Source organism: Conger conger, chromosome 7, assembly GCF_963514075.1.
Source record: "Conger conger chromosome 7, fConCon1.1, whole genome shotgun sequence".
Lineage (NCBI taxonomy): Eukaryota > Metazoa > Chordata > Actinopteri > Anguilliformes > Congridae > Conger > Conger conger.
In genome coordinates, this window is record NC_083766.1 from 49,016,820 (window position 1) to 49,087,162 (window position 70,343).

The 70,343-nt window shown below is 42.5% G+C and overlaps 6 protein-coding genes across 10 annotated transcripts in view; 3 read left to right on the forward strand and 3 right to left on the reverse strand.

The window, feature by feature from the left end:
* The window catches only part of abr (ABR activator of RhoGEF and GTPase), a 187,923-nt gene extending 184,948 nt beyond the window's left edge, over positions 1–2,975 (reverse strand). The window contains exon 1 of the mRNA XM_061250409.1: positions 1,922–2,975. Within this exon, the coding sequence (XP_061106393.1) occupies positions 1,922–2,777 (856 nt within the window). The 5' untranslated portion in view covers positions 2,778–2,975. The remainder of the gene's footprint in view (positions 1–1,921) is intronic.
* A 4,831-nt stretch (positions 2,976–7,806) lies between these two features.
* Positions 7,807–17,961, reverse strand: aspa (aspartoacylase). 2 transcript variants are annotated; one of them, XM_061248603.1, is made up of 8 exons: positions 16,951–17,961; positions 14,285–14,480; positions 13,477–13,570; positions 11,662–11,769; positions 10,341–10,450; positions 9,531–10,082; positions 8,889–8,980; positions 7,807–8,089 (listed from the first exon to the last, which is right to left on the reverse strand). In XM_061248603.1, exons 1-6 carry the CDS (start codon positions 17,190–17,192, stop codon positions 9,885–9,887), a joined length of 948 nt encoding a protein of 315 aa, XP_061104587.1. In that variant the 5' UTR covers positions 17,193–17,961; the 3' UTR covers positions 7,807–8,089; positions 8,889–8,980; positions 9,531–9,884. The 2 variants fall into 2 exon arrangements, with proteins under 2 accessions (XP_061104587.1, XP_061104586.1); XM_061248602.1 differs by having other exon boundaries at positions 7,807–8,980.
* Positions 17,962–18,380: 419 nt separating this feature from the next.
* pho (phoenix) lies at positions 18,381–26,339 on the reverse strand. Its single transcript, XM_061248601.1, has 5 exons — positions 25,909–26,339; positions 25,318–25,558; positions 24,954–25,084; positions 23,665–23,704; positions 18,381–23,507 (listed from the first exon to the last, which is right to left on the reverse strand). Exons 1-5 carry the CDS (start codon positions 26,067–26,069, stop codon positions 20,814–20,816), a joined length of 3,267 nt encoding a protein of 1,088 aa, XP_061104585.1. The 5' UTR covers positions 26,070–26,339; the 3' UTR covers positions 18,381–20,813.
* A 1,609-nt stretch (positions 26,340–27,948) lies between these two features.
* On the forward strand, positions 27,949–44,063 carry c7h11orf54 (chromosome 7 C11orf54 homolog). Its single transcript, XM_061249188.1, has 8 exons — positions 27,949–28,150; positions 28,502–28,600; positions 28,716–28,789; positions 28,959–29,060; positions 29,192–29,368; positions 41,631–41,780; positions 42,183–42,299; positions 43,220–44,063. The coding sequence occupies exons 1-8, from the start codon at positions 28,084–28,086 to the stop codon at positions 43,391–43,393; spliced, it is 960 nt and encodes a 319-aa protein (XP_061105172.1). The 5' UTR covers positions 27,949–28,083; the 3' UTR covers positions 43,394–44,063.
* A 6,158-nt stretch (positions 44,064–50,221) lies between these two features.
* On the forward strand, positions 50,222–67,349 carry akap10 (A kinase (PRKA) anchor protein 10). Of its 4 annotated transcripts, XM_061249847.1 has the most exons (15): positions 50,437–51,620; positions 52,198–52,245; positions 53,668–53,856; positions 57,844–58,338; positions 59,462–59,560; positions 59,722–59,806; positions 60,297–60,420; positions 60,873–61,009; positions 61,587–61,731; positions 62,271–62,432; positions 63,375–63,484; positions 64,074–64,156; positions 64,637–64,689; positions 65,335–65,430; positions 65,901–67,349. In XM_061249847.1, exons 1-15 carry the CDS (start codon positions 51,593–51,595, stop codon positions 65,904–65,906), a joined length of 1,860 nt encoding a protein of 619 aa, XP_061105831.1. In that variant the 5' UTR covers positions 50,437–51,592; the 3' UTR covers positions 65,907–67,349. The 4 variants fall into 4 exon arrangements, with proteins under 4 accessions (XP_061105830.1, XP_061105831.1, XP_061105827.1 ...); XM_061249846.1 differs by lacking the exon at positions 50,437–51,620 and adding an exon at positions 50,222–50,430 and having other exon boundaries at positions 65,335–67,349; XM_061249843.1 differs by having other exon boundaries at positions 65,335–67,349.
* Positions 67,350–68,724: 1,375 nt separating this feature from the next.
* The window catches only part of LOC133133809 (LHFPL tetraspan subfamily member 7 protein), a 117,235-nt gene continuing 115,616 nt past the window's right edge, over positions 68,725–70,343 (forward strand). The window contains exon 1 of the mRNA XM_061250041.1: positions 68,725–69,499. Coding sequence (XP_061106025.1) covers positions 69,185–69,499 — 315 coding nt within the window. The 5' untranslated portion in view covers positions 68,725–69,184. The remainder of the gene's footprint in view (positions 69,500–70,343) is intronic.

A 70,343-nucleotide genomic window follows, 5' to 3' on the forward strand; every position in this document is an offset into this window, starting at 1 on the left:
CACCCCTGCCTTACACCAACACTACTAAACTCCAGCTACTGTAGTATCAGCAGGCATATGCTTCTATACAACCTGCTTGCACCTGTTATTGCACCTGCTTGGTGCAGGAAGTAAGCTCATTAGTAAAATCTGGTAGTGTAGTGCATGGCTGGAGAAAATGCCTGCAGTCACTGCGTGCTGGAGCAGCTGCAGTGGAGTATCCCTGCCTAACAGTCTGACGAAACTGTGAACGTTCATCCGCCGTCTCATTAAGAAACTCCCACCATAACCGAATTCCTCCCAGCGAGCGCACAAAGAAGGGCCTGTGACGCCAGAGCAGAGCTCGCAGAATGAGTAATGCACAACCCACCCCTCTTAATTCAAACGGTTTCCTGGTGGCCATTTTATCCACATAATAGGCATGCTCCAATAACAAGCTGGGGCATTGTATCCAACAGACGGCCTACTTTGCAGTTGCTTGAAAACAGTGCGTCTGGATGTGTTTACTTTATTCTATGTGTGTATCTTTTTTTACCTTTGCTGCAATTTACAGGGACAATGTCTTGGGGCAGAAATATGCCGGCATTTTCATGAGGAATTACTTATGGATCACGGTTTATCATTACCAGCCCTTCAGGGAAAATATACTTTTAAAAGTGACAATTAAAAAGACAGTCAACTAATTCACGTAACCATATTTACATGAACACCCAAGCTACAATACAGCAGACTAAGAAGCCAGTGATGGTACAGCTACTTAATCAAGAGTAGCACAGTGCTCTTATGGGATAGAGGAAACTTAGTAATTCCCATTCAATGAGCACTGCTGTTTCTGCAAACACTGTCAATATCTACGTTGGGGCGAAGTAACTTCCTCAGAGAACACATGGACTTCAGAGGACCGTTCAAACGGTTTTTGTCACAGCAAGCGCAGTGTTAACGGCTGAGGAGGACTGAATCAGAACACACACACTCATTTCTTTCCATATGCTGGAGTTTCCAGTATTTCACAAGAATGAGCACATGAGCACAATTGTCTGTTTCCCTGATGTAGATATACGTAGGCTACGTGATGACCGGGCGAACCTTCATGGCTCAGAAATAAAACAGTACTTCGTAATTAACGGACTAACTCGCTAAGCCATGCCCCCCTGTCCACAGAAGAAAGAGGATAATGTGTTTGATCATGCTTGCAGATTAAAACAAATAGTCGGATACACGACTGGTGCCCTGCATCTCCTTGGGCAATGGGCGCAATTATTAATATTTTGTAAATCCTTAAATAGGCCTACAGGCTTTTGTCTCAAAAAAAAAAAATTGAAAGGAAACATTGAAAGGATCCAAGCTTTTGTTTCCACAGGTTTGCTGTAAATGAGGTGTCTGTATGCGGTTAATAAATCCATGAACAGTTCACATGGTAATTGTTTTAGCGTTTCATAAATAAACAACCTAAATAAACAGCTTACTCCGGTCAGCGAAAGCCATAAAATGGAATGTGATAGGAGTAACCCAGTCCCTGCATACATTCCAGAGTGAGATGCGCTGGCTTCGGTTCAACCTTCCTCCTAGTGTTGTCAATTATAAATGGATTTCAAACTATCCTGGTGCCAGTTAACTTTTACATACGCAGAGATGTGTCTAATGGCTATTTAAACTATAAAAGCCACCCACCCGCAAGTGTGACCAGATGTTCTAACAGCACAACTCTGCAATAGGCCGACTACTTAACAGGCTACTTGTTACCATGACATTTAAATACTTTGGCTAGTAGCCAACGCGCTAGTAGCTCAATAATTAAGTGCTGCGAAAACATACATCAAATAGCGAGATCCCTTTAACAGATTGAAACCAAGCACGAAAGACATTGTAGTGATTTATGCAAAATGTTGAAGGGGAAGTCAGGGGCAGACAGGATGGCAGTCGGCTTGATTGCATAACTTACCGGCTGAAGATGAATCTTCGTGGTCTGAACTCAGGTATCCGTCACTTCTTCTATCTGAAGTACTGCAATCCGAACCACGGGATAACCTGTATGCCACACGCATGCTTGCAGGCGACAGTCTCCCGTCATCACTGGAGTCGAAATCCCTGCTTTGGCGAAACGGTCGGATGGCATCCCGATGAGGATTCGAACTGTTCTCCCTCAATTTCAACCTGGGAGTCACTAGATTACCCCTCACAAAATTATCATTGAGTTCCACGTCCTCGTATTCGTGGTCGCTGGCCTCGTCACAGCCTGCATTAGTTTTCTCGGTCGAGCTGACACAGTTACCGTCCGGCTGCGTGGTGTCAGATGTGGCTGCACTGATAATCTTAAAGGTGGGTTTTTTGCGCGGGACCACTGGAAGAGGTTTAACGTAACCTGGTTGACCGTTTCTAGCAGTGTCTTGCGACTTAAAGGTAACCAAACCTCCGTGATCCCCGCTACCTTTACCAGCAAGTGCACTCATTTTTTTCCTGATGGGCACCTTCATGCTGTCTCCATCGGTCCGTTGGCTCGTCTGCGGAGCTTTTTTATCCTTCTCCGACTTTGTAAATACAGGATCAACATGCAACTTTTCATCTTTGATTTTGTCCCACCTCTCCTTGTCGCAAGTCTTCTGTCGAGCAATTGTCGTTTGAAGATAAATCACCTTGAATTTTTCCTCCGATAGAGCTTGCTGAAGCTTTTTGAGGTTTGTCTTACATTTTTCGAGCTCCATTTCGATGTCTTCAACTGACTTCAGGTTCATTTCAGGAACCTCTCCGTCGGGAAATTCATTCCTCCAATGTTTTTCAAATTCGTCTTGCTCCCACATTTTGTGAAGCACAGTTATTCAGGATAGATAATGTTGCACCGCCTTGTCGCAGTAGCCTGCGTATTACTTTCACTCCTATGCGTGCAGGACCCTAAGCGGTGATAAGATCTGGCGTTTGTCTAAAAAAATCCCAGCAGAATTGTCATTTTTCTCACTTTCAAGCAAATGCAAAACCTTGAGATCAGCTCTCACACAAGACAGCAGTTCAACAGTGCAAAAAAAAACTTTTGGCTTCCGGTTTTCTGAAAGTTGGTGACGTCATGTCGCCAAAAACCAATTACAAAACACGAGTCTTTGTTGAGTGAATTCTTACGAGTGAGCAGACAGGAGTTGAAGAAAACCCGAGCTGTTTACCTGATTTTGAACAGTGATATCATGACTGGGGTATGTGATCCGACTGCAGTGCACCACCTGTTGACGTGCTTTTTCTATTAACCCTACCAATTTGACGTTAGGAAATGGTGTCATTGAAAAATTAGAAAAATGCCCAATTTTACCAATATCAGTTTAATGACGTTCAAAAAATCAAATAAACAGCATAACGCCATATCTACCCTGGCATATAATACACTCAGTGAGCACTTTATTAGGTATTTATTAGACTTATTGGTCTTCTGCTGCTGCCAGCCTATCCACTTAGAGGTTTGACATGGTCTGTGTTCAGAAATGCTCTTTGCATTATGTTTATTGGGTAGACCAGCTTGTTAATGCAAATATTTAATCAGCCAATCATGTGGCGCTGCAAAATGCATGCAGACATGGTCAAGAGGTTCAGCTGTTTTTCAGACCCAAATGTCAGAATGGGGAAGAAATGTGATCAAAGTACTTGGAATGATTGTTGGTGCCAGACAGGGTGGTTTGAGTATCTCAGAAACTGCTGATCTCCCAGAATTTTCACGCACAACAGTCTCTAGTTTGCGGACAATGGTGCGAAAAACAGTGAGTGTAAGTTTTGCAGCCAAAAATGCCTCGTTAATGAGAGAGGTCAGTGGTGAAAGGCCAGACTGGTCAAAGCTGACAGGAAGGTGACAGTAACGCAAATAACCACACATTACAACAATGGTATGCAGAAGAGCAACTCTGAACACACAGTGCCTCCAACCTCTTAAGTGGATAGGCTACAGCAGCAGAAGACCAACAAGTCAAAAAAATAGGTCTAATAAATCCCTAATAAAGTGCTCACTGAGGGTATATCATCCGTGAATGGATTCAGACTACATTGTATGGGGTTATCATCATATATATTAAGCATCAGCAAAATTAGAGAAATTAAATGCACTGCCATATAGATGTATATCAGTCTAAACATTTCCACCTATTCCTACAGTATGTGGGGACTAATTGGGTGGAGTTCAATTTATTAGCAGACTCTGATCTATTGGGTCAGGGTGCTTGATGACATCAAGAATTCCCTGACCTAATGGCCAACAAATGTTTTAGTCTGATAGCATATCTCTCCCCATGAGATTTATATATAGATATTTTTTGTATATAGAGATTTGGAGCACAAGCTATGTGGTGGCAGTTTTAAGTTTTTCTCTTGAGCATATGAAATGCATGTTGGATTAAGATCAGGTGAATTATTTCACCAGTCAAGAATTTAACAGTTTTTTGTTTTTGAAAAACCCCTTTGTTGCTTTAGCAGTATTTTTGGAACTATTGTCTTGCTGTAGGATGAAGCACTATCCAATAAAATATGTGTGAAATAAAATAATAGTGTATTTGGCATGGTAACTTACCATGATGTCAGTATATGCCCCCCAAACACTGAGGCTATGTTCAAATCTGCATACTGCATACTAAATTTCTGACTGATTTTCATTGAAATGTAGTAGCATTCTTAGTATGTGGTGTCGAACACAGCCTAATTCTTCAAGGGCACTTGTGAAGACTCAATTGCTGTGGCTTGTGAAAATAAAGTTCAGGCATTTGCTTGAACTTTAGCAGATAAAATGTTTCTATTCACTTCAGAATAACTGCAACCTGGCCATCCTGTTTTTGCAGTTAACTAATGCATATTGCAGCGTAGCCTCTGTAGTTCTGTTTGTGAAGTCTTCGGCGGACATCCATGCCTACCTTCCAGTCTATTAAAGAAATGTTCCAATCATTATGGCGCTCACAGTATATTCATACAATGCCAAATTAATGTATGAAAGTCCCCTCAATTTAAAGTTCACAATCTTCACTCTAATCTTGTTTCATTTGTAATCCACTCAGCTGGAGTAGAGCCCAAACAAAAACAAATTATATCCCTGTCCAAATACTTATGGTATTGTTTTGGTTCTGCACCCCAGCACATTGGATTTGAAATGGAAAATGAAAATTAAATGAGGCTAAAATGTCAGCTTTAATTAATGTGTATTCGTGTTAAGCATTATTTCAATAAAATATTATATTTTCCTTTTGTAGGGGAATGTGAGATGGATCACAATTTGTATAATACATTGTAATTATGATATACACCTACAGATACATTTGAGTACAAGATGTACACAAATATAATAAAAGACCTATCAGACAATTTTCAACATTCCAGCCGTTAAAAAGATAATGTAACTGTGCAAGGAAACCTAAAACTTGATTAGGTCATTTCAAATTTGATATGTACTGTTGTACTCATCAGAGAATATGAAAACTACTTGAGGGCAAAGGAGTGGGCGAGGGAGAGAGAGAGAGAGAGAGAGGGAGAGAGGGAGAGAGGGAGAGAGAGAGAGGGAGAGAGAGAGAGAGGGAGAGAGGGGGGGGAGAGGGAGAGAGGGGGGGGAGAGGGAGAGGGGGGGGAGAGGGAGAGGGGGGGGAGAGGGAGAGAGGGGGGGGGGAGAGGGAGAGAGGGAGAGAGGGGGAGAGAGAGGGAGAGAGGGAGAGAGAGAGAGTGAGGGAGAGAGGGAGAGAGAGAGGGAGAGAAGGAGAGAGAGGGGGAGAGAGCGAGGGAGAGAGGGAGAGAGAGAGAGAGCACTTCCAGTAATGTCTTTGCCAGTTTCATTAGTTGTAACGTTATTCAGAGGACTGAGAACAGTATTACTGATATGGGGGTGTGATGGATGGTCCTGATTTGAGTGCTCCAGTGGAGCTTCTCCCAGAGCCAGAAGATAATTTTACCAAAGGCTTTTAAGCTCGGGGAGGGTCAATAGCTGAGGGGATCATATTTGACGAGTCAAAGTCTTATTGGAGAATATAATATTGTCTGGGTGATCTGGGAAGACGTGACGACAACTTGCAGAAGTATTTTCTTTAATTTCAAATACCTGCAATACATTTTTTTACAGACCAATAGGAAAGTACAGGGTGTTACAGTGCAGTGATATGATAATTATATAGAATTACTCCTCTATTGCAGTAACTAGTTGAATCACACTAAACTTATAATGACCTGTATTAGTTTTTATTCATTTAAAAATCGCTTTTTTATCATTTCCTTGTGACCTATTCAGCTGGAGACATCGAGTTGAGCATAATGGTTGGAGAACTAGGTTTGCACCTGCAAGGTTAGGGTTGTAGGCTCAATCACAGGGACACTGCCCTGGCATGTTTGAGGTAATTGAGCAGGAAATGTCTAGGAATATATAAATACACTGTAAGTAAACATACTTATAAAGTCAATGTAAATAAGAGTGTTAAATGCCTCTAATGTCAATGTCAATATAAATGTAATCTGAAATAATCAGCAGGCTTCAGGACTGAAAGAACAATTGGGGGATGAGGATTAAAACAACCTACTAATAATGCCATACAAATAATGCCATAAAACAAAAGGAGGCATATATTAAAAAAGCATAAAAGAAAACAGAACGCATAAAATAAAGACCTACACCCTATATTGACAGTGATATATAGATGCCCCTGCCTTCATCTTATTTGGATGGGCAAACCATAACCACCAAATATAAAAAATAGTGACATCACCCAAATGTGAATCTCTCATTTCTTGGGTCTTATATTTCCCAATAGATTCAGGTTTTAATAGCAAGTACAATGGAAGGCCATACTTATAATGAAAATAACACTGATATTTTACAAACCTTGAATAGCCAGACTCAATATATCAGCATATCAAAGAGATAAATTAATGTACGATGTGCTACAAAAGAGCACTCTTAATCAAAGCTAATCTATCAAGATGCCTGGATGCAGCTTGCCGAAGTTCCTCATTTGATTTGTTGTCCTAAAGTGACACCTAGTGGCGGCATAACTTTACACACTCCAAATGGAAGACGCTCCCATACAGGAAAGTCTCCAAGGTCAGAAGTGAAAATACTTTTTGCATTCTTTTCTAATTTAATACAAAATGACATTAATTTCAGAATTTCTTAGTATTTGGTATGAACACCTTTTGCTTTATTGGCAACGTGCAGTCAAGCTGTAATGGACTCCACAAATTTGTGAAAAACCTGATGATTCATGTTATCCCAGCATTTTATGACAATGTTCCAAATAGCATTTTGTGATGTTACTGAATGCTTGGTTTTTGTCAGTCTTCAAGTGCCCCCATAAATGTTCAATGGGGTTGAGGTCAGGTGACCTCTTCATTGGTCTTCAAGTAGTTCTCACAAAGCTTTGAAGTAACATTAATTTGTTTTCATTTTTTCAAAATCCTAAAACTATTTCCAAGATTTTCCCAGATTTTCAATGTGGGCTCAGACCCCACTGTATAATGAAATATATTACTTCCTGACTACTTGGTGATTTAATTTAGACTAATCTTGCAAATACCTGAACATGATTTTCTGTATTTAGCATTCATGTTAATTTCAGAAAATGTTAAGTATCAAATATCCTTAATATTGTAAACAATATTAACTGTACTGTAAACAAAATCAGACGATTCTCTTGATGGGAATGCTACTGTAACTGTGCTGTGTAATATAGAATGACTGTCCAGTGAGCCCCAAAATTATTCACACTGGGACTGTACATCTATTCGATTACAATCCTGTACAGATCAAACTCAAATAAACGGTAAAGTAATTATTGTCCTATGTATCCCCTGTAGACCTAAAAGGTCTCCAATAAATAAAATCAATGCCATTAGTCCTTGCAGAATGCTTCACAGTTTAGTTTATTGACATTATAATATTACAAGTACCTCACAACTGATGTATTTAAAAATGTCACATGGGAAGCAAGAATCCTCTCCAATAACACTTAGTGAAACAGAAATTATGAGTATGGCCATATATAATCTAATCCTGCTAATAAAAAAACTGTAAAAACTATTTCCATTATAAATGAAAGGTCAAGAGGTGTGCTGTGCAATAGTTCCAACTAGACTTCCTGATACTGATGTTCTGTAGAAGGGCTCCATAGAAGAAACACTAGAAAAATACAAATGACATGAATGCAGTCAATATAACCTGGTTGGCTCTCTTAGGAGACACGGTAGACTCTTCGAAGGCCAATCAAAATGCTGGCCCACCTGGATCACGTTTACATGGAAGACACTGATTGGTTGTGCTTCCATGCTTATAATATGATTAAGTTAAGCAATTCAAGTAGAGTGACAACAAAATATTTTAATAAATTAAAATTCATATTGATAAATACAGCACTCAGCAGTACCGTGATATTACTTGGATCTACTAGATCAAATTAGATAAAATCAGCAAAGCAATTACATTTTCAATTTATTGTTCATAAATTAGAGAATAATTAGTTTTGCTTTTAAACAATGCAACAAATGCCCACAACACATTGAATAAAATAATGACATATATACTGAGATTGGAATGTGTTTTACATAAGGAAGAATATCAACAATAACTTAAAGAACAAAATCAGCACCTAACAGACAAGAGGATATTAACTATTTAATAAATAATTTCAGAATGACTTAAATGAAAGCCGAAGCACCAGTTTAGACATAAAAACAATTGCACTGCACAATTTGTGTACATAGATAGATATGCATGATTAAAAATGCAACATGAATGCTCAGATTATATGTAGAACCCTACTTATGTATGTTACAGAAAATATAAATGCGTAATGTACAACAACCTGAAATGTATGTTCACCAAGAAAAATGTTCTCATAAAAATAACTGCGTTGTGGTTTGAGGGTGTCTGTTGCTGCAATTCCTCTCGACCGTTAAAAGTCCGAAATGACCAATTGTACCTTTAAGCCAAATGTTCATCTGTCTGACTGTCAACAAGTTCTACAAGAGGTAATGGTTGAATCACAGAAGTGAGGATCCTGCACTCAACACCCTGTAAAATAATAGGCACACAGTACTGCAGTTTAGTGGAATCCATTCCAACTGCTAACAACCTTTATCCTGAACAAAACATGGCAATAAAATTATAAGGCAAGCCACAGCAATTGAGTCTTCACAAGTGCCCTTGAAGAATTAGGCTGTGTTCGACACCACATACTAAGAATGCTACTACATTTCAATGAAAATCAGTCAGAAATTTAGTATGCAGTATGCAGATTTGAACATAGCCTCAGTGTTTGGGGGGCATATACTGACATCATGGTAAGTTACCATGCCAAATACACTATTATTTTGGATTCAAATACTTTTCTGTGCTCAATTGATCTTGCCTGGTGCAATTGAGCCAGCCAAGAGGACAAGAAGGCGGGGTTTGCACTTTCTAAAAGTATTTCATAGGTTCCAATACACCAAACAAGCTCAGTACAGACTAGAAAATTTCCTTTTGAGTCCAAAATAATTCTGTAATTGAGTCCAAAACAATTCTGTATTTTTACCCAGGTCTGGTGTTAATATTTCATCTTTAATATGTAAGGAATACTGACCATATGATCTGCTGAGTATTCTTGAATATTCCTGAATATTAGGCCAATTTGAAGAAAGTGGAGCCTGGTACCTCAGGAATTCTCAGCAGGACATTCAAGTTATCGACAGTTGTTTAGTTTGCAGAAAATATTCAACTGATTAATCTAGGCATTTTCAATTACAATAAAGGTTCTCTTAAATGTAACCACAAGATTTCTGAAATTCAGTAATTTATTGCATACAAAATTGCATAGTTATATGTTATGGGAAAATATCCATGAAATATTAAATCTCTATTAATTTACATTTAAATGTGCAGTAGTCTAACGATTATTTTAGCACCGAGCCTTCTGAAATTGCACTCGCTTATGAATCTACATTTCGGAGGCTTTGATACCATTCGCTGTTAACGATTCTCTTCTGGTCAACGTAAAGGCCTGGTGCTTCTCATAGTACGCAGCCTCGTTTATAAAAGCGGGATAGACCGTGTGGCCACCTTCGTATTCGATCGTTCTCCCATCAAACGTTTGGAACATAGGGTCCCCGCGGTTCAGCGGCTCCCAGTCGCAGTCCTACAGAAATAAAGGCTTTTGTTGAGTCCGGGTTCGCTAGACAATTCTGTAATTCATCCGAAACACTTGCTGATAATTACGCTTTCCGCTTTACGCTTCACATCGCATGTTCATTATAATCACCACGGAGAAACATTGCGGCTAAAAGCAAATGCAACCGACAAAACAAAACGCTAATTTCCATACCCTGAACAGACGCAGCTAACACAACAATGGAAACAATTAAAAACAAAGATTTTTCGCTGTTCGTTTGTATACCTGTAAATTAGGATGCACCATGGCTGTGATGTTTCCATTTGTGTCCCTTGGGTAATCCATTTTTTCTGAAACTCTATATACATCTACAGTGCATGGCTGGAACTCCATACCTGTAGTGGGAAAACACAGCGTCACTTTTAGAGAAAACCAATCATTTAAAAGCAAAAACATCTAATAGTGGTTATATATATTCTATGACACAAGATACTGTAAAAGCATTTCTATCCCACTGTAATGACATTAGAGTCAATTGTAATTATTGTTCATTCTGAAAATGAGAGTGTATTTCTGCCATTGCATATCTTGCTATAAAACCAGCATTCATTCATTTACCACAGTTCCAGTATAAAACGGGAAGCTTCATTTCATATATGCTGCTCTTTTTTCAGTCACTATACAGTTAATGTTCTCCACAGAAAATGCAGTTCAGCACCGAGCAAGGCATTCTGGCCAGAACAATATGGCCACTGAGTCCATGCTACAAACTCAGTCTTTAATGACATGGAAACCAACCAACTTCCAACAAACATCCCATTCACTAACAGGGCTGTGCAGATTCGACAGGCCTCAATTAAAACTCGGGATCCAGTACATGTTTATGTGAAGCTAGAAAATAACTAACACTGTTATTTACTCATACAGGAAAAGGAAGTGGATCCAGACTTGAACTTTCACTTCACTAAAGAGGGTACCGAAAGTATTTTTAATGTCAAGACCTAAGAGCTGTAGAAGAATGTGTAGACTTAGAAAAGTAAAAAACTTGTAGTTCCAATTTGTAATTTATGCAAATAAAAATGTAATTAACAAAGAAAAAATATACACATGTAACAAAATAGATCCTTTGGTATGAGACTTAGATGAAAGGCAGGTCAACAATATGGTTTTGTTTCAATTTTACTCTCCACACCTTTATAAAATGTTGGTTCCTATCTACCAATCAGGTAACCAAACGGTCATTGCATTGGGGTATTTATGTCTACTGCGTGTCTCAACAACCCCCCTTTGTCCTTAAGCAGTCCACATCTCCACAGTCCAACTCAACACACAGGAACACTTCAGCAAACTCAGTAAACCCCATAGCCAATAATCCTGATAGCACTGTACAAAAAGACTGCAACTAGGCTGACAGGACTTTCTAAAAGTCTCATTACTTTATAGATCTAGACAGTCTTATGCATATACACAAAGCCACATTTAATACTATTTTTTTACATTTTGGGTAAGGTAAGATAGACATCTCTGAACAAGGTTGCCAAAGAGTATGTTGCATAGTAAGAGTGGAATGATAATCCTAGATTATGAAGTCCTGGAAAATACCAACCTCCGTTAAAAAGCTCAATAAAGTCCAAGGCATGTTTCACGATTGCTCGCATGGATTCAAAGATGTTGCTCCTGAGAACTCCTTGAGGCTGGGGACCAACTTCGAGACCTGAAAGGAACAGAGAGAGTCTTAGTGCCAACCAATCTGTTCTGACGATTGTTTAGTCTTTTACAATAAGTGCCATACCTCAAAATGAAAGGATGAAATCCGGCTGTATATACGTGGCATAACACTTGAAATAAAAATGTAGCGAGTTCTGCTGGAAGGTGAACTCTGATGACAGGGGTTAAGGCCTGATCCCAGCTGCAGCATTCCCAAAGACAACTGCAGTACATAAGCCTGCCCTGGGACCATGGGGCAGTGGCTATGGTACATGACTGGGACCCGGAAGGTTCAAACCCCGGTGTAGCCATGATGTTGGGCCCTTGAGCAAGGCCCTTAACCCCACATTGCTCCAGGGGGGATTGTCCCCTGCTTAGTCTAATCAACTGTAAGTCACTTTGGATAAAATCATCAGCTAAATAACAAATAACCATGGATAATACTGTTGTATACTGTTCCCCTGGATCACCCAATTCTTACCTTGGCTGCTGATGTGTCTCTATAGCATAACATTTACTATAACAGCCTTATCCTCAAAGCAGGTTTGAGCAAAATACTCTGAGCACAGAAGGCAACACCACCAACCTTTTCGTTCTGGTGGCCTACGAAATGGCATGTGGGGATTAAACAATGCCTTATTGTTTAGTTGTGCTAGCTAACACTGCAATAAGTATTTACATTGTTTCGAGTTATTAGGATTTTATTTAGCTTGCTATGTGTAGGGTACGCTAGCCGTTGAGATGAACTGAAAAAGATAGCTAGTCAGCTGTCGCGACAGTATTGAAACGACTTCTTCTTGAAATGACTTGTTATGTGGAAAGCTTAATAAGTAGTCCCTAGATCTTGTGACACACAACACAGAATGGAATCTTATCCTGAGCCAACAGCAGCTAGCAGAATAAGTGCATGAGTGCAACAGTGGAGGGGGAGTCTTAGTTGTAGTGGGAATTTGAACTGGTTTTCTCCACAGTGGAATGTTTTAGTTGCATTGGTGAAGAATTAACTCTGTTCCACCAAAGTTAATGAAAACAGTAGATTGCTTAAGGCTTGGTAATACATTTCTTAACTGATAGATTGCTTAAGGGTTGGTAATACATTTCTGAACTCAAAAAGGGATTCAACCTGCAAGAATTTGTAACTAGTTTGAATTCAGATTCAAGAGCGTCTTTTGAGACATTTTTGCGGAAGCTATGTGATTTCCCAATACAGACATGACTATATTTATGTTGAATAAAGAAACAAAACAGCATTTTAAAAACAACTGCAATATTAACTATACAGTATACAAGATAAACCAAATGGAGTACACCTTCAAGGACAAAGAGTATGAGGATTAAATTAGGTCTCTAGGCTTGTATATTTGGGTTAATCTCCTCCATTCTTTCAAGAACACTCAAAATTGTAAAAATTATGTATTATCATCACAGAATCAGCAAAATCAGTCTGTTCATCTTTGCAGACTGAAACCACTTTGGTCACCACTGAGACGTTATAATGTATAATTAGCAAGCCGCTAATTTCTCTTTTAAAACCTAATCCCTCGGCCGGCCTCCTAATATTTCAGACCGTAAGAGTCAAACCCAGTTCTCAGGCACTGCACGCAAGTACATAAGACACACACACAAAAAAAACAGCAGGCAGTTAACAGCCAGCGCTGTGTTGCTGTGGGATTTGGTTGAATTGTCCGGAATCGAGGCCGGACTTTGTACTCACCGATGGGGTGCTTGCCAACGGACCGTGTAGTGGAGTACTGAAGGAGGGGGTGCTCAGTCAGCAGGACCGTACAGCTGGCGGGCGCAACGGCGCGCTGCGTGACAAACAGAGAGCGGTTTACCTCCCTACAAGTGCACAGCGGTCTTTCCAACACTTTCCAACTGAAGGGCACCCGCTGGTGTTTTTAGCACTTGTTTCCTTGTGGCTACGGCTAACGGGCAACTCGCGTACAAAAGTGGGAACTAAATTTCAAGAGTTTGAAGAAGGAAAAGGACATTTGGAAATGAGTCCCAGGAACGGTTTTTAGTTGCGCAGAGTGCGCACATCCTGCTTGAATCTGACCCAAATAAATGTGTTTTTATAAATGTTTAGTTTCTGCCATACTTTTTTTCCCCCCCAGAGAAAACGTGCAAACCTGGGTGTTTTTAAAGGTACAGATGCATTTTTTCATACTTTTTATGAAATATCTTGATGTCAATATTTCAGGTTATAAAGAATGTTGTCACAAATATGTACTGACATTTACCTTCAATTTACAAGATTGTATTGCAATTTTCTGTGTTCCTGCCAACTCCCCACAAACATGTCTAAAAGCAGTGCAGAATACTTTTTATTATAACACTATACAATGTAGAATCAAGCATTGCAACCATGCAGCATTGTTTTTGTTGATTATTATAGGTTTACACGGTCTGCAATGTATTGCTCACCATGACGCTAATTGATATTTTCATCAATATTTGGACCATGTTTTCCTTTCGCACAATAACAGTGTGAAGTGTGAAGACTTTGAAACAACAATTGTTACCTTGATATAATTCACCATTTGAAGATTAAAGTGGTCCTTTGAGCTCTCCAGAATAAGCGTGCAGCCCATATTGGAGGTCGTGTTGTGCAGATCGAAAATGACATCGTAGGCCTCTGGACTGCCTTTAGGCCCAAACATCTGATTGATTTCCTGAGCTCTTCTCACTTCATAAGGCAGCTCTTCACTTCTCGGCACACTGAGGAGTTAATGCAACAGACAATGTTAAGGTATCCCACAATGCATTTGTCATAATGTACAATAATATACTAAAGCTTCCTTTGCCTTATATACAACCAGGTATCCCAAAATGCATTAGTCACAATGTACAATAATATACTAAAGCTTCCTTTGCCTTATATACAACCAGGCATCCCATAATGCATTTGCCATAATGTACAATAATAGACTAACACTGCCTTTGCCTTATATGCAACCAGGTTATCCATAATGCATTTGTCATAATGTACAATAATACACTAAAGCAACAATGCGCCAAAATATAATTGAGAAGTGAGGAACACAGGGTATTTGAGGAAGAACTGCTCATATCTACAACATAATCTGCATTACAAAGAAAAAAAATTGGCCCATAAATTATGCCACTTTGTACTTTTAAAATATTGTTGCAAATGGGTAGAGCGTCCCTTATTTCACTGATTCACTGTTGTGGTTCTTTCACTTGCAAATAAAACCAACCTGGAACACGTCCACTTGTTACTTTCCACCATTAAGCTTAGTTAATTTGAATGCAAACCGAACCAGGCGCTGCAGTACAAAAAACAATCTTTCGGAGTACAGCAGAAACTAATTAACCGCATGTTCATGTGACATGCGCATATTCACTGCATTCAAAACTTCATATTCATACTTTCCTATTCATTTCCTCACAGCTCTACATTTTTGACCAACTGCAACTTTGTACAATTAACAGTGAGCGAGCCTTTTACCCTGCGCCGGTCTTATTATTCCGGGCTGGCCTTTGAACAGCACTGCACTCCTGCAGGCCAATTGTGCCCTTTTTCCTATTTTACTGTTTCTAACTGCAGCGCAAAACAACAAAAGACACCACAGTCGCTCTACCAGTATGTTCTCTGAGCCACTCCTGTATGACAGAGGGAGGGGGAGGGGTCCCATTTTAATTAAAAAACAACTTCCGGAAAAACGGCCAGGTTCTGTTAAATAGAAATGTTGGACGTGGCGTGGCATGGTGTCTGAAAAGGGTTCAACTACCCTGCGGACTTAAAATGTGATTCTGTTCTTGCTTTCTCTAAATTAAACACATGAATAAAAATATATAGAAATGCAAGAGTGAATACATGGATGCTAACTCCCTGTAAGTAGACAGATGAATTCCATAACCTGAATCTTCTTAAAGACCTTTCTTGTGCGTCGCTGTACAAAAAGGTTGGGCGAGACTCTTCAAGGTGGTTGTAAAAATGGTAGAGTGTGGCTGGATTTTGTTTTTAAACAGGTAGAGACAGATACTTGTCCAAATTTACATTTTTGTGGGGGAGGCTATAGCTATTTCAGTTCCCACTCTCTGAAAAACAGCAAAACTGAATCCTTAATGCTCAGCCACTAAAGTTTAACTTCGGGTTTCCACATTTGTGGAAACTAGTTATGAATAGCTCAAAATCATTATGCTCTTAAAAGTACAGAAGCAACACCACAGCACTAACCAAAAGCAACTTATTTTACATTGCTGACATTTTCTTGGTTTTCAACAAAGATAAACCACATTTTCTCTCATAATATTTCATACAACTATGTGCCATATGGCATATCATATACCATGGCTTTCAAATGACTATATTGTGAAAACCATTCAAACATATTAAAATACTATTGATCTCATATACAATGAAAATGGGTAATCTTGAATGTTGCATGTTCAATGTCCTCTGTCTTGGAGATACCCACTTTTGTATTCCTGATAACACTAATGTTCTCCACTACTGTCACGCTGCATAGGAGTGCCTGCCAAGGAATTGCCATGTAATGTTGCTACCTTTGGAAAATACTGCCCAGCATTCAAACAAGCCTACTCACTCAATGTGTTGGAGAAAATAACAGGAATAAAATTTGGTCAATAGAGACCATAGCAAACATTTACAGGAGTTTTGAGTTAGATTCCATCACAGGCTAACTACCATTTAATCACAAGCTGAAAACAGTAAAAACCATTATGTTGAATGGGACTACAACCATCTGAATTAATAAGAAAAGCCCCCCCCCCCCCCCCCCCCCCCCCCCCCATCTGCAGAAGTTAACTGTCTAAATTAGGCATAATATCAATCCAGTGAAATACAGCACTACAGTGAAATACAGTTGTGCAATTACACGTTGAAACAAACCTAATAACAAAGTGTTGCAACAGAACAAAGAATTCCCATTGTGCAAGATGCAATATCAGTCTGAATCATACTGTACCAAAAGTCTGTGACAAAGTCCAGTCTGCAAATCAATTCACTTTCTGAGTGTGGACGCTTGCTAATATTTATGGTTGTCAAGCACAATAATACAAGGCAGGTTTCAATTCTGTCCAATGAAAATGTGCATTTTCTAAACATCTGGTTTTAAAACGTTCTGGTATCCACTACATTGAAACATATTTGTGATTAAAAAAAGAGTAACATACCAATTCAAAGTGGATTCATTTAGCCTACCTGAGGTTATCTTGAGTGAAAGCTCTGTTCAAATCGGTGTCGATATATCTAGTGCATTTCTCCACAGCCTGGGGGTTAGTTATAAAGGGCTTTATAGTCAGTCCGCTCCTCTGGATCTCCGCTCCGTTGTTTATCCACAAATTAACCAGCGTCACGCCTGACATTTCATTTCCATGTGTACCTCCAAAGATAGCCACTTTTCTAACCTCGGGCAGATTAACAACGCCGTGGCACGTAGTCATTGCGATGACAACCGAAAAAATGTTAGTTAAACCTAGTCCGGAAAACCTTTAAGAACGAGGAAGTTAACAGAGCAGTTGTCGCTGTCGCGTCCTTCGGTCACTGCACTGTTTTAGCAGACTTACATAATAGCCCAACGTTTAAATGTCGAGCTCTCACGATGTCTGGAGTAAATAAACCCCGTGTTATACATTACTTCTGTGGGTTGGGTTAAAGGATCCTCCTACTTCTCATTTTACACTGTAGTTTATTTTTGTACGCGTTTGCACCAGTGTTAACACCAGCTAAATACCTAAATACTATGGCTAAGTGCAGAATCGGCTTACATTTCAATTAAATTCACGGAACACTTGGACGCAGTGAAGAAATCGGCTTATGTTTTGATTAACTTTCAAACAAAGTCTGTGCAATTTCTCACAACTTTAACGAAGTGACAGCTCAACAGGCGTGCGAATGGACTAATCATATATTCGTTTTTTTTCTTTCATTGCATCTCGGGAATAATGTGTCCTTCGCTGTATTGTATTTCAAGCTGGTCATAGTTGGATTTTACATCAGGGTTCATATAAAATGACCAGATTTAGCTTTAAGTCAATATTCTCCGCGTTTTCCCAAGTAAATCCCGTCTTCGATTATGCAAATACAACTCCCTGTACAAAAAGGGACTTCATAGCGAATGCACCCTGGTTTCCACCTGTTCTTCGTCTTCCAAACCAGAAGGCTCTGAACGCTACTGTTCAGGCTAGCATTTTTTCCCGTCATACAGGTTTTAAGGGTGAGTTTCTAAACCGAAACTTTGGTCGACCGAAAGTAAATTAGCACCTGTGTCAAGCCTTGTCAGAAGCTGCGCGTATGCCTTTATTGGACGGAATACATCAGACAGATGCAGGCTTCATATAAATGCTGCGTGTAATTTTGTATGTCAAAGTACAATTCATTCACCCTAATTAAGCCTAATCCTAAACACGCACATTTAATAAGGGAGGCATATTATCATGGAGAGCAAATAATTTATGCAAATTCTTGCACATGCATGCCAACCAGTGTAACTAAATGCAGTGTGTTAAAAAGCACCAGTGTTAAAAGCACCAGCATCAAAGAAGGCTGTGTGACAGTTTGCTGTCATGGCTGACATTGATCTTTGAATTTTCTATGCTCATTATCATAAAAACTTAAACATTAATAATCAGCAATGTGCACCACTTTACTGATAGAATTGTCTTCAGTTGAATGACACATTTTTATCTATATGCCTGCAAACAGGTGCAGTACCTTTTCACCTTATAATCACATATACAAAAGACCAGCACATTTACAAATTATAAAACACAAGAGCAAGGTCAACCACTTATTTTCAAGGAATAATCCCACAGTTACACAATCTTTCAGTTTAAAAAAAAATAAAAAAATCCTTGGAAAAAAAACTCAGATGTATGTATGTATGGTCCCTAGGGGGCAGTCTTCTGTCTGAACAACATAGAAATCTGGTGCCCCAGTGCAGTCATTGGGCTCATTCCAATCACTTATTTTCCTCCTCTTTCTCCTTTTCTTGCCCCGGGCTCCAACCATCAGGAGAGATTAGGAAAAGATAAAAGAAAAGGAAGTAAAGATGCGGAAGTCGAGAAAATGTGAATTAGGCAAATGGAATGTCCTTGCTCCTTCAAGTGTCAGTTCAAAGCTTTTTCAATTACAAACGTGGCAGAGGGGGAGAGGTGGATACACAGGCCGGTCATTTATACGTCAGGCTTTCCAAAAGAATACTTCCGCAAAGGATGATCTGATGTTTTCTTGCTCAGAGGAAATATTGGGAGTTCCTACCTTCTACTCCTTTCTCCTAGAAGGAACAATTAAGATCCTCAAAGATGGCGTAGCTCAATCTATTTCCGGGTCAGCAGCAAGAAAACAAAAAAATAATGGAAGGGAATGAGCCCCAGGTAAAGAACAGCACTACCTGCTTGGTTCAGATAAGCTAATTAGTGAAATCAGGTGGTGTAGCACACTGTTGAAGCAAATGCCTGAAGACACTGTGGCCTGCAGGACGTGGAGTTGAGTAGCACTGGTTTATAACTATATATGAGTGTCTTCTGGATGCCAAGGTCTTGACCCACTCTGTTCATTAAAGCGCCAATAGTATTGCAAATAATGTAGGCTCTCATGTAGTTCTTGGTAATGCATCCAAAACATCAGAATCAAGTTCTTACCAAGCAAGTGTTGTCTGTAACCGAAGTCCCACAAGGGAATGCATAATTTGTCAAAACATTACAGTACAAATGTATCCTTTTCATGCCCAAATGTTTCTGAAATTAAATCACCAATAACATCACAAATAGCATTTATAATTGAAGAAATTGAAAGAAATTAACAAATGTTCCACAATTATTATCCAATGAAAGATCTTTCTTAAACCATAAAAACAGTCCCCAAATGTTTCAATGATTCACTCACATGCTTTATCATAGTTTGTGTTGTGTTGTTAAGCAATTTTTATCCAGCCCTTATCTTGTAAAAATGGAAGCAACTATTGTTGTGAATGGAAGCATTTTCTAACAAATAATAGTGTTAATTATAAACAAAAAAACAGGCTATAAACCCTCATAGTGTCAGATTGTTTATAGCCTGTGTGATGCTTTCTGGAAAACTCTTCCGTTTTTATGTGGTAGACCGGTGCAGTTGTCTATTGTGCCATGCACTCAAAGCTGATTAGTTCATACATGGCCACAGTCACTTATTTCCTCCTCTTGTCAAGACTCATTTACTGGAGGTCCAGGTGTGATGGGATGTGATCATTGACTTTGCTTTTTTTCCTGTCATGCCTTCTGCAATGCTTAACCTTTACCGATGGAAGACCGTCTGAAACCATAGAACCCTGTAAATAGGCAATGTCACATTTGGCCGAGGTGGGCAAGGTTCTTCGTGCTCCCCTTTAGACCTCTTCTTTGCATGCTGGTACTCTACTAGCTCCAGTCACTTGGCCCTCCTGAAAACTAATTCTTGGCACCATGACCTCCAAAGTATGCACAATGGTAGTTGTCTATCATTTCCCTCCACATTCCCACATTCTCTTGTTCCTTCTTATTTCTTCTGGACATTTATCACTGGAGGAACCCACAGGGTCAAGAATGCTGGAGTTCACATGGGAATCCTTTCCTTCACCTGGTTTATACTGTGTCTGGTGTAGACTGACTGAGTGTGTGAGATAGTGGCCCACTAACATCCTCCTCCACATTCCCACTGCTGTCCCTCTTGCTTTTCTTATTCTTTAAGCCCTTTTTGACACATAACATCAGCAGTCAGGGTCACCAACAGGGTCAGCAATCCTGAAATTCAAGTGGGAGTGCTCTGCCCCAAACCGCTTCACTTTATCCTGGGGCTGGTACTTATTCTTCCACTTGGTGACCTGTTCACAAACATTCCTACTGTCATCCCTTTTTTTCCTTTATCTTCTTTCTCATCCTTTCTTAACAGACCACTTCACAAGGAAATATGTGCATGCTCAGGGGTGCTAGAGTGCAATTTGAGAACACTCAGTTACACCAGCTCTTTCCTGTTCAAGAGTCTGGCACAAATTGTCCTTGCGCATATGAGGCGCTGTAGCGATTTCCCCAACATGTTCCTCCATATTCTCAGCTGTCCCTCTTTCTTTTCTTTTTCCTTATCCCTCCTTCACAGATGACATCACCGGAGGCAGCGTCATTGACAGGTTCTTGACTGCTGAAGTACTCTCCTCCACCTGCTCTTCCGTCTTCATCTTGAGCCCTTGGCTGACTCTCATTCCGTGTGTAAGTTGGTAGTTCACTGACATGCTCTTCCACATTTCCATTGTTGTCCTTCTTTCTTTTCTTTTTCTTCTTCTTCCTCATCTCCTCTTCACAGATGACATCACCAGACACAGAGTCACCTACAGGTTCAGGAATATTGCAGATTAAATGCTCACCACCAACACCAGCTCCTGAGCTTCTCTCTATGTCTGGTGTAAAGCAAGGGCTATCACTGAACGTTTCAGACAGTGCTTCATTTCCATGCTCTTCCACATTCAAATTGTCATCAGTGTCCTTCTTCCTTGTCTTTTTCTTCTTCTTTCTCATCCCTTCTTCACAGATGACATCGCCAGAAGCAGAGTCACCGACAGGTTCTGAAAGCTCCTCCACATTCTCCTGGTCATCCTTCTCCTTTTTTCTTTTCTTTTTCTTCTTCTTTCTCATCCCTTCTTCACAGATGACATCGCCAGAAGCAGAGTCACCGACAGGTTCAGGAATGTTAGAGCTCAAGAGAGAGTGCTCACCTACACCAGCTTCAGAATTGTTATCTTTGTCATGCATCAGGTGAATGCTGTCACTGAGAGTTGCAGATGGTGCTTCATTTGTGTGTTCCTCCACATTCTCACTTTCATCCATCTTCTTTCTTTCATTTTTCTTCCTCTTGCTTATCCCTTCTTCACAGATTACAGGTTCTGAAACACCGGAGCTCAAGGTGCAACATTCACCTGTACCAACTCCACTGAGAGTTTCAGACGGTGGTTCATTTACGTGCTCACTGTCATCCTTCTCCTTTTTTCTTTTCTTTTTCTTCTTATTGCTTATCCCTTCTTCACTGATGTTGTCACTTGAAGCAAAGTCACCTACAGCTTCAGAGATGCTGGACTTTAAGAGGGAATGCCCATCAATATCAGCTGTGGAACTTTTCTCTTTATACTTGGTCTGATGCACACTGTCCTCGAGCTTATGAGATTGTGGTTTGCCAACTTCTTCCTCCACATTTGCACAGCTTTCACTCTTTTTTTCCCTCTTTTTCTTCTTCTTTTTCATCCCTTCTTCACCAGAAGGTTCAACAGGTTCAGGAATATTGGAGATCAAGATGGAATGCTCACCTACACCAGCTGCAGAATCTTTCTCTTTGTCATGCATCAGGTTAATGCTGTCACTGAGAGTTTCAGATGTTGGTTCACTTGCATGCTCTTCCACATTTCCACCATCATCCTTCTTTCTTTTCTTTTTCTTCTTCTTCCTTCCCCCGTCTTCAGCTACGACATCACCAGAAGCACCTACAGGTTCTGAAACTCCAGAGACCAAGACAGAACATTCACCTGAACCAACTCCTGAATTCCTCTCCATGTCCTGCGTCGGATGAAGGCTGCCACTGAGAGTTTCAGACAGTGGTTCATTTATGTGCTCCTCCACAATCTCCTGGTCGTCCTTCTCCTTTTTTCTTTTCTTTTTCTTCCTCTTGCTTAACCCTTCTTCACAAGTGATGTCACTGGAAGCAGACTCACCTACATGTTCAGGGATGCTGATGTCACGCTCTCTTTCACCGGCACTGGAGCAGGATTCCCTGACCTGGGTTTGGTGCTGACAATCCCTGGAAGGCTGAGTGTGGGGCTCAGGCTCAACTGCACACCCAGCAGTCCCTTCCTCTGCAGGCAGACTATCTGAGGGCAGGCCTACAGGTTCTTCACCAGCGATCTCTGTTCCTTTACTTTGTTCCTCCTCCCTTAGGAGTCCAGCCGGCTGACCCTTCGTTACACTCTGCACTGTATCTTCCACTGCATCCGTCTCTCCATCCGCAGTATCAACCTGGACTGAGTCCGGTACAGTTACGGTCTCCTCATGCACACAACCCTGTAAGTTTACATTCGTTTCGTCATCCTCCCATGCATCCCATGTCCTCATAGGCACAGGGAAGATCTTGTTTTTGCCCCCAGCACAGTTCTCTATAGCGCCTCTCCTTTGTTCTCTGTCCCTTCGAGATGTTGCTTCCCGCGGGCTCCCTTCTTCTCCTCCCGTCTCCTTGGCTTGTGAATTTCCTCCATCTCCCGGATCCAACAGCTGCATCACTGGCGAGTCCCACAATCGGAGGTGTTCAGTTCTACCCTCCTTTTCATTGACGTCAGCTTGGATCATGGTTGTATATGGAGGCCTCTTCCCAGCCACACACTGCTTTTTGACCATGTCTTTCCTCATTGCCCTCAGCTTTTTTACTCCAGGGCTTGTTTCTGGGACTGATGCTCTAGTCCCCTTTTGCTGCATCTCATCCTGCCTAAAACAACTGGCTAAGGCATCTGTCACACAGCTGGAGAGCCTGTCAGAGCTGGGGCGTCGGACAGGCCGAGATTCGCTCTCGCTCTCCGAACATTCGTCCTCCCAGCTGCTGGCTTTTCTGTTGGATCCTGAAGATTCGCTGCACGGGTCCGAAAAGTCTGGCGTTGTTTCGGACGAGTCTTTCATTTCCTCAGCCACAGTACCCAGTGCGTCATTCCCGTCAAGCCATGGGTTGTACCCCTTCCGTGCTATTTTATATCTTGGAATTAAATCTTTCAAGTCCTGAAAAAGAAAACAAATTTGACAAAATGAGTTATGGTGGTCAAAGAACGGATTTATAATGCAGTGTGGATATTTGGCAAGCTGATAAAATAGTAGGTTTCTTTCATGCCTGCTGAAATAAAAGCAAAGCAGTACATCAGTTATTTTTCTCTCTCACCACAATTTTGATGTCATCATCTTCACAGTCCTCTCCTTCGCTGAAAGTTGAAAAAGAGATGGATACAGCATAATGACATATGTGTAATGTGCATATTCAGATTAAATAAAAAATGTAATAAATAGGGCTGCTGGGTGGCTCATCATGTAAAGGCACTATTCTGGTGCATCAATCGGCCCCGTGATTGAGGTACCGATTCTAGTACTAGTACTAGTATTACCTATGGCCGTCCGGCCCACAAGGTGATGTACACCTGGCTCTCCTGTCACCCAGGGATGGGCAGCTTTCAGTCAGCTGGGATAGCAGTGCCTCATTGCACAGCAGCGACCCCTGTGGATCGACCGAGCACCTGCAAGTCCGCCTGTTAAACTGCACATGAAGGGTCATCCTCTGACTCACATCTGTGGGGTTATTTCACAGAGCAGGATAACCGAGTTAGTTTGATAACTGCGCTGAGTAAAACCCTGAACAGCTCTTTTTACTTCAGTCCATGTTCCAGATTTGGGAGGTTTCTGGGTTTTACTCAGTGCAGTTATCCAGCTAAACAAAGTTATCCTGCTCTGTGAAACAGGACACTGACACAGCCTGACTTATAGCTGTGGTGCCATAGGAAGTGTTGCAGGGCATCACAGCTCATGCTTATCTGTGGCCTTCCAAATCAATAGTGGAGGACACAGCGATGAATGCTGAAATACTCACTGAGCACTTTATTAGGCACCTACTTATTCATGCGATTATGTAATCAGCCAATCATGTAGCAGTAGTGCAATGGACACGCAGATACGTGTCCAAAGCTTCAGTTAATGTTCACATCAACTATAAGGACGGGGGAAAATGTGATATAAGTGAGTTTGACCGTGAAATTATTTTTTTGTGCCAGACAGGGTGGTTTGAGTATCTCAGAAACTGCTGATCTCCTGGGTTTGCAGATAATGGTGCAAAAAATATCCAGTGAGCAGCAGTTCTGCGGGCAAAAACGCCTTGTTAACGAGAGAGGCCCGAGGAGAACGGCCAGACTGATCAAAGCTGACAGGAAGGTGACAGTAACGCAAATAACCACACATTACAATAGTGGCATGCAGAAGAGCATCTCTGAACACACAACGCATCAAACCTCTAAGTGGATGGGCTACAGCAGCAGAAGGCTTAATAAGTCTAAAAAAATAAGTCTAATAAATACCTAATAAAATGCTCACTGAGTGTACTGTTGAACATTCCAAATTGGAGAGAAAAGGGAGGGGGGGGGGGGGGGGGGAAGAATAAGTAAAAACCCAGGTTCACAGACTTACCAAAAATCTGATGGTGGGGATATACATCTCCTAGTGTCCTGGCAGGGTCGTTTTCTTGGCCGCTTAGACACTTTAAAACCTTCTGCCTTCATCTTCATGACGCATTTGAAAAAGCCGCCAAGTGCTCCAAGCTGTTAAGAAGGACGATTAATTAATGTGAAAATTATTGTAAAACAGTAATGAATAGGTCCTAAATTACTGCTTGGTGGACTTTCTGTTGCTCTGTAAAAAAAAAAAGTTTTCAAATGTTTCACATACTGTACAGTTATCATAAATGGCCCCTATTGTATAACAACAATGTAATACAGAGCATCCCCGTTCATTAATTTGTTTTAAATGACACCAAAATAGGTAGAATTCTTACCTCACAGGTCAAAGACTTGCGTCGGGACAAGCGTTTGTGGCTATGCCTTCTCCATCTCAGCTGGCTGAACTTGCGGGTCCTTCTTGGTTGCGACGATGTCTCCCACTGTCTGTCGGGACTGTCGGACTCTTCGTCTTCAGCAGCAAACTGATTCAGAGCGTTCTGCTCTGGTCTCTGTCTTTTCAGAGTTCTCACTGGCTGTGTATCGCGCTGAGTCAGAAACAGACTTTCTCCCGAATCGCTATAAGAGACATTTAGAGAGGCTTCATTCACTGTCATTGGCACAACTCTGGTCCTCGTGTTGACAAAACGATAACAGACTCCGAAGGCAATCAACAGCCTTCAATCAAGATTACTCAAAGTTTACTGTAAAACCTGCACTATGGAATTAATACATCTGACTAATCAGAAACAGATGTCCAATTACTTTCGGTCCCCTAAAATGGAGGTACTGTCTATAACAAGGGACGCAATTGCTACACGGATTACCCGACATGGCTGTAAATACCCTCAAATTAAAGGTGACAGTACTTACGGATGGCACTGTGATGGCCAATGTGAATCTATACTTTGCAAGTTTCAAGCTCTTACCTGTCTGACAATGGTTTTCCCCAAGTTTGAGATGAGGTACTCATAGAATTGTCCAGGATTCCTTCTGTTCTTGAGTTTTCCCCACAAACACCATCGCCGAAATACATGCCAGGATGCATCCCATCCAGTGGCAGCTCGTCAAAACCAGTTTCTTGATACATCTCGTATAAAGCACGAAGTGCTCGAGTCTACTCCTTTCTGACTTCGGATAATGTATTTTGCTTCCTTGTTAAGGAAGCTGCTCTTCTAAATATTTTTTGTTAACACTTATATCTATTTATACTATGTATAGCTAGCAACACAAATACTGTGATAAGGATGCCTTAAAAAGCAGGAGGACAAGCCAGTCATTACATGGTCCGTTTGGTCCGCTGCAACATTAATGCATTGGGTAGCTCGGCCGTTTTCTTTAATTACTTTTTTTTTTTTTAAATAGCGCACGATTAAGCAAGTGGCCAGTGCATCAGCATTTAAACAATGTGCTTCGCATTTCCATGCTGTTGACCAGGAAGCATACACAGCGACAAACTACTGGGACAATTGGGGCGTCGTCATGTGACTTGTTCAAGAGTCGGGTGTATATGACGTCACGTATTTTAGACTGAATATAGTCCGCACAGGGTTTGTTTGATCAGAAGTACGTTTTTCATGGCAATCGTCCAAAGATAATAAAAAAAAATTTTTTTTACAGAAAAATATATTATTTATTCTTACATTTGAAATAAAAATCCTTGTATGAGAAATGAGGTGTAATTTACTGCATTTAATCACTTAAGGACATTGAATCCGTTGAAGGATACCATATGAATTATAGGCCCCAGTCTACTATCTTTGTTATTTCTTTGCTTATTTGTTGGTCTGGAAACCATCTGAATAGCTCAGGTAATAGAGTGAGATTGTGTCACAGGAGATTATGTGCCATGAGATTATCCTGTGCACTTCTTTTCAAGTCAGATTTAAAGGTACAATAGGTAAGATTTTTGTGTTAAAACATCGTTACAAGAACATTCTTATCATTATAAAAGGCTCACTGACATGTTGACTGATCAAAATATGCAGTTCACGGACCGACACTCCGTACAATAGCATTGTAATGTCGTATAGCTGTAATTCAAGATCATTGGTTGAAAATTGGTTCTAATTGCCAAACCCAATTGCTGTGGGGGGATAAACAGTGTTGTGGTTTGAGGGTGTTTGTTGCTGCAATTCCTCTCTTGTCCATTATAAGTCAGAAATGACCTATTGTGCCTTTCAGTTCATTCGTGTGTTCATTTGGGTTTCATTTTCAGGATGGGGATGTGCTCAGCTGTTCTCCTCTAGGTAGGGAAGAAAATGGATACGGTTCTGTGAACAGAATATAAATTGGACTGTCTATACACGTCATAGTGTTATATAACATTTATCCTTCAAACAAACTACTCAGAAATAGAATACATATCAATCATAAGAACAGTGAACTCCTTAAAGAGGAAACTGAACAGAACAGTAATTATTCCAGCCCTTTTTGGGAATACACGTATAAATCCCCATTCAACAATACAGACAAAATATTACATTTGGTATCCTCACCAAAGAAAGCAAAATAGATATAGTACTAAAAATAATTAATTCATTTTCGTGACAAATTTTACTAATGAATCAAAATGAATGGGAAAAATGATGCAATTATTTCCTGTTTTTAATAAAGAACAATCCAAAATTTTAGTCTCATTGAAATTAATGGAGAAAATAATGCTAATAAATTAGAACCTTAAATTTACTTTATCTTTGGAATTCTGCCACCTCTTCTTTGTGTTGAGTTTTCTCTTCTCTTTTGTGTCATTTATTACATCTTGTTGTCTTTATTCCTTATTTATTTCCTTAGGTAAGGTCCTATTGTGATTTTATCGTTGAAATAATTGTCAATTGTAATTGTCCCTGGATGTTTTGATTGCTCGATAAATAAATAAATATGTGTGTCTCTGAAATATGACGTATTCTAGTCCCAGTTGTCTTTTTAGGCTCCTGCTCCACTCGGTGGACGATTAAATATTCGATGGACAAGCGTGCATTTACTCTGAGTTTAGTGACCAAATGTGCCGAACGTATGCTATCACGTGATAGCTAGCTTGTTCTTTTAAAAGGGTAGAGTTCGGGTGGTCAGTGGAGTGACAGTGGAGTGACAGAGATAGCAGAATGGCAGATTGCAGCAAAACAGAGAAGGTTGAGCTGCATGTTCCGAAACTGGAAGAATTGTGTGAAGGTAAGACAACAAGTTAGCTAAGGTTCAGCATGGTCGCTAATTATCGCAACTAGTTCCTGTGACAGTGTTAGATAAATAACAGTACAGTTCAACGTACAGTATTTACGCTATATACCGATTCTATTGCTATATCCTAGCTGGGTTCTTAGCTAAAGTATACGAGCCACAATATACACCATATCTGTCTGTTTTGTGACTGTTTTAAAAATTGATTATCAATGTATAAATAAGTCGCAAAGTACTTAACATTATAGACTTAGCTAAACTAATACATACAGTAAGATAAGTGTGCATATTTATGTGGAGCTGTTGTTTTTCATGAGACGTCTCTATAAACCTTCAAACACTTAGTTCTGCAGGATGGCCTGAAAAAGAACTTTGCCGACTCGAAGGTCAGTGTGGTGGACTGTCCCGATCTCTCGCAGGATCCGTTTAGATTCCCTGTGAAGGGTAACTTATCTAAATATTTGTTTTAATACATACTTCAATAAATGCCTAGCCTAGATGATTTGTTTTAATGATAAATGTCGATAGATACATGTCTCCATAATTCTCCCCTTTACAGGACTGTGTGGTAAACCTCGAATAACGGATGTTGGCGGTGTTCCCTATTTAGTACCTCTGGTGCAGCGGGATAAGGTCAGAGTTTAAAGCTCAAAAAGTTGCAGTTTAGAAACTTGTCAAATATTTATTTAAACCATGCCGAAAAGCACTAATAATTTGTTAAAGGGTCTGTGTTTCAAAGTGTGCAGAGAAAGGAAACCTAAACTGTATGTAGGCCTAATATCTGTCTGATTTTATTTGAAAGGTGTACAACATGAACACTGTTGCCAAAGAGGTCGAACTGCCTGGAGCTTTCATTCTGGGAGCAGGGGCTGTCTCTTCGAAGGCTGTAGGAATGAACGCAGAAGTAAGCAAGCAAGCAAGCTGCATCTGCAGCCAGTGTTATTGTGTAAATTTACCAATGCTGGGTGCGTGCACGGATGCTTATTTACATTTTTATTAAATTTTTTGTGTTTCTTAATAACTCTGTCTCTCCAGCTGATGCCTCTGGTTCTTACGGAGACAGAAGAAAAACCGGCTGTGAACGGCAGCTACTTCGCCTCCATTAACCCCGCTGACGGGAAATGCCTGCAGGAGAAATACAACGACAAGTGCTCGGACTGCGATTTCGGACTCCTCGCCAACCTGTATGCGTGCGAGGGCAAGCCCGGGAAGGTGAGAAAATTACTTGGGGAATTGTAGTCAATTTTTGCTCTCTGTAGGGTTGAGGCATAGGCAATGGGTTTTCAGACATTCAGTTTAAGGTTTCATTGCGCAAACCACAATATAATCCTAAAGCAAAACATCTGATGACGACAAGAGGATTCCGTAATGCTGGATGTAAATTATTGTAATGAAATTGACGCCCTCCCAAAATTCAAACTGATTTACCATCAGTTTATTCAGTCAGGTGACCTTTCCTTTTGTCAGTAGGTAATGTGTTTAAATTGCTTGTGATGTGTAACTAATTTGGCACATACTGTTATAGTATGTGCCAAATTACGCCCCAAATTACGCCCCACGCCCCACATTCTAACCAGATTTAACTGGTTGGCCTGCTGTGGCCCACATGCAGGAGTATCATGTGGTCCAGATGCTGTGCAGTGCATATCCTGGTGCAGGAGAGATTTTGTTGCATAAGCTTTTAAAAGGAAGTGGTGTGTGGAGATCATGCTGAACACAGCAGAACATTGCAGAGCATCCTGTGAGTCCTTGTGAGAAGTCAGACTTCCTGGGTCATCCTGGGTAGAGGCAGTAGAGTCCCATTTATTCACAACAGGCCATTCAGCCCAGTAATGCTCACCTTTTCCTACCACTAAAGGCTTAGTTTGCTTAAAAGCTAAATAGTATTTAGCACTGTGACATGCCTGGTCTTGAAAACCCCCAGTGTTTCTGCCTCCGCACATTAGTGAATCCTCTATTGTCTGCATTCAGAACGGAAACATGCAGCCTAATCTGTGAATCAGTGTGCAGTTGCAGTTTAGTACAGTTAGTCTGGGCTGAGTACAGTCAGTGGTTTCTCTCCATTCTTACCTCGCATTAACCGCAAGTCAACCTACAGTTCTCAGCAAATTCAGTACCAGTAACTGCAGACTACCCACAGCGATTTAATTAATGATTGTTTCATGTCTTTTATGACAGGAAAAAAGAAACACAATAATGTTATTTATTCGTCTCCAACACCCGCTTCTTATCCCACTTAAGAATGTCCAATCATCGTGGCAGCCTGTGTTCTGGGTCCCCAGTCCACTTCCAAGTATACAATTCAATTTGTAAAATCAGGAATCTTGCAGCAAAGTGTTGAATAATAGGCTTTTACTCCATCAGATGGAATCCAAGTACAAAAGCAGTGATAATCTGCAGAGCACAGCACACACACATTGCAACACAGTTTCTTATTTCTCATTTTCGTGGCCTTGGTATCTCCCTCTGTCGGGGTCCGGCTCCATCTTCTCCAGTCACGCCACAGTTGTTTACTTACTTTTTTTTGATTGGCTTTTACACCTCTCGTGATTGTCTTACACATTCTCATCCACGTCTCAGAGACTTTTAACCAAGCCCCCCAACACTTTGACTTTAAGAAAACATTCCAGTGTTTTAAGGAAACATAGAAATAATACGTCAGTGCTGAGAATATATAAAACATAATGCAATACAGCGCAAATATCATACTTAAGTGTCGTGTTTGTGCAGATACTGATACATAGAATAGCATAAGATAAACCTACTGATACATAAGATAAACATAGACTAACTATGGAATATATTCTATATAATTCCCCGCTTTGCGGCTTCTAAGCCGCACACACAGCAAGCTTATCCAACAGTAATGTGCCTGTTTCTTGCCTCACTGCATCGTTAGCCACCTCATTTCAGACAGGTGCACATCCGCAGTGTCGTTAATATCAAAACAAAATAACAAAACAACACAACCCGGGGTGATCTTTTGGGGCTAGGGCATCATCTTATTCTTACACTACTGTTGGATGCAACCAATAGTCCCAAAAGCCACTCCTTCGATCCTGAACCAAAAGTGTCAAAAACCTCTCCAATTCACTTTTATATTCTCTTTACTGATGGATGAGGAAAAAAGGCACCCTGGTCCGCACAGACTAAACAGTGTTTATGCAATTTATTCTTCTCTGTCCCGGTTCCACACATCCAGTTGTTCCCCTCTCACTGGAACCAGCTCCCAGGCGTCAGGTAACTGGAGCCCCTCCCACAGCTCTGTCATTGGTGGTGTTGCTGTCTCATTGTCAGCAACAGGTGAGTGGGGTAGTTCAACACCCAGCACCATTTGGCGGGTAATAGTCCTGGTGAGAAAAGATCTGAGGACAGGTAATGCACAACAAAACACCACTGCCATAACAGTTATTACTAGCATGATTACTCCTCCCATTTTAGCCAACCATGCTCCCCACTTTCCCAATGCAGAATCTAGCCAATCCCATACTTCATGTCCAAATCCTGCATTCTCTGTGACTTCTTTTCTCAGGTTTTTTTTTAGCTTATTCATTGCTTCAGTAAATTATCCTTCAGGGGCAGTGTTGTGCAACACATATCTCCAAACATTGCTCAAACTGCCAGTCTATTTTGCCATGGCATTTTGCTGGTAACATCAACCTGTTCTGCTAATGTAGTTAATGAATGCATCATTGGTATAATTGATCAATCTCTGCTGGTTATAATATATATAATTAATCCATTCCAAATTTTTGTGAGGAGAAATCCATAAAAAGATGGATTCAAACCCTGCTGCTATTTCATTCCACACTTTGAACTCATTTGGGATCCCTCTTGGTTATGCTATTGCATCCAATGTTACTTTTGGGTCTGGCTTATATTCTCTTTTTTCCCTCACAATATCATTGTCTTGCATTTGCTCATACTAGCATTACTTTAGCGCATAATCCTGTCCAATTTCTGGGTAAGCTGGCCCTTCCTGAGCGGGGGTTCCTTCACCAGAGCCCCCTCGCTCCCCTGACTGTTCTCTTTCTGTGTTTGCAACAATTTCTCCGACCCCCCCATCGTTTACCTCTGGCACAGCCTTAGTGCAATGATTCAGATGATACCAAACACTGCTCCCTTCCACCTGTACTGCCGTGGGTGTGGTCTTGGTGATCTTGAAGGGTCCTTCTCTCCTTGGCTCATTCCACTTACTTTGGAACTTCCACATGTAGACTTGGTCTCCTGGCTGCAACTGGGGGAATTGCACTGGATTCTCTCTCTCCTTCTTTTCCTGTGTATAAATAGTCTTGTGTATCATGGTTAGTTGCCGAACATATTCTTTCATTTCCAAATCCAATTGTTCCAGTGTGGGCCCTCCACCGGGCTCCCTGATTTTAGGTACAGGCATTGGTCTACCTGTGAGCATTTCATGCGGACTTAAGTGAGTTATCCTATTCTCCTGCATTCGATAACTCATTAAGGCCAAAGGTAAAGCATCGATCCAATTCAATTTTGTGTCAACACATATTTTGTTGATCTTGGCCTTAAGCGTTCCATTTATTCTCTGCACCATTCCTTGTGATTGAGGATGGTAGACACTTTGCTTTACCCTGAGTGTTTGCAGTACCTTTTTCAAGACAGTATTGATACAAGCTGACCCATTATCAGAACTAATTTCTGAGGGTATTCCAAACCTAGGAATCACTTCTGTGGACAAGAACTTTACCACTGTTCCTGCCCCCACATCTTTTGATGGAACTGCCTCCACCCATCTGCTGAACCTGTCAATGATTACCAACATGTATCTCTTACCACGCACCGTTTTCCCCATATCTACATAGTCTATTACCAAATGCTTAAATGCGCCTTCTGGTACTGGAATATGCCCTAATGGAGCAGTAATTCCTTTTCTTACATTATTTTTTGCACAGTTTTCACATTGTCCCAATTGGTAATCTACTGACGCTTGGAGATAAGGAGACCAAAACCCCTCTTGTTTTATTTTTCTCATTACCTCCCCCCTTGCACAGTGATCTACCCCATGCGCTTCCCCAATTAGTATTGTTAGTAGTGGAATCGGAGCTATAAACAAACCCTCTGAGTTTCTCCATATACCATCATCTCCCTCTTTTGCCCCCCTTTTTTCCCACAGCGTCTTTTCTCCCTGAGTTGCCAATCTTTGCATTTCCTTTATGTCCTCCAATTCTGGCTGGTCCACAACCGTTATCTGTGGGGCTATTACCATAGCTGAACATCCTGAGGCCTGTTTAGCCAACTCATCTGCTGCTTTGTTTCCCTCGGTCACCATGTCATTTCCCTTTTTGTGTGCCTGACATTTAATAATGGCCAATGACTTTGGTTTTAGCATTGCCGTTATTAAATCCAATATCTGCGCTTTATGTTGAATTGGTTCTCCATTGCTTTTCTGAAATCCTCTCTGCTTCCATACTGCTCCAAACAAATGACACACTCCATGCGCATATGCCGAGTCAGTATATATGTCTACCTGCTGTCCTTCTGCTGCCTCACATGCCTGTGTTAATGCTTTCAATTCTGCCAGCTGTGCTGAACATGGCTGTTCACATCTATTTGCCAGCAAAGGTATAATTTTGTCGCCTACTTTTTCTACCACTGCGTACCCTGCATGGTTGCCTCTATGATCCCTATAGCACGATCCATCCACAAACAGAGTTCTTTTGTCACTTGTTTCCAATGGTTCGGACTTCAAGTCTTTTCTCAATTTGGAGAACTCTTCTGATTCAGCAACACAATCATGGGGCTCTCCCTCATGTGGGAGTGACATGGAATCTGCTATATTGTTTGTAGTGCATTCCTTTATGGTAATGTCTGGGTACGTCAACAACATTTGATAATTGTTTATTCTTGCTGGTGTCAATACAAACATTCCATGCTCAATTAGTTCACTTATCTTATGATGTGTGTATATTGTTACAGGATAACCCATAGTTATTGTAGCCGCCTTTTCATATGCATAATGCACTGCTGCCAACCCCTGGTAGCATGGTGGGTACCCTTGTGCCACCTCGTCCAATTTAGTGCTATAATAAGCAATTGGCTGCTTCTTTCTCCCCTTACATGTTTCCTGTAACAATATCGCTGCTGCAAATCCATCTCCTCTATTTGACACATACAAATGGAACTCCTTCTCATAATTTGGTAGAGCTAGGGCCGGTGCCATCACCAGCTCCTTTTTTATCCCTTCAAATGCCACTGTAGCATCTTCGTCCCATTTTAAAACATTTTTCAACTCTGTGTGCCCTGCTTCTTTCATTATTTTTCTGAGTGGTGCTATTTTTTCTGCATAGCTTTCTATCCAATCTGAACTATTGCTCATCATTCCTAGAAAACTCATCATCTGCCCTACTGTCTGTGGTTTGGGCACTTTGACTATTGCTTCTATTTGGTGTTTCGCTATTCCTTTTTTACCTTTTTCAATCTCCTTACCCAGATACTCTACTTTTGGTTGACAGTATTGCAATCTTTGTTTGGACACCTTGTGTCCCCCTTCCGCCAATTTCTTTAACAACTTAATTGTGTCCCTCTCACATTGTTCTTTGGTTTCAGAACATACTAACAAATTATTTACATATTGTATGATTGTACTTTCAGCTTCTAAGCCTTCCAAATCGTGTTTTAATACCTGATTAAACACATGTGGTGAGTGTTTAAATCCCTGTGGCATTCTAGTGTAAGTGTATTGCTTACCTCCGTACTGGAATGAAAATAGTTCCTGACTCTTGGGGTCCAGGGGTATACTGAAAAAGGCTGAGCACAAGTCAATCACAGAGAAATATTCTGCTTGGGCTGGTATATTTGTCAATAACGTGTGGGGGTTAGGCACTTTTGCCCCCAAATCCTTCACTACCTCATTGACTGCCCTCAAATCATGTACCAATCTCCATTTTGTTTTATCTGCTTTTAACACCGGAAACAATGGAGTATTACAATTGCTCTTTGTTTCTCGTAATACCCCTGCCTCCAACAGTCCCTCAATTGTCGGTCTTATTCCCTCAACTGCCTCCTTTTTTAGCGGATACTGCGTTCGCCAGGGCCCTTTGCAGCCCTCTCTTAATTTCACTACAATTGGGTTAGCTGACTTTACCCTTCCTACATCTGTGTCATGCTGTGACCAGAGCACTTCTGGCACTGAGGATAAGTCCCTATCCTCTGTCTTTGTCTTTCCTGCGCTTAAGTCCATCACTTTCTGCAGCTTTGCATTATAATAGTCTTTACTTTCTCTGTTTTCCAGAATTTTGACCTGGACTTCTTTTGGTGTTCCTGTCATTTCTGTGTCCGTGTATATTTTTATCATGCTTCCATCTTTGGACAGCCAGATTCTCGGATTGTCTGTTTTCAGGAATTCGGTTGTCTCTGCTCTTTTGGTCATTGGACCCAAATCCTTTGACTGGTATCCTGGGTTGATCTTGAATGTGACATGAGGAGATGCTCCTGGAACTTGGTGCCACTTTTTCATCCAGTCTGTTTTGTGGACCACAAGGGCAGCTCCTTCGGGCCCTATTAACAACGCATTGGATCTCACCTGTTGTGGGCCCTTCGCTTCTTTAAGCCATTTTTCTTCTCTCTTTTTGTTTTGCTCTGGATCAAATCTCATAGTACAATGCAATTCCGATTGGGGCCAGTAGGCTTCTGGTATTTGTGCTTCCACATATTTTCCCCATTCGGCCCATGTTTTTTCTGTTTGTGAGCCTGCTAAGTCTCCTAGCCAATAGATATTAGCATCACTTTGATTCGACACTGACATTTGGCTATTTAAATTTGTCAGGTCTATCCCTCTCTCTGTACACTCCAGTCTTAAACCTAATGCAAGTATTGCATCCCTACCTAACAAATTCACTGGTGCATTGCGTGTCACCAGCAATGGAATGTTCGACATTTTGACTCCTATTTGGACAGACACTGGAGCTGTCATTGGTGTCAGTTGTGCTTTCCCCGAGAACCCTACTGTTTTAACATATTTTCCTGACATAGGTAGGTTATCGGCATGTTGTGATCTTATACATGTGCATGTGGCTCCAGTGTCTATCATCATGGGCACCCAATTTCCATTAATTTTTACATTTATTATTGGCTCTTGATCCAAATTTTTTGTTATCAGCACATGTTGTCCTCCCTCCTTCAGGTTCTCTGGGCCGCTTTGATAATTCATCGGACCCCCTCCACTCCCTTGTTGTGGGGCTGCTCTTTGATTTTGTTCTTCCCAGGGATTTGTTGGGCAGTTTCTTGTAGTGCGTCCTGGCTGGTTGCAGCCCCAACCCACTGGTGGCCCTCCCTGGCCTGCCCCTCTTTGTCCCTGGTTCGGCTTCTTGTTACCTTGATTTCCCTTGTTACCTCCTTGTCTCTGTTGGTAGGGCCTTCCCCCCTGGGCCTGCTGCTGTCCCCAATTTCGACCCCCTTGGGGCTGCCCCTGGAAAAATGCAGGTGGCACTCCTGAAATGTTGTAGATGATGCTGGGCATGGGTCCATCTCCACCCCCCCTTCCCTGGTTCCGGGGCATAGGCGGCGGCATTTCTTCAAACATGAAATCCGCCATCGTTGGTACTGTTTCCTTTGGCTTGTCTTTTTCTTTTTCTTTCCTTTTCAGTTCCTCCACCTGTAGCTGCAACCGCTGCCGTTGGAGTTCTTTTTGTTGGTCATCTTGTTCCTTTTCCTCTTTGCGGTACTTCTCCACCGCTTGGACCACATGTTCAGTGAACTCCCACTCATTCTTTGCCATCAGGCCTACCACCTCATCCAGTCTGGATTTCACAGGAGGGGGCATGGCTTCCACAATGGCAGAGCGAAACATGGTCAGCATGATGGAGTCTTGTGTAATCTCCCTTTCTGTCATCGTGCGCCATCTTTTGAGCTGCTTCTCCAGATATGCTGCTGGATTTTCAGTGTCCCCCAGTGGCTCCCCCTTCAGTGCTTTAGGATCCAGGCTGAATGGAAAAGTCTCTCTCAGGGCTGTCCACAGCATGTTTCTGTGGTTGTCAAGTGGCACTCTGTCTGCCAAGGGGTTGTCAGCCACCCCCGGGAGATTGGCTCTGTTCAGTAGTTCGGCCATTCTTTCTGCACCCATCACCCTGGCCAGAAGGGCTTTGATGTCCCCCAACGCCAGCATCCTTCCACAAGTTTCTTTCTCTAGAACTCGTATCCAATGTCCTGCTCCCTGGTTAATGTCGGGCAGGGATGACAGCAGGCCCTGGAAGTCTTGCCACCCCCACGGGACGTATTTGGCTCTTCCGTCTTTCTGATGGAGCATAGAGTATCTTTCTGGTCCTTTCTTAGATCTCTGGCTACGCCTCGGGTGGGCGCTTTCCTCATCTTCACTTGAGGATGGGTAAGTAGTGCTTTTCATTCCTTCTATTCTGTATTCATACACTTTGTCATCACTCAGTAATTTATGCATTTTAGTTTGGCTATCTTCTCTTTCTCCTTCCCTCCCTCGGGAGGTTCCTGGCTCCTCTCTTACGGGTGGTCTCCACAGCTGTTCATCCCTTCTTCTTATTCTTTCCCTCTCCCCAACTTCTATTATGTGCAGTCTCTCCTCAAGTCTTCTTTCAGTTTCTATTTCAGCTTCGGCCACCTGTTTTCTGAAGAACTCTCCTCCAACAGCGCATTCCCGCTCTCTTCCTCTGGGGGCAGGGTATTTTTCAGCTCCCCTGAGCATCTGCACCTCCTTCTCTGCTTTTGCTATTTTCCACTGCAGTATTTCAATTTCTTGCAATGTTTTCTTGCAATATTCTTTAGTCAGTTTTAAATTTTCCAACAACACTTGTTCGTCTTTTAACTTATTTTCCAAATCAGCTCTTAATGTTTGCATTTCCGCATCTTCGCTATCTACTGTTCCTGATATATCACCAATGCCCTTAATTACTGGATAGAGGCCTTTCCCCGGAGCGTAAGGCAGAGGCCTGTCCCTTGCTTCTACATTAGGGTCCCAAAGGGGCTCTTTCTCCCTCAACAGCCTTTCCTTGCCTCTGTACGCTGCTCTCATCTTCTGTCCCTCCAACCTAAACAATTTCAACACCTCCAACTCTTTCTCCCTTTTCTCCTCTCTCTTCTTTCCCTTCTTTCCTGATTTGTAATTTTTTACTATTCCTTCCATTTCATCACATATGTTCACATCAAATGTACCACCTTTTGGCCACACCGTTACCAATTTCTTTGTTCTGCTCTCCCATTTTTCTGATATGTGTTCAATATCTCCTTTCAACGCGGGGATCTTTTTCCCTAATATCTCAGCAGCTGGCCCCTGTTTGGTCGCCATGCCGACACTGCGTATACTCTGGGCCTTCCTGTAGCTGTTCTAATATTAACCTCCTCTTGATTGCTTGGTTTAATGATCAATATTACTTTTCCTACTGTTTTTTACAGACTAATGCGCCTGGCTCCTTCCACCAGGTGCTTATTTTGCCGACTCTTCTATCACAGGATCGTTTATTTTTTCTCGTGTTTGTCCCTCTCCAGGCTCCAAGCCTGCCGCTTCTGCCAACTGATAATATACCTCCACCTGCTCTTTAATCGGTTTTATTATGTAACGCAATTCAGGATTTTCCACTAGCTCCGTTAATGTATCTCTCACTTTTTCCACAGTCCAGTTACGTATTATTATGCCTTCCCAATATATATACGGCCACTCTGCGACTTCTTCGTCCAAATTTCTGATAATTGTTAACGCTCTAAGCAATATATTTGTATCCGGTGGTTCAACAAACGCTTATTAATCCTGTCACTGGATCTACACACTGACTCTCTCTCCAAAAATGCTCTCTAATACCTTTAGTTAACTGCACTATTATTCTTTTTCTCTCGTAATATTCGCCTGTCGCGTTTTCATACGTTAGATATTCATCCCACATTTGCCACATTTCAGCATTTGCCACATGGTCAACATTTTTATAAAACAAACACTTATTTTAGTCTTCTAAGCACTCCTTAACCTTACAGTAATGATGATATCAGAATTTTTTTTTTTCCGCCTGAGCAGAGTCATCAATGCCTTCCAGACTTATTTATTTTCCTCTCAGACAAGGTTTTAGACCCAAGTGAAAGGGTAACCCGGTGTCAGCACGTTCACCACTCGCCAGCCCCCTGTGTGGGGCTCCGACTCTGACCACCCGTCAGCACGTTCACCACTCACCACCCCCCGTGTGGGGCTCGAACTCTGACCACCCGTAACACCACACGTTCACCACTCACCACCCCCCTGTGTGGGGCTCGAACTCTGACCACGCGTAACACCACACTTTCACCCGCTACTTCAATATCATCAACTCGAACCACACTCTTTTTCTTTATCTGTTTCTCCTAAGCAAAAGCTTTTACATGCAATATGTGTAGCACATGCACAAGATTTTACATGCAATATGTGTAGCACATGCACATGCTTTTACATGCAATATGTGTAGCACATGCACATGCTTTTACATGCAATATGTGTAGCACATGCACATGCTTTTACATGCAATATGTGTAGCACATGCACAAGCTTTTACATGCAATATGTGTAGCACATGCACAAGCTTTTACATCTTTATCCAAACAATCTTTATCCAAACCTTTTCCTCCAAGTCTCCTGTTTTCAATCACTTATGTTTTTGTTTTACTTTTAGATCTTTTGGATAGGAGAGATCACAGAGATTAGCGCCGGCCACAGATAGACTGACAGGACCTTTTTGTCTATTTAACCACAGCAAGGATTTACGTGCAATTTACTTAAGTTTGCCTACCTTGCCGGTTTTGTAGACGGGTGGCCACCGTCGGTCTATCAGTCTCTCTGGGAGCCGCCTCGCCCACGGACCTCCTGGTTCAGCCGCCTTTTCAGTCGGACTAGTCCTGACCTCTTCGCTATCCTGCCGGACTGCGCCAATTTTGTTGTGGGTCCCCAGGCCAACAAGTTATCAGTCCAATTCCAAGTATACAATCCAATTCGTAAAATCAGGAGTCTTGCAGCAAAGTGTTGAATAATAGGCTTTTATTCCATCAGAGGGAATCCAAGTACAAAAGCAGTGATCATCCGCAGAGCACAGCACACAGAGCAGCGCAGCACACACACATTGCAACACAGTTTCTTATTTATCATTTTCGTGGCCTTGGTATCTCCCTCTGTCGGGGTCCGGCTCCATCTTCTCCAGTCACGCCACAGTTGTTTACTTGCTTCTGATTGGCTTTTACGCCACTCGTGATTGTCTTACACATTCTCATCCAATCTCAGAGACTTTTACCCAACCTCCCCCCAACACTTTTACTTTAAGAAAACATTCCAGTGTTTTAAGGAAACATAGAAGTAATACAATTCAGTGCAGTGTACTTCAGTGCTGAGAATACATGAAAATAATACGATACAGTGCAAATATCATACTTCAGTGTTGTGTTTGTGCAGATACTGATACATAGAATAACATACGATAAACATACTGATACATAAGATAAACATAGAATAACTTGGGAAAATATTCTATACCTGTGGCTAAGGTACAGTACATGACTGGAAAGGTTGGTGGTTCAAGCCATATTGCTCCAGGGGGGGTTGCCCCCTGCCTAGTCTAATAACCAGTTAACAACAAGTTGCTTTGGATAAAAGCATCAGCTAAATAACAGAATTCTTATTATTTTCATAATTTTCTTGTTGCTGCAGCCTCTGCTATAGATGGAAGTGAGCGCAGAAGAGAATATCCTCTCCTCAGAAGTGTCTCATCAGCTAACTGGAACACACTACATGTGCACATCTGCAGCGCAGATTGCTGGCCAGCAGGGGGCACTAGTGATGAGGCACAGTTGGACTGCATGACAGTGTGCACTGGCCCCGTCCTGATTTGACCTTGACTGTGGGGCTTATCCTTACACTAGAACAGTGCCATACAACCCAGCAACCGTATTCATTACCTTATATTACAGCTATTTAGCTGACGCTTCTATTCAAAAGCAATTGATTAGACTAAGAAGGGGTCAATCCCCCCTGGAGCAATGTGGGTTTAAGGGCCTTGCTCAAGGGCCCAATGGCTTCATGGATCTTATCCTGGCTATACTGGGGCTTGAAACACCAACCTTCTTGGTCCCAGTCGTGTACCTTAGCCACTAGGCTATAGGCTACCCCAACTCAATATTAATATAGCCTAGTGGCTAAGGTAAATGACTGGGACACCAAGGTCGGTGGTTCTAATCCTGACACAATAAGGGTCCCAAATAAGCCACAATAAGATCCGCACAGCCGTCGGGCCCTTGAGCAAGGCCCTTAACCCTGCATTGCTCCAGGGGAGGATTGTCTCCTGCTTAGTCTAATTAACTGTACGTCGCTCTGGATAAGAGCATCTGCCCAATGCCAATAACGTAATGTAATGTAATGTAATATGACTGACTGCATTTGCTGGGAAGGCCAAAGCCAGCAAACATTATGTGGTGAAAATGACTAGAGTGAGTGGGTTGAGAGCTTTGGAAATGTTTAAAGGTGTTTTTAATGTGTCAGGTGATCGAGGTGAGGGCCAACAGACGGACTGGAGGGGACAGTCTGGTGACGTGTTTGAGGAAAGCCATGGAGACTCACTACAGCGATAAAAGCTTGGCTCTCGGGGGAACCTTTGTGATACAGAAAGGGCAAGCCAAGATTCACATCATGGTAAAATAAACAAACTCTACCACGACCACTTTGAGATCAATTCAAGATTAATTGAAACATTGTTCTTATAATATCCATAACAGAAATGGTGAAATGTAGCTAAACTGAAATCAGTAGTTGGGGGGCCCGTTGCCATTGTAGTAGGCCAGTGCAAAATGGCAATGAGATTCGTTTTAAAACAAGTGAGATATTGAGGTTAAAATTTTGCTATTTTCAATGGAAGAGCCGACCAACGCAAACATTTAGCTAGCACCCTCACTAGTTATGTCATAATTGTTCATATGTTACTTGTATTATGTTATAACATTGTTCATATGTTACCTGTTAAACACAGTTATGCCATGAAGTTACATAAAGGTGCCCTGTTTAACATTTATCGTTCTGCCTGATTCCACCATGCAGCCACGGGAGTTTTCAGCCTGCCCTCTCAACACCAACGAGGATGTGAACAAGTGGCTAGAACACTTCAACGTGAGCGCTCCCCTCATCTGCCAGTCCGTGCTGGTGTCCAGAGACCCTGTGAGTATCACTGTGAGCACAGCCTTAGTCTGCCAGTCCGTGCTGGTGTCCAGAGACCCTGTGAGCATCACTGTGAGCACAGCCTTAGTCTGCCAGTCCGTGCTGGTGTCCAGAGACCCTGTGAGTATCACTGTGAGCACAGCCTTAGTCTGCCAGTCCGTGCTGGTGTCCAGAGACCCTGTGAGCATCACTGTGAGCTTACCCTTGGTCTGCCAGTCCGTGCTGGTGTCCAGAGACCCTGTGATAATTGACAGGAACATTGGGACATCACTCGCCAAACATTTTAATTGTGTCATAGGACATGACACGATCCAACTGCAGATTCTGGAATTGAACAGGCAGCTCTTTGTGAATTGCAACCTATTGTCAGTGATATGGGGATGGGAATGTACTTGGACAAACTTCAGAGGTACTCAAAAGATTTAAAATCTTTATCATGATAGAAGAAAAAAGCATCAGCATGTGTCAACAACATTGTCTCTATAATGAGGTACCCAAATAATAAAAGCTGTTAAATCTTCTTTTTTGAGTGCTTGTATTTTTTTCTATATGAACCCACCCTCGCAATGGGCAGCTCTCCATTTTGATTTTATTTGAAGCCAAGGAAGCATTCCTTTTTCACTGAATTTTATACAGAATTTATTATTTATACAAAATTTAGACCTAGACTTTGGAAGTCTCGCAGAACAAAAAAAGTCCATCTTGTCTTTTACAATTAAAAACACACTTTCATAGAATTGCTTTCACATGATTTTATCACTTGGGTTTTTAATTATTTGTACCTTATTTTATTACCCTGTTTTATCTGTATCTTGTTTCTGTTTGCATTTGCTCTTTTAAAAACAGTGCTGTACAAAGTAAAAGTGCTGCATAAATAAAGTTATTGTGTATTATTAGTTGTGTCTTTGCTTTTTCCCCAGGGGTTGGACCTGCGTGTGGAGCACACTCACTGTTTCAGTCACCACGGTGAGGGAGGACACTACTACATCGACACTACACCAGACACCGTGGAATACGTCGGCTACTTCCTGCCGGCAGAGTTCGTCTACCGCGTGGATCGTCCCCAGACCACCCACGTGATTGGACGGGATTGAAAATAATTCTTAATATATTAATACTCTTATTGGATCAAAGGTTCCATTATCGAGTCACATTGCAGTGAGCCACACAAATTAATTTAGTCCTATGTGATGGCCTTTCAATTTGTAAATTCATAGTGTGGTCTGTTCTTGGTCTGCTACATTTTTGGCTATTGCTGAGCTCACCAGTGCATTCTTGCTTATTAGCAATACTGCATAGCAGTAACTGTTGATTTTAACACACTAAATGGTTTGGGTATGTCTCAAATTATTCTGGTTTTTCAGCCTCATGATGGCTTGTTTTATTGGCATTAACACTTCTCATGTTGAGAGACAACCGCAACAGACTCCAAATGCAAATGCCACACCTTGAATCAACACTAGACCTTTTGTTAGCTTTCTTCTGCATGAACTAATGGATGCAGATGCCCTCAAATTGGCAGTTTGTATTTTAATATAACTTTATGTTCATTATTTTATTGCGAATCCAATGTGCTGGAGTACAGAGCCAAAACAACAAACAGCCCTGTCCAAATACTTATGGACCACACCGTATATTGATCTTAGATTTGTCTGTGGAAATTTCACATTGTAATAGTCTATTGTTTGTCAGACAAATTATAATGTTACTATATCTTGTCACTCATTTTTCCAAGTTGCTTTATAAAATGTTTACATTCCTCAATTTTTGAGCAGTTGTCTGTTGTCCTGTGTACTTTCTCAAGTAAGTTGCCATGATTTTAGAGTAGATTAAAGCCAAGAAAACATTTTATGGTGGAAAAAAACTGGTGATCTTTGTCTTAATCAAGCCTTCAAAGGTTAAGGCTTGTCCAGAATCATTACTCTCACAACATAAGCCATTTCATAGATTAAAACACTTTACAGATGATTGTATTGATGAATTGCTATTGCAATCCTGTTGCTTTTATTTATTTATTCTTATTGATAAATGAATCAATTGATTGATTTGAAAAGTCCAGCTACAGCTTCATATTTGAGAAGGTTACGACTCTTAGAAATTATTGGTTGAGAACAAAACCACTTTATCATCTGCAGCGTAAATAAATCCTGTAATCACACCTCTCTAGTTCTATTTCCATAAGTTCCATGAGTGTGCAGATAAGCTAATTATCATATTTAATATAAATAATTTGGCTGGGGAGCTGGTATGCAGCGATGAGTCCTTATGTACCCCATGAATATCCTTTTTTCACACTCGCACCTTAACTTCTGACAACATATCTCACTGCGAGAGAGGAAGAGAAAGAGAAAGTTGTTGGTCAGTCTGTGATGTCTGGGTTTCAGGAAGCCAAACAGATTCCCAACCAGAAATATGACGTTCCCTTATAAATGCCAAACATTTCCCCTGCTGTCCAGAGATTCAGAAGCTTCCTCATGAAGAAGGAATTGTGATCAATACATGTCAGGTGACCAATAACAGAAATCTTGACTGTTCCAGTGATCCTCCATTCAGAGTGGAGGTGTGTGTGTATGTGTAGCTATGAAAATATATGGCAAGTGTGTGTACGTCGGAATCCTGGTCAGAAGGCAAGCCCAGAGCCTGACTGTGTCTGCATTTTTCAGTGATACATTATCAACATCAGTACACTAACAACAGGCTAAAGCCCAAAAAAACGAATTCGCGAAAGTGACCAATGAGCTAGAATAGGTCACTATTCCTGGGCTTTTTATTGAATCCTGGGTTTTTAATTATTATTATCTGAAGCAGGTCACGCATACTAAGGCCAGCAGAAGAACTAAAAGAACAGCCTGTCAATGTGACTGAGATGGGCTGGTTGGCCAAAGCCTGGTTCTCTGTGTAAAATGTTCCTATATCAAGGGCAATCCAAAATCAGCATCACAGTACATAAGTGGTTATATAGTCATCCTTAGCTTTGATTTGGTATTGCTTGTGAGCAATTGTAGGCCATTTAAATAGGCGTGTCAGAGCGACGCTAGCGTCGCTCCGTCCCCGTTTGTGATGTTATGTTTCTCCCCATCCCAGTCTGCTCTCTCCCTCGAAGACCCCCCCTGCGACGTGGGCCTCCACGGCGTCGGAACCCCTCAAACCTCAGCTATCCCCCGCTGACCCCCCGCTGACCCCCTGTGAGGACTTTGCTGTCACAGGGGGACTATGGAACTGCCAGTCTGCCACTCGGAAGGCTGACTTCATCCCTGCGTATGCCTCCCTCCAGTCCCTACAATTCCTTGCCCTAACTGAGACCTGGATCACACCTGACAACACCGCCACTCCCGCTGCCCTCTCATCCTCCTTCTCCTTCTCGCACACTCCCCGGCCTTCCGGCCGTGGCGGTGGTACTGGTCTTTTAATTTCCCCCTCGTGGAAATTCTCTGTTCTCCCCCTCTCTGACCTGTCCATATCCACTTTTGAATTCCATTCTGTTGCAGTATCCTACCCTACTAACCTTTTCATTGCAGTTATCTACCGTCCTCCAGGGCCCCTGGGAAACTTCCTTGATGAGCTAGACACCCTTCTCAGCTCCTTCCCTGAGGATGGCACCCCACTGATTCTCCTTGGAGACTTCAACATCCACCTAGAAGCCTCCCAGTCTGCCGCCTTCCTACCGCTAATCCACTCCTTCGGCCTCTCCCTGCAACACTCTCCTCCAACCCACAAGGCGGGCAATGTCCTAGACCTTGTCTTTGTAAGGAACTGCTCATGCTCCGATTTCACGGTTACCCCTCTGCATACATCTGATCACCACTTCATCTCATTCTCCCTCCCTCTTCCTCCCCATCCTCCTCCCCCTCCTCCCACCCACACTTCCTCAGCCCGCCGTAACCTCCGCTCCCTCTCACCCTCTTCCTTTGCCAGCACCGTCACCGCCTCACTCCCCCCTCTCGAATCCTTCTCCAAACTCCCCGCTGACTCTGCATCTGCCACCCTCCTTTCATCTCTCTCCTCCGCCTTTGACTCTCTCTGTCCCCCTGTCTCAAAGCCACCTCGCACATCCCCTCTCAGTCCTTGGATATCTGACACCCTCCGTACCTCCAGGGCCAGCCTCCGCGCAGCCGAGAGGAAGTGGGGGAAATCCAGAGACGCTTCCGACCTCATGACTTACCAGTCTCTCCTGGCGGCATTCTCTTCCGATGTCACTGCCGCCAAAGCAAAATACTATCAAACGCAAATTCAGAACTCTGCTTCTAACCCCCGGAAACTTTTCTCCATTTTCTCCTCTCTCCTCAACGCACCGCCTCCTCCTCCTCAGTCCTCCTTCGCTGCTGATGACTTTGCTGATTTCTTCGATGAGAAGGTCGCAGTCATCCGCAGATCCCTTACAACCGCCGCCCCCCTCACTGTGCCCTTCCCCCCCTCTAGGCCCATCCCTTCCTTTTCCACTTTCTCCCCCCTTACAGACTCTGATGTTTCTCAACTCCTGCTCTGCCACCGCCCTACAACCTGTGCCCTTGACCCTATCCCCTCTTCTCTTCTCCAAACTATCACACCTGACATTCTCCCATTTGTCACCTCCCTTGTCAACTCCTCCCTGTCTTCCGGCTGTTTTCCGGCATCCTCCAAGAGGGCCCACATCACTCCGCTGCTAAAAAAGCCTACCCTGGATCCCTCCATCTTCCAGAACTACCGCCCGGTATCTCTTCTTCCTTTCCTTTCTAAAACTATAGAACGAGCCGCTTCTACTCAACTTTCTTCCTTCTTTTCTAACAACAACCTGCTAGACCCCCATCAGTCTGGCTTCAGATCGGGCCACTCGACAGAGACTGCGCTCCTCTCCGTCAGTGAGTCACTTCATGCCGCACGAGCAGCCTCCCTCTCCTCTGTCCTCATTCTTCTAGATCTCTCTGCTGCCTTCGACACTGTGGATCACTCCATCCTCCTGTCTGCCCTGTCAGCAACGGGCATCTGTGGCACAGCCCTGGACTGGATTGAGTCCTACCTCTCTGGTCGCTCCTTCCAGGTTGCCTGGGCTGGTTCGGTATCGACACCTCGGCCCCTCGCCACAGGAGTTCCCCAGGGCTCAGTCCTTGGCCCGCTTCTTTTTTCTCTCTACACTCGCTCCCTTGGCCCTGTGATCACTGCACATGGGCTATCCTACCACTGCTATGCGGACGATACCCAACTCTTCGTCTCGTTCCCGCCGTCTGATACGCAGGTTTCAGCCCGTATCTCTGCTTGCCTGAGGGACATCCAGAGCTGGATGGACAACCACCATCTAAAGCTCAACCCAGGTAAAACTGAAATGATATTCATCCCTGCTAATACCTCTCCCCATCTGGATCTCTCCATTTCCCTCGGGGATACCACACTCACGCCGTCACCCAGTGCAAGGAACCTCGGCGTGGTGATGGACAGCAGACTGTCCCTTTCCGAGAACATTGCGGCGGTGACCCGGTCTTGCAGGTTCTTCCTATACAACATACGGAGAATCCGCCCCTTTCTCACCCCCTACTCGACCCAGCTCCTGGTCCAAGCGATGGTTCTGTCCCGCCTGGACTACTGCAATTCCCTCTTGGCTGGCCTCCCAGCGTCCGCCATCAGACCCCTCCAACTCATCCAGAATGCAGCAGCTCGTCTGGTCTTCAACCTTCCCAAATACTCACATGTCACCCCCCTGCTTACTTCCCTCCACTGGCTGCCTGTCATGGCTCGCATCAAATTCAAAACATTGGTGCTAGCCTTCCAAGCAGTTAAAGGGTCTTCCCCAGCTTATCTGCAAAAAATCATCAGACCCTACACCCCTGCCAGACCTCTTCGTTCAGCCTCCACAGGCCGCTTGGCACCTCCCCCTCTCAGAACCTCCACCTCACGCTCACGACTACTGTCTGTTCTGGCTCCACGGTGGTGGAACGAACTCCCCGTTGAGGTCAGAACTATAGAATCTCTCCCCACCTTCAAGCGCAAGCTGAAGACACACCTCTTCAAACAGCACCTCTCCCCATCCCTCCCTACCTCCCTGTGAACCTTAATTGTTGTCTCTGTGACTTGTGTATCGGTATTTTAGTTGGCTAGGTAAGCAGTGTTTGGATAGTTAACTTTGGTGACTTTTGCTCTGTTTGTTTGTTTGTTCCAAAAAAAAAAAATAAAAAAAAATAAAAAAATAATGCCCCTTGTCCTTATCTTTGTTGTACAGGTAGCAGTTGAAATTGTACTTACCTCTAGGGTCTTTCAGCGAACTTATCCCTGGTTATGGGTATGCACTTTGTTGTACGTCGCTCTGGATAAGAGCGTCTGCCAAATGCCAATAATGTAATGTAATGTAATCCTGATATTTAATGCCTGTACTTCTGTTGATCTGGTATAAAATAGGTTAAAAGTAAAAAGTTGAGCTTCACTTAAATTTGTGAAGGTTCCATGTTGCCATAAAATACATTATGATCATGCGGTGTTCAGAATATTTATATTTCTAATATTTCCTGTTTTTTATTACAGTGCCTCTTACATATCCACAGGAATTTTTGACCTTCTCCTGTACCTTTTCTCGCTCAACCCCTAATGAGGAAGATGTGGGGTATGTATCCCTGTCCCAACAAATAGGATTTTAAAGTAACTGTTGATGTCCTTGGCAAGATGTATTATTATTATTATTATTATTATTATTATTATTATTATTATTAGTACTGGTAGTAGTAGTAGTAGTAGTAGTAGTAAAAGTAAAAACTGCTCACTGCACCATGTTTAGGCAGAAGTGCATTGCATGCAAAGCAATGCTTTGAGATTCTCAATTCAATAACATACTTATTAATAATACATATATTATTATTATTAATGTATTATTACAAACGTTCAACCTAGCTAGCAAGATTGGTTAAGTAATCGTTTACCCTCATTATTCTCGTGATAGAAATTACCACTGCCCCAAAATATGATTACACAAAATGTGAGTAGTACACACAAATTTCATGCTGTAGATTGCAATGAGGTCATTGTTTCGTAAAAGTAAATCCTAGACAGTATTTTTCCAGAAAAAATTAAGTGTTGCTAATATATTAAAAAACGTGATTTCATTGGTCCTTCTGGGATATGATGTCAGTGTCCTTGGCACAATTGTATCCAGGGCGTGTGTGGAGAACAGTTTGTGCTTCCATCACCAGAAACCGAGAACACTCATACGTATGTTCAGTCAGTGATGATCATACATGACTCCCCACTTTCGTTTAAGATTATTCTTATTAACTTTTTATGGTTTGTTGGCTAGTTATAGTATTGTCCTGACCTTGCTGTTGCTATTGTGATACTGATATAGCCTATTGAATATAGCTATCTGTATCAATATGGTGATGTAACTTGGCTTATAATTCAATTTTCGTTTTAACCATTGGGTATGGTAATTACCCTGAACCGTTTCGTTTAAAATATCCAGGAGTATAAAATGGATTGTATGTAATGCCAAAATACAATGTGTCGAATAAACAAGGGTAGTGGAAAGGTAGCCAATAGCATCTTTGCTCGTGCCCAAGCCATTTGATTATTTCAATAACACTGAGGATTGCCTAACTGCCACATATCAAAATATGCAGTGTGGCCTACTACTGTACTATATGCACTATATCCGAAATGTGCATTTCAAAAACGATTGATTGAGAAAACGATGAATGACGTATGACTCGCTGTGAATCGCAAACAACATGTCATTGCCTCATCCTGCAGGAAATGCAGAAGCATGACAATATACAGGAGATATATATGAGATAGATATGTTGGGGTTACAAAAATACTGTACGTGCTGCTCCTGGTACTGCCATTTAAAATGTTAAAATGAGACGAAATCATGACAGCCCGCACGATTCTGCAGATTCCCTTCTCCACACCGGTGATAAGAGAGATGCGAAAAGCACGCAATACCCAGAATGCTGCTGCAACAGTCCGGAAGTGAGCTCTGTATTGACAATATGGCTGATCGTTCTGCGGAGCGGGGAAGAAGGAAGTCTTGGCTTTGACAGTATAGCTCTTTCGCGGTCGCTGATAAAACAAATTTTTGAATGAGGGGACTTGAGATTCTACACGATGAAGAAATTGAGCTGAGGACATATTTAGAGCGTTAGAACAGCCATGTCGTTTTTTAGGAGGAAAGGTAAGGAAGTCGGATGTGAGAGAAGGATAGCGGGAGAGATTGGAGGAAACGTAGGGTGACCGATGCGGGTTTGGTTGACAGCTCGGTGTGAATTGAAGGCCTTCTCGGAGCACGGTGTGACTTTATGGTTATGATGTAAGGCAAATGAATGAACACAGTGAAAGCATTGCCTTTGCTCATTGCGATGTGTAAAAATTGGTTCAATGACAGACGCGTTGTCTGACTGTTATGATGAAAATCTAAAATCGAGTCTACACGTTTTTGCATTTTAAATAAGCTACCAAGCGATTTAGCTGGCTAACTACTACTGTTTCTGGTCATACAAATGAATATTAGCAAATTATTGAAAATATATGGATCTTTCCAGTGCTTATTTTGATTTTCCTAGCTGAAATGAGCTGACTAGGCCATCTGTATAACTAGTTGGCTCGCTAGCCACATCTTTTTCCGGAAGAATACACATCAGGGTAGCTAAGCTAATATCACCCGATCTTGCTAGCTATGTTAACGTTGTAGCTAGTCGGCTTGCTACATTGTGACAGGATGTACATCAAACCACATTATCTGTCACAAACGTCAGAAACGGTATCCGAAATGACATTGGGCAACTAGTCAGGTCGAAAGCTAAGTTACTTTCTGACTTGGTTGCCATCTCAAAGTTTTGGTAGAGCTGACCAACGTCAGCAAGGCTACAGTGCAGCAAATCAAAAGCAGCTGTAATTGCAAGCTTGCGAATTCGCTTGCAGTACAAGCTTAATCAGTTTGACAGTTCCCGATAATATTCAGCTGTTACCAAGATGGTCAGCAAGCTACTTTGCTATGGAGGGCAATGTCTTCACATTAATTTAACCATCCTTTAACTACGTCCAATTGAAAACTAACGGGTTCGCTATCATACAGGCAGTTTAACATCCAAGGTTGCTATTAGCGAGACAACTGAAATGCCGGCTACATCGAGTCTGTGATTTTGATGTCAAGATGTTCTCTTTTCAGTTGGCGTTACGGCTTGTTAAGTGGACGTTACTGAAGTTTAGCAATGATAACGTTACTGAAGTTTAGCAACAATAACGTTACTGAAATATAAACGGAGTTTCCAAAGTTTGCTAGCAAACGTTTAACAGGCTAGCATTTACAGCTATAGTAAAGCAGGATATAGCTAGTGATGCGCTGTTTGACGTCGGCCGAAAACGGTGATTCATTTTGTCAACCTGATTTGATCCCGTTTACTGTGTTGGTCTGTATTTTTGGAATTTACCTCCGTTTATAATATTTGTTATGAACGTTAGCTAACAGTGGGTCACATAGCCACACATCACTTAAGGTAGACTAATGCTTTTTCGTTGTGATCCGACCCACCACCACCATGTGGTTCTTGCATTTCCGTACACATAAAGATGGATGTGTATGGCACTATGAATGGTTAGGTTGAACTAAAGAGAGTATGTTGCTTTCTCTCGCTACAGTATTTGGGAACCTTGTAATGTTACATTTTGATTCAGACCAGAGAATCCAGTTTTGCTGGGCATCCGTAGGTATGGCGTCATGCCAGCTTTATGATCTCCGAAGTAACCTGATGAACCAACACCCTCCCCCGGGGTCCGCTTGTGTTCCCGCTGACCCAGTCATCCACCAAATGTCACATGTTCATGTTTTTCTTGTACGGTTTCGTCATTTCTTTGACAAAATGCTCTATTTTTTCCAATCGGTTGTTGTTTACTGAGCGAACCTCTTGTACAACTGTAGCCTCTATTTATCTTTCCTTTGCAGCAAAAGCCAAGGAACTTGAGAGACCAGTTGATGCGAAACCTGCTAAGGGTAAGTAACTTGTATCTCCACCTTGGTCCCACTTTCTATGTTGTGCAAATACATATTCCTCCAGATATTAAACATTTCTAAGTGTTATCTTCCTCAAAGGGGTAATTCTTGGCAAAGTCCATAGTCTTTCTTCTGTGGTTCTGAGATCGGTATGGCCTATTTATAGACTGCCTTGAAAGGAGTATCCTACTACAGATAGCACCAAGATTGGCATATCTTTACTTACCGTCAGCATCCCATTTGTAACTGATGAAAATGAAAATCTTTCATCAGTTATGATTATCATCATATGTTTGAGCTGAGAAGCCTGAGGAATAACATAATATTTTCCGAATGTGCATAAAATATCTAAAAATCTATATGTTGTTTGTTTTACCATATGCAGTTGGTGGTATATAGTGAAAAGGTGTGGTTCTGAGATTTGCAGTGAAAAACAGTGGGAGATATGTTTATGTAATCTGTGCAAACTTTCAGTTTTAATGAACATCATACTGTGTGTGTGCTTTCAAGTTTACTTGGCCGAATAGTAAAGAAGTACAGTCAGGGAGGGCTTGCGTAGGCTGCACTGTGGATGAATTATAGGATTAGAGTGCATCCGTGTCTTCTTCTATCTGATCCTGAATAGTGCAAGATGTGAATACACGTACAGTGCATTTTTAAATTAAATAAAGTCTTATCGGGTTGGAAAAGATGGTCTAACAGTCAAAGCAGTGGTCCTATAAATAACAACAACAAATAGGATTAGCCTACCTGTTGTCCCTATTACTCCTTTTTGAAAATAGGCCTGGCCCAAAGAAATCGGTAATGGACTCTAATGAAAATGACCGGTTTGCTGTATTGCTTTGGAGGCACATGCCCCACAACGTAGACACTTTTATTTTTTCAGATCTACCCCTGGAACATTTACATTAATTTGAATCTGTGTTTGTTGCAAGTGCTTTGTTGAAGGTCTCTGACCTCATTGGTAGGTATGAAGTACTGTTTATTATTATTTCCCACCTTAAAAAAGTTTTTTTGTTAACACCCTGGGTGTGTCGAAGTATCCCTGAGCAAGACATCTAACCCCCAATTGCTCCTGATGAGCTGGTTGGTGCCTTGCATGGCCGCCAATCGCTGTTGTTGGGCGAGTGTGTTTGTGAATATGTGAATGAGAAGCATCAATTGTACAGCGCTTTGGATAAAGGCACTAAATAAATTTAGCATTTACCTGGTCTTTGTAAACATGCTAGTTTGAAATGTGATTTCTCCTAGCAAATCCTAGTGTAAATCATATCTTTAATAGGCAGACCGTTCTTTCTTTTTTCTGAGGGCTGTCGGCTCTTGTCATGTTGTCATGGTGCTGTGGCGTTTATAACACAGCTCTTTGTGTCCGAGTCGGTTTTTTGTTTGGGTATTGACCACACCCCGCCTCTCTTCCCCCAGCTCCAGTTACGTCACACTCCCCGTCTCAGGCTCCGCGCAATCACCACCATGCCGTCCTGGAGGCCGCCGGGCCCAGCCACGTGGCCATCAACGCCATCTCCGCCAACATGGACTCCTTCGCCCGGGGGCGCACCGCCATCCTCAAAAAACAGCCGAGTCACATGGAGGCCGCGCACTTCGGGGACCTAGGTATGGGGCGCGACTCACCCACTTTCCTCGCGTTACATTTCGAAGTCATTCAGGGGTTTTCCCTGGGGAAAAAAAGCAGCAAAAACATTTGTACTACTTGATATTTAGTCTTTGTGTCTTATTGTAAGTCAGTTTGCGGTTTACACTCTGTTACAGTGGTCTTCATTCCTGGTTCTGGAGAGCCGCCGGTTGTTACTCAGCACTTATCTGAGTGAGCAACTGCTTTCATTGATCAATTAACTCGCCTCGCCTGGTTTCTTGGGTCTAAATTGGTTGCTGCTGTTTAGGCAAAAACAAAAACCAGGCCCAGGAATGAAGGTCACTGCTCTATTGTCTTGCTGTTGTTGGAATAAAATCCTGTGAGAATGGTCATTAATACTACCTTCCATCTTGTGAGAAATGTAACCCTTTAAGTCCCTGCTCCATGTACTGTTGTGATATAAATGTAAATTTATGCCAGGGGTTCAATCAAATAAAGCATCCGATGTGGCTCATGTTACAACACCGGAGTTCTCAGATTTCCTTGAAAATGGTCCCTGTATTCCAGGTGGCACCAGAGTAGGGCCAAGCTGAAATTCCCAGGAGAATTTGTGGATTGTCATGGAAGCCATCAAGTGAAAAGGCCCATACTTCATTTCAGCCAAATGTGACTGAAATCTGCTGAGTCATTAAGAATATGGAATTTAGAACTCGGAACTGCCCATGAATGGGAAGCGATGATGAAATGGGTTTATCCTGCTCCCTCCCCCCTAGATTCCAGATTGTTCTGTAATCCGGTTACAGTCAGACGCATTGTTACAGTTGTTAACTATGCAATGGAGTCTGCAATGTTTGATCCTGTGGTGTAAAGGAGCAATCTCAGGCTTATGCCATGCCTGAGGGGATGGTGTCATAAATTACTGTCCCTGCTTTGATTTAACTTCCGCATTTAAGAATATGGCCTTGTTTTCTTTATCCACTGTCCACTGCCGTTGGAAAACTGTACAGTTGAAACTTCTGAGGTCTTGAGATATTTGGGAATGGAGGTCATTCAGAACTTGAATAGATTTTTTGATTGTGTTACCAAGCACAATCGTGCTGTGGAATATGCATTGTTTTGTTCATTATTTCTTACCCAACACTGCTTTTCCCAGATTAAACTCCGCAACACGGTAGAGAGGTGGTTCTCAATTTTTGATTATTTGCCTTTGTGAAGTGTTTGAGACCGATATTGATCGGATATATTCGCGAGTGCTGCTTCCGTATTCCTCGCGTCTTCTTTTGACTGGCTAACCCTGATGTTTGCATCTGAGATTCAACCGTATCTTCATACCTTCACAATAACTCACACCCAAGGATTCCCTGTGTTCCTTGACCGCAAATATGCAAAAACACATACTTGTGGAGGTGTTGGTGGTACTTGTTGAAGCATGATGCCTTCTGTTGACTCAGTTGTGTGGTAGAACCAGACTTGCAGCTTTGAGCCTGTGGAATGCTGTAGCTCCAGGATTGGTTGGGAGATTAAAGCTGGGGTAGGATCATATTTTGGGTAATATTTGGTGAAATTCTCTTCACATTCCGACAGCTAGCAATAAACCAACTGCTTTGGGGAAAAAAAAAAAATCTGATATCTGTGACTATCCCCAGACAGACTTTCAGGGACTTTCAGGGACTTTCAGTTTTTCCATCGCTCCCGGTAATTAACATCCAATGAGGGCAGCTCTCAGCCAGGAGGCATCCTTATCCGCCTGTGAAAATTGTGGACTGGTTTTTCGGCTCTGTATACATTCAAAATCTTTCTTCTGCCCAGATTCTGCTCGTGCCCAAAGATCGCCTACCCCAACTTTAAAATGCTACTTTAAAAGTTGCACTGGATTAACAAGGAATGTTTCAAAAGCCAAACTGGGCCATGCCAGCGTCAGCTTGCCTGCCCTTGTTGGTGGTAATGGGACAAGAGGTCTTTGTGTTCCAATCATCTCACAGTCGTGAAGCACGTTGTACAGCAGGGAGTCCGTTCCAGTAAACTGGGTGTGTGGTTGTTGTACCGCGATGACATGAAATGGGATTGAATATTTTCCTTTGAGGTGGAATTGGGCAAGACTGCACAGTTGAGATAAAGGTCTGATCTTTTGTGTTTCGCACGTGGCAAATGTGCCAGCTCGCAGTGTGAGGGACAGGTGCTTTCTCCGAGCTGAGGGTTATTGCTCTTTATTTATTTTGACAGCCAGATACTACTGTTTGTCCGAAACATCCAGCAGTATGAATGGGGAGTAATTATATTTTAGTTTTTTTCTGTCATATTCTAACCCAAGATGAGGTATCTTGCAGGATAATCGTACATAGTTGTACATGTACATAGTTAATTGGAATTAATTTACAGTTGAGGCTTCTAGAGAATTCAGTGCATCCTTCAGAAGATCTGTAAAAATATTTAAATTTGTTGACCATTGTCAATCTCCCATATTGGCATTTCTCTCACTATTGTTAGTCAAATCCAGTCTCACATGAAGGTCTATTACTGTGACTCTCACAGCCTTTTAAAATGCTTTGCCCCTTTTGTTCACCCCAGTTAGGAATGTCTTCTGCAGGGATTCCCAAACATTCTTCTGATGTCACCCAAAATTAATGTTCACAAGCAACACCCCACCCACACACATCTTGTGCCTAGCAACACCCTTTAGCCACGACTATACTGGAAATATACCACAACCTCTCCTGCCTCATTGCTGTATTATAGTTGGGTTGTTGTAATGGTAAACGTAGTGGCCTACATTCACATATTTCAAAGAGACAAAAATTGCATTATCGTTCAAAATATTCATGCGACCCCTGAAATCAAGCGACCAAACATGGGGTCCCGAACCCACGGTTTGGGAACCTCTAGTCTACTGTATACCACTGCTGATTTCTGCAATCTCTGCTGTCAAGACTACTCAGACAATCACTGGAATAAATCATGTTATATTGGTGCTTTTAATACATGGTACAATTTATACATATTTAGCAGGATGTTGCGTGAATGACATTAGTTACTGCTCCTTCACATCCGTTGAGTAACTGGTTTGTTTCACCATCTGCCCATGCAAAGTGTCAGCCTTCTTTACCCCCTGCATACAGTCGCATTAAAATTTCAGTGCTTGGCTGGGTAATCCCCACCCACTGTCATAATATAGAAGCACCGCTTTGTATGTGGATGTGAATGTACAGTGGAACCTCAGAGATCTGAAACTCAGAGAACCGAAATGTCTGGTCAACCGAACAGGGTATAGAATAAGAAGTATAACATTAATTATAAAACTTGAAATGATATCAGAATTAGACAAGGGAGTGAGCTTAAATGGTTGTTGCTAAAAAGTAGCCTACAAGACAGGAAATGACCAGGTTTAAATGAGCTGTTGGATGGCCAATGCAAACAGTGACTTTGACTGTCACTGACCGTTGGTGTTCATCCAAAAGAGAGCAAAACTTTGTTGCCTTGCCAATGTCACCATACAGATTTGTTTCTGATTTGGCTATTTTGCAAGTTTACAATTTAGCCTGTTTATTGGCGTGTTTGATGCATGTTTTATGACTGTTAGCCTACTATTAATTGCCATCGAGGTTGTTGGTTCATTATGACTCTAAATAAACTGAACTGAAATAAACATGTAATTAAATAAAATGGGTGAATTCCAAAATCACTTCAGACCTTCCTTTCCAACGTTTTGTTCTCTGAGGTTCTAATGTATATGCAAACATGGATACTGTATGTACTCATGTATTTACACACACAGACATGCACACAGAGACGTGCGCACACACATCAATCCAAACAAAATCCATTTGCTAAGTGAAGGTTTTGAACAGCAGGCGAACACCTGGTCAGGAAAATTGCTAAATGTAGCCTGACTTTTGTAAGTTTGTAAAGCAGAAGTGTTTTCTTCCTGACTGGGTAAATCATGTTGTTTGTGTTAGTGTGTCGCGATGTGTGAAGCCTGCCTAAACAGAATGTGCGCGCACACGTTGCAGGGCGTTCCAGCGTCAACTACCAGGCGCAAGAGACGCGGTCGCGGCTCTCGAAGACGGTGGACCAGATCCTCCGGGACAACGTGGCCATGCCCTACTACATCCAGTTCATGGAGACGCAGGCGGCCGACCACCTGGTCAAGTTCTGGCTGGAGGCTGAGAGCTTCCGGGCCACCAGCTGGTCCCGGGTGCGGGCCCACAGCCTCAACTCGGTCAAGCACAGCTCGCTGGCCGAGCCGGCCTCCCCCTTGGCCCGGAGGCCCGAGAGCGAGGACTCCTCCGGGTCGCCCCCGCACGCGCACACCCCCAGCCCCCCCGACACAAACTCTCACAGCCCCGTCTCCCATGGCAACTCCCTCGGCGTGGACGGGAGCGGCGCTCTACAGCAGCCCCCGAGGGCCGAGACCCCCACCAGTCAGCCCTCCTCCAAGACGGGGACCCCCTTCAAACTCCAGGCCACGAACGCACTCAAACAGCTGTCGGACAGACTCATGAAGAGTAAGTCGAGGGTTTGCTTAGGGGTGGGCTGGCTTGAGGCTAGCGGCTAAAACCCCTTTTGAGAAGGACTGTAGCTTTTGTTGATTTAAAGTAGATGTATTTAGGTGCATTGAGGAGGGCAGCATGGTGAGGCAGTGGATGGCACTGTCGCCTCACTGCAAGAAGGCCCTGGGTTAGAGTCCGAGGCCTTTCTGTCTGGAGTTTGCATGTTCTCCCCATGTCTGTGTGGGTTTCCTCCAGGTTAGGCTTATGGTAGAGCCTAAATTACCCGTTGGTGTGAATGTGTGAGTAAATGGTGTTTGAGCCCTGTGATGGTTTGGCCACCTGGCCAGGATATTCATGCCTTGCACCCAATGCATTCTGGGATATGTCCCAGCAACCTTGACCAGGTCAGATGATTGTAAGTGATTAGAATTTTTGTTTTCACCCAGTGTGGAGTTTCCTATCTGCAAGTGTCCATGCTTATTGCAGCTCTCAGTTTGGGAGAGTGCAGGCAAGCATGCCTCTTCTTGAGTACTGGGGACAGCCTGCGGCCTACTGGCTAAGCTACATGACTGGGACCTGAATGGTTGGGGGTTCAAGCCCAGTGGAGCCACAGAAAAATCTGTGCAGCTGCTGAACCAAGACTCTTAACCCCACATTGCTCCAGGGGGGATTGGCCCCTGCATAGTCGAATCAAATATAAGTCACTTTCGATAAAAAGCCAAATAACTGTAATGTCCTCCTCACTCGACAGACTGCCTGTTCAGCTTCACATGTAGCTTGTGCAGGCAGACTGTGGGTCCCTGATTGAGTGGGTCCCTGAGTTGAGTCACCGATGTTTAGTGAGACTCGGGCTTCATTTCCGCATACTGAAATCCCTTCCTCCATGGACGATGTCATGGCCAGTCACGCGCTGTGCAGGGCAGCCAGTTACAGCCAGCCTTTCAGGCCAGCTATCCCAATGTGTCCATAAGCCTAGGACTGTGTGAAAGAAACCCATTTACTGTACTGTTGAAGTTAGAAAGTCATTAATTTGGCTGTTGTTTCTGGAATGTAATGCTTTTATGTCAATTGTGTGGTGTATTTAATGGTGACCGAACATTTGTAATCTCTCACAAGAGTTTATTTTTGTCCGTTTTAGGTATAGAAAGAGACGCAGTGAGTATCTTCACCAAATACATCTCTCCAGATGCTGCTAGATCCATCCCCATCACAGAATCAGTGAGAAACGACATAGTGGGTAAGAGGCATCTGCACGTCTTTGTTTTTTTGATATGTGTGCTGTTCCGCTCTGCTCGGCAAGACATTTGCAGAGTTGATGAGTTTCAAGATTTTAGTAAGCAAGTCTCTTATGGGTGCAGTAAAGAAAAACTGACTGTGTGTGTGTGTGTGCCCTGACAGCAAAAATCTGTGGAGAAGATGGGCAGGTGGATCCAAACTGCTTCGTCACAGCACAGTTGGTAGTTTTCGGCATCATGGATCAACAGTGAGTCTTTCTCTAAAATGGCGCTTGCCCTAACGTTTTCTCAGCATTTTCCTGGTCGATATTTGTGTATGCCTTTTCTTGGATGTAAACTGATGGATAATGTGTCCCTGATGGCCCTTAAGAAAGCTGGTTCGCCAATACTTTGGATAGCCACCAAAACATAGCTTCTTAGAGAACCATCCTTGGTGCCTTGTAATGGAATATTGCTTTCCTATCCCTGCATCCTAGTGGAAATCGGAAAGCCGTGGTCCTCGGTTTTCCGAGCATGCTGATTGAGAAGGGGTTTTATTTCCATTGCGTGGGCACTTGTCTCCTTTTTCTGCTTTGGCACACAAAATGGCCGCCCGGATCTCTCTTGCGCACGCCTGCTGATTGGCACTTCAGGCCCGCAGCGAGGAATTGACGGGAGAGCTGGAGGAAGTTAACGGAGCGTGAAAACAGGCCTGCAAATCGCAGGAGCATCCTGAACCCCCTCTTTCCCCTCCCGCAGGCACTTTACCGAATTTTTAAGGAGCCATCATTTCTGCAAGTACCAGATCGAGGTGCTGACGAGCGGCACCGTGTTCCTGGCCGACATCCTCTTCTGCGAGTCGGCCCTCTTCTACTTCTCCGAGGTGAGCGTCCATTCTGTTCTGCTCTGTGTGGGTGAGCTAAAATAAAATACAATAAAATTGAAAAACTGAACAGATGGGGTGTCTCGGTGGCGCAGCCTGTAGAGCACTGACCGCATGTTCATTGCGAGCCGCGACGTCAGCGGTTCGAATCTGACCGTCTGACATTTGTTGCATGTCTTTCCCTCTCTCGCTCCCATTCTTCCTGTCTCACTATACTATACTGTCCAATAAAGCTGAAAAAGGCCGAAAAAATATCTTAAAAAAAAAAAAAAAAACTGAATAGATGTTTGCGTGATTTTTCAATAGTGCTGATGTCACTGCAGTGACGTATAGGGGTCGCCGGAATGTACAGGGAGCAGCACGTGGTGCAGTTCATGCAGGAACTGCTCTGTGTTGAGAATATGCAGCTGTAACGTGTGTGTGTGTCTGTGTGTGTGTGTGCGTGCGCGCAGTACATGGAGAAGGAGGAAGCTGTAAATATCCTGCAGTTCTGGCTCGCTGCCGACAACTTCCAGGACCAGCTGGCTGCCAAGAAGGGCCAGTACGACGGGCAGGAGGCTCAGAATGACGCCATGATCCTGTACGACAAGTAAGCCCTGCTCTTCAACTGCCGTCATATTCGCTCTGACCATCAGTGCGCGCTCACGATCCTGTACGGCAAGTAAGCCCTCGGTCTATGCCACCATTATAGTCACTCTGACCATCAGGGGGCGCTCACGATCCTGTACGACAAGTAAGCCCTGCTCCTCGACCGCCGTCATATTCACTCTGGCCATCAGGGGGCGCTGACGATCCCCTACGGCAAGTAAGCCCTCGGTCTCGACCGCCGTTATATTCACCATCGAGGCAGCGGCTCATGTTTCACTCCCTGCTTACAGACTCACACAATGGTAAATTGATCCAGTCTGCTGTAATCCGCTGCTCAGTGCATTACGCCTGAGGGCTTGGATTCTCATGCTCATTGATTGGTATCCGTTCTGCTGTTATTTATCAGCATTCTGGGAAATATTCTATCTGGATGTCTTCTTTCCACATGAATATCCTTCAGCTAGGGGGAAGAGGGGGATTGTGGGTATATCTGTTTGCCTGCTTAAGCCTGGGAGATGTCCTCTGTTGTCCTGGTTACCCAGGTCATGATCCATTGTGCGTTTCCCCCCGCCCACCAGATATTTCTCCCTTCAAGCCACGAACCCCCTGGGTTTTGACGACTCGGTGCGGTTAGAAATCGAGTCCAATATCTGCCGGGAGGGCGGCCCCCTGCCCAACTGCTTCACCACGCCTCTGCGGCAGGCGTGGACCACTATGGAGAAGGTACGATGCTGTGTCTGAGACCTCCGGGCCAGCAGGGGGCTCTGTTCACTTGTCACTTACTCTCTGAATGAGTGGTCCCAAACTCCACGGACGGTGTATGCTGCTTATTATTCCAGGCTAATTGGTTCAATTATGAATTGGTTTATTTCTGAATTACAGGTGGAGGTTTGCGCATATTGTACATAAATTGAAACGTGTTACTTGTGCGGTCTAAATAACAACCGTTACTTCTATTCTATACATTAATGTCATTTGGCAGATGCTCTTATCCAGAGCAAAGTGCTTACCCATAACCAGGGGTAAGTGCGCTGAAAGACCCTAGAGGGAAGTACAATTTCAACTACATTAAAGTTAGTATTCTCTGCTTTAAAGTTAAATGCATATGGCTGAATGAATCCTTGGAATTGAGGCAGCATTTATTGGTTGGAACGAAAACCTGCATACACACGGCACTCTGTGACAACAGGTTTGTGACTCTTGAGAGAGTCACAAATCCTCTGTGATTTCAGTCTGTGGACCTTTGTGTTTTCCCCCTTCAGGTTTACATGCCAGGGTTCTTGTCCAGTAACCTTTACTACAAGTATCTGAGTGACTTGATCAATTCCGTTCGAGCTGACGAGTTTTTCGCCGGGAACGCGAATGCCCCCCTGGGCCAGGAAGGCGAGCGCGGCAGTAGCGCCTCTGAGGACTCGCTGGCCCAGGTACCCACCGGACACCCGAAACCTTTATAACGGTCCGCAATCAAACGCATGAAATGCAGGTTGTTTCATTTACAGCACGACGAGGCTTGTGATAAGTGCTGATGGTGATATTTGACGGACTTGCGTAAGATAAGTAATTGTTTTGGATTCAAATACCTTTCTGTGCTCGATTGATCTTGCCTGGTCCTATTCAGCCAAACGAGGACCAAAAGGTGGGGTTTGCACTTTTTGTATTTTGAAAGTTCCAATACACCAGACATGCTCAGTAAAGTGTAGAAAGGTATTTAAATCCAAAACAATTACATATTTGACCCAGGTCTACTCTGGAGATAGTGTACTAGTGCTTATCCCGGAGTATTATTAATTAAACCTGCTAAACACCAGAATATCTGGTCAAAAAAGACAAGAGTTTTGTTCTGAATGTTGGTGAAAGTAGACATTTATTTTTCAATTGTAAGTAACCATCAGGAATGTAGCTGGTGTCTAAAAGGCTAAGGTGTTTAAAACAGAGCTACCCAACCCTATTCCTGGAGATCTACCATGCCATAAGTTTTCATTTCAACCATAATTTGGCACACCTGATTTTACTAATTAGAAGCTAAAAGAGATATCTAGCTGTTGAATGAGGTGCACTTTGTTAGGGTTGGAGTAAAAACCTACAGGGCTGTATATCTTCAGGGGGGTATATCCTGAAGCAGGATTACTGACTTAGCAGGATACATTCACAGAGTAAAAACTGGAACATGGACTGAAGTCAGAACAGCTGTCCTGGGTTTTTCCTCTGTGAACTTATCCATCTAACTCAGTCACCCTGCTTTGTAATACAGCGTTTGTGTACAATAGTGACTTGGCCCATGCTGTTGAGGCCTTGCGTGGCTGCTGTCTCCGCTAAGTGACTGTGGATGCAACTCAGCTCCCCTTCATTCCTCTTCCCGTTTGCAGCAAGGCTCCAAAAAAGCAGCAATTAAAATCCTGAAAAACTTTGACGAGGCAATAACTGTAGACATCGCCAGCCTGGACCCGGAGTCACTTTATCAACGTCCGTACGCTGGGTGAGTGTGTGGAAACTCCTGCCTGTCCTGCTTCTGTAATACTGCTGCGTTCACACTTCACAGTAAGTGCTGCGCAAATAACTTTCCGCTTAGCCGTTCCAGCTCTGGGTTTATCTTCCCGCGCAGAGTTTGTGTGGGTGTGCGGGTCTTTTCTGTGCACTGAATGGCAACCACTTGGATTATCTGTGCTCTTGTCGTTTCGAAAACCCTCTTCCGTGTGTTTATCTTACCGTGTAGCCATTATCATACTGTAATGGTGAAGGCCTCTATGTATTTTGTGTCTGTGAATGGCCTTTGAGGTTCTGTAGCTTGGTCTAAATGGGAAGTACCACTCAGTTCAGTAAGTCACGTGAGTTTGCTTTGGCTATCTGCTGAATTCTTCGAGATGTAAGTGCCCTGTGACCTACTAAAATTAAAAGACTCTTTCGAGGCCACTGTCGGTCTACTGCCATTAGTTACTAGCTCAGACAATGGGACTCCTGTCATAAGTGGTGGAATACAATAGGGGCTGGGCTAGCAGCATGTTTGTACGGTCTACTGCTGTTTGGCGGCCATTAGCCAACCGCTAATCTTTTTCCTTTCTGTTCAGAAGAATGACGTTTGGGAAGGTGAATGAACTTGGACAGTTTATCAGGGAGGCTGAACCAGAACCCGACGTGAAGAAGTCCAAAGGTATTGCATGTCTCTCTGACCATTGTTTCCATTGGTTGGCAAATGGATGAACTCAAATTACCTCACATCCTGGTTGTTTTAACACATACATTATTATTAATTATTATTTTATTATAGTTACTTCTGGGTAGTTTTCTTCACATTTTGTGGGACTGTAACATTTCAGACATGTGGATGACCCTTTTTCAGTTGTCTCCAAAACATAATCAGTCGCTATGCTTCCATTATAATTTTTTCCTGTGATGACAGGTTGTCTGGGTGTAAGGAATCGTCCATTTTGTGAGCAGCGATTTAGTGTTTTCAGCTGTGTGTCTGGAGGAGAAGTGGCAGGTGTCGTCTGGAGATACCGTTAGAAAGCGGTGTGGCTGTGATAATCGAGGGGGAAGCTGTGAATGTTGACTTAACCACGCGGGCCGGCAGAGCGTTCGGACGCCCTTGGCCCTATCTCACCCTCCGCATGTCCTCCCCAATCTCTCACAGGCTCCATGTTTTCCCAAGCCATGAAGAAGTGGGTGCAGGGAAATTCAGACGAGGTACCTTTGAAATCACATTTCATATATGTTACCCCAGTCAATGAATCAATTGCAATACTGTCAGTCTATCAATCAATCAGGCTTTATATAGCACATGCAGGACTGCATTAGAAAGCTTTTAACATAAAAATTATTTAACATTTACATTTAACATTTAACATTTTTGTCATTTGGCAGACTCTTTTAATCCAAAGCGATTTACAAGTGGTTCTTCCACAAGTTAAAAGCATCAAATCCTTAACTCGCAAAACGGATCAATGAAGAGATTAAATGCATTAATGAAACTAATTGTAATAGAAGATTAATAAAATAAAATAAAGTAAAAGTGAAATGGATTATCTGAAATGAATGGTAGTGCACAAAATAGGGAGCAGGTGCAACTGACACTAATGCAGTGCAATACAAGTGTCGACTAAGATTTTCAGATTTTCTGAAACCGTTTCACTCATTCGTGCAGTGCAATGAGACCTTGGCACACCCTTCAAGCATGTAGCAACCTTTGCCATAACCGTTGTCTTTATTTGTGGCCATTAGGTTTACTCTACGTTTAGCCCACTTGTAGCAATCTGCGTTCAGTGCAGAAGGTTGTGGAGTTGCGTTGCCTTTGGGTGTGACGGTGCCATTTCCTCTGTCTGTCCTCTGCAGGCCCAGGAGGAGATGGCCTGGAAGATCGCCAAGATGATCGTGAATGATGTCATGCATCAGTCGCACCACGATCAGCCCGGCGACAAGATAACTAAGGTGGTGGATTTCTTACAGTGACCGTGTGCTTTCGCAGATTTGGGGTTTTCGCACGATGTCGCGCTACTTCAGGCCTAGTGATGGTATACTATGGTAACATACAGTACAAAGCTTTGGTGAAAGTAAATTGAATGTAGGAATGGCGACCAGCCAAGAAAAAGTTAATATTGCTTTTAATTTACTTAATGTAACTGTAATTGAGGGATGCTTTTATGGATTATATGTAAATAGACTTGAGTCATAGTTTACTTTAGATTTAGTCCTAGTTCTGTTTTCATCTTTTCATTTTAACAAGAGCGACTAGATTAAGGAGAACAGTTTTTGTTGAATGCAGCGCTTTGAACCGTGAAGCTGTCCAAACACGGTAAGTGGCACGCACGGTTTGGGAAGTGCCCTGTGCCCTGAGGATATGCAGCTGTTGCGTTGTGTCTGCGTACGCGTTTTTATAGTCTGTACGCTTCCTTTTCCAGCTATGACCTTCATGAAGAACCAAAGGAAACTCCCTACTGAAGCTCCGTATACAGACGGAGCCGGGCGGAGAATGAGTCGGCGATGAACTGCACACTATTCATCCCATGTTACCTTTATTTGAATGAAGATAGAACAACACATTCCATTACTTCCTGCATCAAGCTTGTGTGTGTATGTGTGTGCACAGGTGCGTATGCGTGCGCGTGTGTGGGCGCGCATGTGCGTATGAGGTGCGTGCGCACGCGATTGTATGTTTGTGGGCTCACATGAACGCTCCCTCTTAAACACTATGAAGGCTTTTAAATGTATGAAGTGGAAAAAACAAAACCGTTGTGCGGCAGCACCTGACGCAAACAAGTTCCTCCAAGGCCAAGAAGCGGTGCAGGAAGTGGTGGCGTTACACGGTGCATTAAAACGTCTCTGCTGGAGTCCTGCGTAACATAACCTTCTGCCACGGATTCTGAGAAGAGACCCAGGACCTAAAAGAGACTTCTTGATTGTGACGATGAAGACTACGGTCTCCCATTCCCCGTTTGTTTTAAAGAAGGTTGCTCCCGGAAAAAAAGGTCATATTCATTTTAATGGAATGGAGCTTTGACGAGTCGTGCCCATTTCTGAACGGCTGTGTACAGTTTTAATTAGAAACGCATTTCTCTCTGGCCTCTGTGTATATTGTGAACAGTATTGACAGTGCAAGTAATTTGTCCTATACCTGTGTCCAGTAGACAAGACGGGAATATTATTAAAACTGGAAATGCCCACCAACCAATCACTGCTGCAGGAACTTGCCCATCTGTAGCAAGACCTGGCACTTTCTCCGTGTCATTGCAGTACATAAGTCACGAGTTGTTCTTCTGCAGTTAATGCAAATCTCCCTTGGACTGAAGTACAAGAGTTGCAATGAATACTTCTGGCCCCATGTTATATAGCTGTAGTTTTCTGGTTTGGCCCATATATTAATGTTATATCCATATTTTGATGATGATTATTTTTTGTATAATATGTAAAAACAATGTCGATACAGATCTCAGTAAGGACTCGTGGTCTTATGAGAATGTGTACCCGGTGAATGTGTTATTATTTTCAGACACGTTCAATTGCGGATAAGAACCAGAAAGAAAAGACTTTTGGTACTATGTACCTTTACTATGTTTTCTGATGGATATGTGTACTTAATCTATAATATATTTAAATTGTGTTCGATTTAAAAATACATATATTATTGAAATGTTTGTCATCTGTCTTGTGTCATTTGTTTTTTTTTTTATGACCGTAAAAAGTACTCCGATATAAATCTTCCACAGATCTGGAAAGTACTGTAGAAAGAAAAAAGAACTCAATGAAAAGAAAACTCCATGAAAGGAAAACTCCATGAATTCCGATGTTTTCACTGATTCTATGTGGAAAAGTTGCTACCAATAAATGGAAAATTAGAATTCTCTGCTGAATTTTGTCTATTCCTCATCCTTTGTCAAGTGACACATTAAGGGTCAGTTCTGCAGACACCGATTAAGCCTAGTCCTAGACTAAATTCAATTTTGAATGGAGATTCTCTATATAAAAAATAAAAATAAATAATTTAGTGCAGGACTAAACTTCTGTGAGACCAGTTCCAAATGTACCGCATTCTATACGGTTAGATTCTTTAAATGTGTTATAAGCAACATATTTACTGACTTCATGCGTTATATCAACGCAGTTGGTTTTGAAGATTGGTAACTAAGATCTTGAACTTACAGTCTATTTGAATTTCTTGAAATGTGTTAGTTCTAAGGTTACCTGGTTCCACTGGTATGTTAAACTGTCATGCTTCTTAAAGTGCTAAATCACATAATCGCGTATTACGCCCATTGCACAGTGTATAAACACAGCTTTTAATACTGAATTTTAATATTGTCATTGCATTTCTGCTGCCATGTTGATACTAAATACAAATTGTTTTCACATCGCTAGTGAAGATAACGTATTGTTCCCGCTGTTTTTATTTCTGATTCAAACCTATTGCTGTACATTTGTATGGCTTTTATCTCCATATCCTAGTATACTAATTAAAAGTGTCAAAAAAACCTGTTGAATCTTCACTTTCTCCGAATGTATTCGTGTTGTATTTTAATGTTGTCATTTTGTTGGAAAGTGACTCCAATTATTTCACGCTCAAGTGGTTCTGTTAATTTTTGAAAAAGCCTTCATCTTTGCATGAAGACTGCAGTACGTTTGTAAGCGGCTATGCCTAGGACAAGCCGTACGGGGGCAGTAGAAGCTATACCTATGGAGGATTATGGCACGACGTCGGTACTTGTTTTCTTTTTCTTTTTTAGGGGGGGTTGTTGGTCAAAAAGTTTCGATTACAATAATACGAAGTGCATGCCAACGTATAATACGCACATTTATTCAATTATTGAACGGTGTCTTGTAAACCGTTCAATCTTCCCGTCTCGCACTGATGTTGGATTTAAAACCTCTTTTTTTGCATTAGACAAAATGTAATAACCCATTTTGGCAATTATTGACAATATTATCAGATGCAATGTACATAATGTGGAATTAAAAACAACAGGAAAACTGCGCCGACTACTTCGTAGGCCATCTAAATTCTAAACTGGACAGCTGGAGCTACAGTAGCCTACTTTCAAACGATCAGCTTGAACCTGTGAATCTCAACTTTTTACTTCAGCACCTGTCTGAAGGGAGGGGTCATGTGAAAACATTTCAAAGCAAAGCGGAAACGCCCACTTTAGTGTTCCTTAAGGCACATTGCACGGTATAGCTCTGGAAGTACTTCCTGCTGCTAGATTGTAGCTGTTCTTAACGCACAAAGCTGTCGGTCTCGCGGAGGAAAAAACGCGCAGACTGCAGTGTTGACCGAATGACACGCAAACAAAAAATAACTGGCGGTTTCTGTTTTCCTTTCACGTGCAAGCCCAGGCGAAGAGAAACAGATATTTCCATGTTCAGTAAGCAGTTGTGGGTGACAGTCCTGGATGCGCGGTGCTCTCGGAATATTTACATTTGGGTGTGACAAATGTCTTTAGTCACCCCCTCCGCCACTTCCCGGGACCAAATCACTGATGATTTGAAGGAACACCTGAAGAAATTGCTCGTGGATGAAAAGTGACATTACAGTTTTGATTAAAGTTGAATTGCGAACCCATGTTTGGGTATTCTGCTTATATTTCCATTATCTGCCGTCTCGGGCTGTGATTTGTTGACATCCTTCAGTTGTGGTTTCTGATGTAACATTTTTGGGGAGTTTTTTTTTCTTTTCTGAGTGACTGAGCTCCAAATGCATTCATTGCTGGATCGGAAGAAGAAAGAAGCCGGGGTTGGGATAGATCTGTCTCCGAGCTCTCTGCCCCAAGCTCCGAGGATGTTCAGCTGTGTGGGCTGCTTTTGGGTGCTCTTATCGTCGGCTCTGGTCGCGATTTGTAGTTTCAGCTTTATCTCTCCGGCATGGATTGTTAAGGATCACCTGAAAAATAAAGATTCGGTGAGCTTCGGGTTACTCTGGCACTGTTCCGAGTCCCTGGACCATATGTACAGATGTTACATATTTGGAGGGCTTGGAAAATTCGCTGAAATTCCCTCCAGTTCCTGGCAGGTAAACCGTTAAAAAAGTAACATTACATTTTAATGTTAACAAATCTAATTCCATATCCAGTGTGAAATGCTTTTGAGGAATTTTGTTACGCTTGTTTGATGTTTACACAGTTCTGGGAGTGGACATGGGAGTGTCAAAAGCTTAAGCCCCATCCGTGTTCATGGGGTGAGTGTGTGAGCGCATTGAGGCTTACTTTGTGGACAATGCCACCTGAGAGAAGCCGCATCTGGAAAGGGCAGTTTCAGACATCGACAGACGGTGGCATCTCGTGTTAGCAGAGAAATACAGTATCAGTTATGGTACTGCTTTGTTACACATTTTACTGCAGCGTTCTGTGTATGCGGTATGGTCGTGAGGGGTTTATACATTTGCGTTCTGATATTTTAATTCGACCATAGATTTGCATCTAGAGGACAGGGTTGTACAATGGAAGCTTGTTTAATTTTGTATTTTCAATGAATAAATGCATGCAGTGGCAGCGCTAAACCAGTGGCTTAATGGTACATACAATAATTACGAGTTATTACGGATAATGCGCCTGCGCCCTGTCACGCCTGGAGCTTCCTCTTGTGTTTCATGAACGTGATAACTGAACATTTCTGTCGGGCAGAGGTGCAGGTGCCAGATATTTCTTGCATATTCAGAAGGCTTTCTGGCGTTTTTTGTTGTTCTATTTTGAAAGTTCTTATTTGCGTTGTATTCAAATTTGAGCTTCTCGGTTGAGTCTTTTGCATGTTTCTAAGCAGCCAGATGTGTAACGGAGGTAACGGTCCCAAGAGATGCGCTGAATATAGCTATGTTAGTATTTCACGATGTGGACACACCTGGAAGGTTTGGGGCTGTC

What these genes read in the sequence shown, in the direction of transcription:
- pho (XM_061248601.1), bottom strand. Translation starts at nt 26,069, where the DNA reads ATGTATCAAGAAACTGGTTTTGACGAGCTGCCACTGGATGGGATGCAT. An exon ending in GCAAGTCTTTGACCTGTGAG is followed by an intron (nt 25,085 to 25,317) that starts GTAAGAATTCTA and finishes CCTTCTTAACAG; the next exon opens with CTTGGAGCACTTGGCGGCTT. An exon ending in ATGATGACATCAAAATTGTG is followed by an intron (nt 23,508 to 23,664) that starts GTGAGAGAGAAA and finishes TTTCTTTTTCAG; the next exon opens with GACTTGAAAGATTTAATTCC.
- c7h11orf54 (XM_061249188.1), top strand. Translation starts at nt 28,084, where the DNA reads ATGGCAGATTGCAGCAAAACAGAGAAGGTTGAGCTGCATGTTCCGAAA. An exon ending in GTTTAGATTCCCTGTGAAGG is followed by an intron (nt 28,601 to 28,715) that starts GTAACTTATCTA and finishes TCCCCTTTACAG; the next exon opens with GACTGTGTGGTAAACCTCGA. An exon ending in GCGAGGGCAAGCCCGGGAAG is followed by an intron (nt 29,369 to 41,630) that starts GTGAGAAAATTA and finishes TTAATGTGTCAG; the next exon opens with GTGATCGAGGTGAGGGCCAA.
- akap10 (XM_061249843.1), top strand. Translation starts at nt 51,593, where the DNA reads ATGCGCTGTTTGACGTCGGCCGAAAACG. An exon ending in AGTGAGAAACGACATAGTGG is followed by an intron (nt 59,561 to 59,721) that starts GTAAGAGGCATC and finishes GTGCCCTGACAG; the next exon opens with CAAAAATCTGTGGAGAAGAT. An exon ending in TGCAGGGAAATTCAGACGAG is followed by an intron (nt 64,690 to 65,334) that starts GTACCTTTGAAA and finishes TGTCCTCTGCAG; the next exon opens with GCCCAGGAGGAGATGGCCTG.
- aspa (XM_061248603.1), bottom strand. Translation starts at nt 17,192, where the DNA reads ATGACTACGTGCCACGGCGTTGTTAATCTGCCCGAGGTTAGAAAAGTG. An exon ending in TATTGAGCTTTTTAACGGAG is followed by an intron (nt 10,451 to 11,661) that starts GTTGGTATTTTC and finishes TTCCCACTACAG; the next exon opens with GTATGGAGTTCCAGCCATGC. An exon ending in TGGTGCATCCTAATTTACAG is followed by an intron (nt 10,083 to 10,340) that starts GTATACAAACGA and finishes TTATTTCTGTAG; the next exon opens with GACTGCGACTGGGAGCCGCT.